General features: G+C 48.2%; 3 protein-coding genes across 3 annotated transcripts; 2 read left to right on the forward strand and 1 right to left on the reverse strand.

Annotated features, from left to right (window-relative positions):
- Positions 1-12421: 12421 nt before the first annotated feature.
- Positions 12422-13420, forward strand: LOC140911605 (olfactory receptor 52R1-like). The gene has a single exon (XM_073345019.1). The coding sequence runs from the start codon at positions 12422-12424 to the stop codon at positions 13418-13420; it is 999 nt and encodes a 332-aa protein (XP_073201120.1).
- Positions 13421-46229: 32809 nt separating this feature from the next.
- Positions 46230-47177, forward strand: LOC140911649 (olfactory receptor 52E2-like). Its single transcript, XM_073345149.1, has one exon. The coding sequence runs from the start codon at positions 46230-46232 to the stop codon at positions 47175-47177; it is 948 nt and encodes a 315-aa protein (XP_073201250.1).
- A 10491-nt stretch (positions 47178-57668) lies between these two features.
- On the reverse strand, positions 57669-58667 carry LOC140911694 (olfactory receptor 52K1-like). Its single transcript, XM_073345278.1, has one exon. It carries the CDS (start codon positions 58665-58667, stop codon positions 57669-57671), a length of 999 nt encoding a protein of 332 aa, XP_073201379.1.
- Positions 58668-60948: the final 2281 nt, after the last annotated feature.

Below are 60948 nucleotides of genomic sequence, written 5' to 3' on the forward strand. Positions count from 1 at the left end.
GGATGATATGGCCACAATTGTACGAAACATTCACAGCATGAGAACAATTTAAAAAGGGTTGAGAAATTTGCCGACAGCCTAAGGGCACCTTTGTACTAGTGCAATTGACCACACGCGCACAGGTGACATTGTTGTCCCCGGCCGGATACGGTGTGTGGAGGGATACGGCCGTTTGAGGCAAAGTATAGTTGGCCAGGCCCCAATTAGCCATGCCAGAGTACTGGGAAGAGAGATTCGCGTAAGCAGCGAGCATCGTCTCATTCCCTAATTCCTCAGGGTGATGACATACTGGAATGAGGCATGTACCTAGCAGTTCTCCGGCTGCTATAGAATCAGATAAACAAAAGTGGGTAACATTTGCTATTGAAGCCAGTCTTTCCCATAGGTTATATGTCATTTGGGCCCATAACAGAGGAAGCGCTTCCGAGCCAACCCCTACAGGAAATAGCAGGCACAAAAGGCATACAATCAGTACAGAATTAGCAGTAATTTGGGCGAGAATTGCCACAAACAGAGTCTCAGGAGTCTCTGGCTGTTGATTTGCTGCCAGTCTTCGTTGAGCCGCGGCGACCAATGCTTTTACTGCTCCCCATGTCACGGGCTGGCTTGGGACGCTACGCCTCCTCCGTTTCCATCCCGCCGTTGTCGACCCGGGAGGCACCGCGCTCTCCTCCAAGGTCAGCTGAAACTCCGGTATGGGATTTGACAGCCCCTGGTGCCACGCCATGCTGTTTCAGTGCTGGTCGCACACACCGGGCCGGAACCCACAACGGTCCTGCAGGGAGAGACACAGCAGCATATCCCCGACCCCAAGTGATTAGAGGCACTGGGCCCAGCCATTGCGGATTGGGCAGCTGACGGTAATAGACACGCGGTCTTTCCAGCACCTCGGATTTGTGAAAATGCCGATCCGCAGGGGTCTGCTGATCTGCGTTCAGCGTTAAATTATTTAAAGTAAACAAAAGGACATGCAATTGTTGCTGAATGTCTCCTAAGGTTCGGAGACACAGCTCCCCTTGTTTTAATTGTTTATCAAGCAAGGTTTTCAGTGTGCGATTTGCACGTTCAACAATAGCTTGGCCCGTGGAATTATAAGGGATCCCGCGTTTTAGACAGACGTCCCATTGGGTACAAAAGGTGGAGAGGGCTGTGGAGCAATAGGCTGGGGCATTATCCGTTTTTATCTGGCTCGGGCAACCCATAACAGCAAAACAGGCCAGCAAATGGTGAATAACTTTGGGAGTGCCTTCCCCACGCTGTGGGGTTGCCCAGAGGAATCCCGAATAGGTATCAATGGAAACATGTAAAAACGAATAGGGGCGGAATTGTGGCACGTGAGTGACATCCATTTTCCACAGCTGGTTCGCTGCGGTGCCTCTGGGGTTAACAGCATAAGAAAAGGTAGGAGCAGCAGCAGCACAGTGGGGGCAGGAGCGAACAATATAACGTGCGTGATCAGAGGAATGTGAAACTGCCGGGCCAAAACAGAGGCAGACTGATGAAAAAGGCATGGCTTTCAATGGGATCAGAAAAAAGGGAATTCACCTGACCGCATAACGCGCGATCGGTGCGCCCATTGCCCTCAGTGAGTAGCCCAGGCAGAGGGGTATGACTGCGAATATGAGCAACAAAATAAGGGAAATGACGAGTGGTGATAAGATACTGTAAGGACAAAAACAGGCGAAGAAGGTCCGCATCGACCTGAGGGGTAATGAGGACAAGGGGTAAATGATCAATTACCTGATAAACATAATGCGTGTCCACGATTAAATTAAAGGGACAATCAGCAAAAAGTTGAAAGGCCAAAATAACAGCAGCTAGTTCTGAGCGCTGCACGGAACGCTGTGACAGCGTAAAACGAGAATGCCAACGAGGGGGGTCACCCAATTGATAGGTGACAACACCTCGACGTGGAGAGCCACCAGTAAAAAGAGTGACGGCTGAAACAATAGGTCGAGAGCGGCTAAGACGATGTACGATGAATGGCACCTTTTGTGTAATCACTAACCGAGGATCTTTTGGGGGATTATAAGAGATCTCTCCCACATAATCACAAAGAGCAACCTGCCAGGCCAAGGAGGTGTGGCACAAGGAATCAACTTCACTACGGGACAAGGGGAACACAATGGCAACTAAATCAGTGCCCGTAAGTTGCACTGCATGGTGGCGGGTTTATGAACAAGGTCGGACAGGGCGTCTAAATAAGGATAAATGTTCCGAGGAGGAGTGGATGACAAATATATCCACTCAATGATAGAGACGGCTGTGTCTGTACGAGGCACAAACAGAGCTGCAGTAGGCATATGAGGGGTGGCAAGGAGAACCAACCGCGGGGGACAAACCTCAGTAAGTCTATCCACAAACTGCTGACTCAACGCTGCATTGATCTGTCGAATGCAGGCAATGTGCTCCTCAGTGATGGCAATAACTGTGCCTGGTGCCCGAGCTCCACGTAGGAGCTCGAACAACGGCTGCAGCATCGATGTGGGGAGACGGAAGTAGGGTCGAATCCAATTTAAATGACCTAAAATCTGTTGTAATTTAACAAGTGTTAGGGGTTGAGGTAGGACCAATTCCGTGCGAACAGGGGCAGCATAGGTTTGTAAAACCTTATGCCCGAGGTAGTGGTAGGGATAAGAGCGTTGGATTTTTTCTGGTGCCACTAACAGGCCATTTTGGCCAAGAATCTGGGACAAATATTCAAGCTGTTGTGCCGTGACCTGGGGACCACTAAGCAAAATGTCATCCATATAATGGTAGACCTTTAGTGTGGGGTATCGGGCATGAAAAGGGGCGAGGGCCCGATCCACAAAAAGCTGACACAAGGTTGGACTATTTTGCATTCCCTGGGGCAAGATCTTCCACTGATACCTTTGAGAGGGTCGCTGATTATTATATTCTGGTACTGTAAACGCAGATTTTTCGCGATCTTGTGGGCGAAGGGGGATGGTGAAAAAACAATCTTTTAAATCTAACACACAAAGCTGATTGATTTGAGGAATTAAATTCGGGTTTGGTAAGCCAAACTGCAAGGGGCCCATGGGTTGGATGCGTTTATTTACTTCCCTTAAATCGTGTAACAGCCGCCATGCACCCGATTTTTTCTTAATAACGAACACCGGGGTGTTCCAGGGACTAGTGGGGCTCTCCAAGCGCTGGGCGTGCAAATGTTGTCGCACAAGCGAATGAAGCGCTTTCAGCTCCTCTAGAGGAAGGGGCCACTGGTCAATCCATACGGGCTCTAAGGATTGCCACACCAAGGGTAATGCGGAGGGCACGGTGGGTGAGGGAGGGTTTTGGGCCATTAGATATTAATATCGAGGGTGGTGTCCAGCTTTGCAAGTAAGTCACAGCCCCAAATATTGAGGTGGACAGGGAGCACAAAAGGGCGGATCGTAGCAAGGGCACGGCCTCCTGGTTTAGAGACCGTGACCCACGACAAACTTTGGCGCCCGGGTTTGCTACCCCCGATCCCCCACAACTCTTTAGAATGAACTATTGGCCAATTAACTGGCCACTCCGGATCACGAATCACCGTAACGTCAGCTCCAGTGTCCACCAGCCCTGTAAAAGGAACATTATTTAAGAGAAGTGTTAACTGAGGTTTTGAGGGACAGACCGACATTGTTAGAGCAACAAGGGGAGAGGACGTGCTGTGAGACGGCGACTGAGCCAGCATCGATCCAAAGCCGCCTCCGCTCCAGGCTCAGTCCTCTGCAGCTGGCACCTGATAGGGGACTAAAATCAATTGTGCAATTGACCGTCCACGCGGGAGTGACTGCGGAAGATGGGTCCACACCTGACCCTTAATAACGCCGATGTAATCGGCGTCAATGACCCCTGGGATGACAAAAAAACCCTGTTTCCCAGCGTGTGAGCGAGGGAGAACCAGACCCACAAATCCGGCAGGGAGAGGTCCCGTTACCTGTGTAGGTGTGGCGCAAACCTCCCCCGGCAACTGAAAATCAGCGTCCTCCTGCATAATCAAATCAAGCCCTGCACTTCCGGCAGTCGCCGCCCTCATGGAGTCTATGGATTTTAAGGCAGAGGGACAGTCGTCTGAGTGGGAAAAAACCCCGTTTGGCCCTGGGTTCGGGGGAGACCCGTCCTGCGGTTTCCCGACCTGCTATGACACTGATTAGCCCAGTGATAGCCCTTCCGACACTTGGGGCACTTCTTTGAGAGGCGAGCGGGCACCGTCGAGGAGCGGCACTCCCGCTGAAAGTGACCCTCCTTACCGCAGCGGTAACAACGCTTCCCCTCCTTCCCGCTTTTCCGCAGGGCGGCGGCCAGAACTCCAGCCCTATGGGCTTGGGTGCCGATGTTTTGGCACGCCCGCAGCATGTCTGACAGCTCTAGAACGCCAGCGGCTTGTGCCGCCTGGAGAGCACGGCGGCAGTCCTCGTTCGCATTTTCTACTGCCATTTTTAACAGGATCTCCTGAGCTGCCGCAGGGTTATCCACCTGTCGGAGGATAGCCTCCTGCAATCTGTTGGTAAAATCCATAAGGGACTCTGATGCACCCTGACGGATACTGGCAAAACTTTTAGTAGGCTTGCCTGAATCCGGGACCCTCTGGAAAGCATGCTGGGCACAGGTGGAAATAATGGGGAAGACGGCCTGAGGGAGTTGAGACTGCATCTGAACGGTAGCAAACTGGCCCTCCCCTGCCAAGTGCTCATAAATGACACCTTGCTCTCTATACACCTGGGCTTGGCGTTCCGCCATCTGCCGATGCTCACTAAGCCACATAACATACTGACTGGGCGTCAGCATCATGCACAGCAGCGCCTTCCAGTCCTCAGGGATCAGGGTGTACCCAGTACCTAGCCCTTCAATGAGACCACGTACATACGTGCTCGTGAGGCCGAACTCGCAAATCGCTTTCTTTACCTCTCGGATCACCGAGTAAGGCAGACTGACCCAGTTTGCAACCTGGTTGCACTGGCCATCATCCTGCCAGGTCACCGGACAAACTGAGACCAGATCAGCCAGCTCCTCTGCCGTAATATTGGAGCGAGTCTTCGCTGTGTGAACCATTTGTTGCACCAGTGAAAGCCCCTGAGCAGACGCGGACGATCCCCCAGGGGGCCTCACAGGGGGACGGGGATCACACACCGGCTCCGGTGGGGAAGGCAAGGGAGGCGGTGGTAACTGGCCCTCCCCTTGGCTTAATTGGCTTACTGGTGAAATCCTAGCGGATCTTAAACATAAAAAAGAAGCTTACAAGAAGTGAAGGTTGGACATATGACCGGGGAAGAGTATAAAAATATTGCTCGGGCATGTAGGAATGATATCAGGAGGGCCAAATCACACCTGGAGCTGCAGCTAGCGAGAGACGTTAAGAGTAACAAGAAGGGTTTCTTCAGGTATGTTGGCAACAAGAAGAAAGCCAAGGAATGTGTGGGCCCCTTACTGAATGAGGGAGGCAACCTAGTGACAGAGGATGTGGAAAAAGCTAATGTACTCAATGCTTTTTTTGCCTCTGTTTTCACTAACAAGGTCAGCTCCCAGACTGCTGCGCTGGGCATCACAAAATGGGGAAGAGATGGCCAGCCCTCTGTGGAGATAGAGGTGGTTAGGGACTATTTAGAAAAGCTGGACGTGCACAAGTCCATGGGGCCGGACAAGTTGCATCCGAGAGAGCTAAAGGAATTGGCGGCTGTGATTGCAGAGCCATTGGCCATTATCTTTGAAAACTCGTGGCGAACGGGGGAAGTCCCGGATGACTGGAAAAAGGCTAATGTAGTGCCAATCTTTAAAAAAGGGAAGAAGGAAGATCCTGGGAACTACAGGCCAGTCAGCCTCACCTCAGTCCCTGGAAAAATCATGGAGCAGGTCCTCAAAGAATCAATCCTGAAGCACTTGCATGAGAGGAAAGTGATCAGGAACAGCCAGCATGGATTCACCAAGGGAAGGTCATGCCTGACTAATCTAATTGCCTTCTATGATGAGATTACTGGTTCTGTGGATGAAGGGAAAGCAGTGGATGTATTGTTTCTTGACTTTAGCAAAGCTTTTGACACGGTCTCCCACAGTATTCTTGTCAGCAAGTTAAGGAAGTATGGGCTGGATGAATGCACTATAAGGTGGGTAGAAAGCTGGCTAGATTGTCGGGCTCAACGGGTAGTGATCAATGGCTCCATGTCTAGTTGGCAGCCGGTATCAAGTGGAGTGCCCCAAGGGTCGGTCCTGGGGCCGGTTTTGTTCAATATCTTCATAAATGATCTGGAGGATGGTGTGGATTGCACTCTCAGCAAATTTGCGGATGATACTAAACTAGGAGGAGTGGTAGATACGCTGGAGGGGAGGGATAGGATACAGAAGGACCTAGACCAATTGGAAGATTGGGCCAAAAGAAATCTGATGAGGTTCAATAAGGATAAGTGCAGGGTCCTGCACTTAGGATGGAAGAATCCAATGCACAGCTTCAGACTAGGGACCGAATGGCTAGGCAGCAGTTCTGCGGAAAAGGACCTAGGGGTGACAGTGGACGAGAAGCTGGATATGAGTCAGCAGTGTGCCCTTGTTGCCAAGAAGGCCAATGGCATTTTGGGATGTATAAGTAGGGGCATAGCGAGGAGATCGAGGGACGTGATCGTCCCCCTCTATTCGACATTGGTGAGGCCTCATCTGGAGTACTGTGTCCAGTTTTGGGCCCCACACTACAAGAAGGATGTGGATAAATTGGAGAGAGTCCAGCGAAGGGCAACAAAAATGATTAGGGGTCTGGAACACATGACTTATGAGGAGAGGCTGAGGGAGCTGGGATTGTTTAGCCTGCAGAATAGAAGAATGAGGGGGGATTTGATAGCTGCTTTCAACTACCTGAAAGGGGGTTCCAAAGAGGATGGCTCTAGACTGTTCTCAGTGGTAGAAGAGGACAGGACAAGGAGTAATGGTCTCAAGTTGCAGTGCGTGAGGTTTAGGTTGGATATTAGGAAAAACTTTTTCACTAAGAGGGTGGTGAAACACTGAAATGCGTTACCTAGGGAGGTGGTAGAATCTCTTTCCTTAGAAGTTTTTAAGGTCAGGCTTGAGAAATTTCTGTGAGACCGTGGCCACTTCATCTCTCCTCATGCCTCAGTTTACCTGTCTGCATAATGGGGATATGTTCATAGTGACTTTCCTTTGCTAGGTGTTTTGAACATCCTTCAACGAAAGGTGCTGCACAGTATGGTCACAGTTCTAGATGAGAATTAGTGATCTCTGATCCCTTAGCAACAGGCCCATGTGCCTGCAGAGAGTGCTTGTGTCTCCCCATAGTCTCCAGATCTGTCCTTCTACAATCTATCCAGACACCCTGTAAATAACCAGGATATCAGACCCTGGGCAGATCTAGGCATTATCCCTAGTTTTCTTACTAATCAAGTATAATTTTTAAATATACACAAATACCCAGAGCAGCCAATTCCTCTCTGAGCACAGAGCTGAAGAGTTCTCATCTCCCTTTGGGAAGGTCCCTTAATTACTGTTTACTCCTAAAGATGGATAAAGAGCACAGAAGCGCAGACATGGAAAGAGAGACATTGCCGAGAGTGTCTCTGGTCTCCAACCTGTTTATATCCAGATACCGCTTCTCCCCTAGAGGCTGAGCAAACCCCCTGGGGTTACACAGAGCTGTATTATAAATGGTGCAGATCCCTGTCTCAGCTCTCAGTGTGGGATGCTGCTGCAGATGCTGGGGTGAGAGCGGTGTGGGACACGGCTACTGGAGGGGGATTCCCAAGGAAGACACTTCCGTCTCAGGATTCACAGGTACCATCTCTTGCTGAGGAGCTCACCTGCTCGACAAACCCAGTGCAACATGGATGTGATGGGACAGAGAATAGGTCTGGGGTCCTTTCCGCTCTGTGCAGCCATTGAACATCCCAGGGCTTTTGCCACAAGGGATGAGTTTGATCCAGTATCATGGGCCAAAACGTCCCTTTTTGCTGTGCCTCCCCGGCTGATGGCCTCCAGCCCCGAGGCGGCTGCATTTCAGTGGTGCAGGGGATCCTTGAGGAGGAAAGGTGTCAGTAAAGGGACAGTACGAGGCCAGATTCTGAGGCCATGACCCATACATTGCTCTGGCCCCACTGAGGCAAAACTCCCTGTGAAGTAAAAACCAATTAATGACCTCAGGAGCCAGCTGTGTGTTAATGCACAGACACCGTCACCTCCTGCTCTTGCATCTCAGGGCTCTGGCTGTTAACGGGTGGGGCTGTTACCTGACTTTTAATTTCTGGAAAGCATGGAGGTGCTAGGGCTCCTCACTGGAAAAACTATAAGAATTTTTCAACATGGGCAAGACATCGCCTATCCTTGCTTCATTCGAGAAGTCAGCTGATCTGTTATGTCTGAAACTTTGAAAAAACAATTCAGCCGGCAGCAGACACCCAGGGTGGGAAATATCACTTCAAACGCTTAAAGATTGGCAAACTTATAAGCAACAGAAAATCAGGTCTCCTAATGGAAGGTGTCAGACAGACTTAACTCACCATGGTGCCACCAGCACCACCGACAATGGCCCATCCGTTTGTGAATCCCATTCAGCTGAGCTCTGTGCTCCAGTAACGTCAGTGGCAAGGAGTTCCACAGGCCAACAATGGATCATGTAAACAATTTTCTTTCATCAGAGTTACACGTTCAGACTTTCGACGTAACTGAACGTTCCCTTGTTTGGGTGTTGTGAGACAGAGTAAATATAAATGCCTGACCTACTTTCTTTATTCATAGATTCATAGGGTTTATGGTCAGAAGGGACCATTAGATCATCAAGTCTGATCTTCTGTATAACACAGGCCATTAAAGTTAGCCCTCTATTGAGCCCCAAGACTTGTGTTTGACTATGGCCTGTTCTACACTAGGATTCTACATCCTAGAATCATAGAGCCACAGGATGAGAAGGGACTGCAAGGGTTAGCTTGTCTAACCCGCTTCGAAGATTCGGGATTTGTTTTGTCTAAGCCATCCAGGACAGATGAGTGTCCAGCCTCCTTTAGAAAACCTGCAGTGAGGGAGCCTCCATGACTTCCCTAGGCCTCTGTTCCATTATCCTCCTGTTCCCACATTTAGGCAGTTTATCCTGAGATTTAATCTAAATCTGCGAGGCTGTAGTTTGAACCCATCGCCTCTTGTCCTGTCCTCTGTGGCAAGAGAGAACAACTTTTCTTCATCTTTTTTATGGTGGCCTTTCAAGTATTTGAAGATTGCTGCCACGTCCCACTCATCTCCTCTTTTCCAAACTAAACATGGCCAGTTCCTTCAGCCCTTGCTCGTATGGCTTGAACTCTATCCCTTTCATCATTTATGTCACCTGTCTCTGGTCATTTCAAATTTCTCTACCTCCTTGCTATACACTGGTGACCCAAACTGGACACAGTGCTTCAACTGATGCCTGACCAGCACTGAGTAGAGTTTTAGTATCACCTACCGTGTCTTGCATGCTACGTCTCTGTTAATGCAACCCCAAAATGCATCTGCTTTGTTTGCAAGAGCAAAATAATCCACACCCCGAAGGATGTGCTATATCAACCGAACACTGGTATAGACAGTAGGAGGTCAATGGAAGAGTTCTTCCACCAACCTAGCTACCACCTTTCGGGGAGGTGGATCATCTACACTGCCAGGAGAGCCCCTGCCATCAGCGTGAGCCGTGTCTAGATTGAAATGCTAAGGCAGTGCTGCTGTAGCGTTTTAAGTGTAGAGAAGCCATCAAGCAGATCTTCCAGAAAAGCGTCCAGTCTGGAGCTCCAGACATGCAGAGTTGTAGAATCCACCACTACCCTTCGCAGTTTGTTTCAATGGTTAATCACCCTCAGTGCTAAACATTTGGCCCTGTTTTCCTGCTGGAATTTATCTGGGTTCAGCTTCCAGCCATTGGGTCTTGCTCTGCCTTTCTCTGCTTCACCAATGTTTTTCACCTCATAAAAGTCTCTGCTTGATCATCTTTTTGATAAGACTAATATATGATGCCCTTTAAGTCTCTCACTGTCTGGCATTTTCTCCATCCTCCAATCATTTTTGTGGCTCTTTTCTGCACCCGCTCCAATTTTTCAGCTTCCTTTTTGAAATGTGGACCCCAGAAGTGGACACAGTTGTTTTCACCAATGCCATGTGCAGAGGTAAAATCCTTCCACGGCTTCAACTCACCTCTCCCCTGTTTATGCATCCAAGGATCACATCAGCCCTTTTGGCCACAGCATCACACTGGGAGCTCACGATGAGCTGGTTTCCACAATGACCCCTAATGACCTTTTCAGGGTCCCTGCGTCCATAATACAGTGCCCTAGTCTGTGGGTCAGGCCTGCATTGCCTGTTCCAAAATGATCACTTTGCATTTGACTGTATTATAACCACTCTGCGAATCTTCAGGTCATCCACAAATTTTATCTGCAGTGATTTTCTATTTGCTTCCAGATCCTTGATGAAAATATTGAATAGCATCAGGCCTAGAACTGATCCCTGCAGAACCCCACTGGGAACAGCCCCATTTGCTGAAACTGGCCCCTTGACAATGGCTTTCTGAGATCTGTCAGTTAGCCAGTTTTTTGTACATTTTACATGTGCTCCACTGACTTTGTAGAGTGTTCAACTGAATGGTTTTCCCTACTAAATCAAATGTATGAGAGAAATTGAAGTTTATTGCATCTGTGCAGTACCCTTGATCAATTCCCAATTTTCATTCCCGTTTTTCTGTCGAATATTTTCGTCCCAATCAGTTTTGCTGATAATTTCTTGAGCTATGGGGAATTAGCCCTTTTGAAGGGTATCTGTAGATAGCTATTAACAGTTGGGAATGGTTCTCTGTTTGTCCAATTGAATGTAATCTGTTCCATTCTTTTATTTTGTTCTTCTCTATCATCTGCCCCCTTCTTTGTCTCTTCTCTAAACTAAACAGTCCTAGACTTTTCAGTTTGTCCACAGATGGCAGTTTTCCTCATTCTCAGAGCCTGTTTTGGAAATCCCCTTTATAATGCTGTATCCTTTTTAAACACTAGATGACCAAAACTGAGCTGATATACAGAGCAGGTTATTCTCCATCCCATTTCTTAGGCATCTAAACATTGACTTTGATTTGGCCACTACGGTGAAAAATATAAAGGGAAGAGTAACCACCTTTCTGTATACAGAACTATAAAATCCCTCCTGGCCAGAGGCAAAATCCTCTCACCTGTAAAGGGTTAAGAAGCTAAGATAACGTCGCTGGCACCTGACCACAATGACCAATGAAGAGACAAGTTACTTTCAAAGCTCGGTGGGGTGGGGGGAAGGGTCTGTCTGTCTGTGTGATGCTTTTGCCAGAACCAGGTCAGGAATGTTCTTCAGAACTTCTGTTAAGTTAGTAAGTAATCTAGCTAGAAATGCGTTAGATTTTCTTTTGTGTAATGGCTGGTAAAATAGCTGTGCTGAATGGAATGTATATTCCTCTTTTTGTGTCTTTTTGTAACTTAAGGTTTTGCCTAGATGGATTCTCTATGTTTTGAATCTGATTACCCTCTCAGGTATTTACCATCCTGATTTTAGAGAGGTGATTCTTTTACCTTTTCTTTAATTAAAATTCTTCTTTTAAGAACCTGATTGCTTTTTCATTGTTCTTAAGATCCAAGGGTTTGGGTCTGTGTTCACCTATTGGTGAGGATTTTTATCAAGCTTTCCCCAGGAAAGCGGGTGTAGTGCTTGGGGGGATATTTTGGGGGAAGACGTCTCCAAGTGGGCTCTTTCCCTGTTCTTTGTTTAACACGCTTGGTGGTGGCAGCATAGGGTTCAAGGCCAAGGCAAAGTTTGTACCTTAAGGAAGTTTTTAACCTAAGCTGGTAAGAATAATCTTAGGGGGTCTTTCATGCAGGTCCCCACATCTGTACCCTAGAGTTCAGAGTGGGGAAGGAACCTTGACAGGCCACTACTGTGAATGAGCAGGTGTTTTGTTGATCTGCTATTAATGATACCCAGGTCTTCTCCCTGAGGTGTGTTCTGGTTGGGATGTTTCTGCCTGGCAATGTCTTGGCAAAGGTTTGGTTTTTTTCACTCTCAAAATTTGAGCAACCGGGTGAATGGAGAACTCCCTACAGCATGGACTCCCTAGCCTGGCTTTCACTGCATTAAGAAACAACACTTGGATAACCAGTATCCAAACTCGTGTTTCCTGCTGCCTATTAAGATTTCCCATACAATGACATTTAGAATTATTGACACATGGAGCACCATCAAATACAGAATTGACATTAGTAGGGTCCGTTGTTCATAATTCATTTATCTGAATAAAGAAAATGTCGTTTTTCAGTGTGTGAAGAGCGACCGATCTGCTTCCCCCATGAGAACAGCCCCCAGTAGTGCATGTAGTGTCTCATATTAACACTGTCTCTCCATCCAGGCATTTGTACTGCGACCATCTCCCTTGACTCTGGGCACATACAGAAGTCTGGTGAATGTACGGTACATGCAGGTGACACTGTTCTGCCTCAAAGTTGGACACCTTCTGCCCTACTCCATGTCAAATTCCAACACAACTGACTTCACCAACCCCTCCACCTTCATTCTGCTGGGCATTCCTGGCCTGGAAACTGCCCATGTCTGGATCTCCATCCCCTTCTGCACCATGTACTCCATTGCCGTCTTTGGGAACTTCACCATCCTGTTCATTGTGAAGATGGAGCCGAGCCTCCATGGGCCTATGTATTATCTCCTCTGCATGCTGGCCGTCAGCGACCTGGTCCTCTCCACGTCCACCCTGCCCAAAATGCTGAGCATCTTCTGGTTCAATTCCAGGGAGATCGATTTCAGTGCCTGTCTCACCCAGATGTACTTCATTCACTGTGTCTCAGCGATGGAGTCTGGGATCTTCGTGGCCATGGCTTTGGATAGGTATGTGGCCATCTGCGATCCCCTGAGACATTCCACTATCCTGACAAAGCCCGTGGTGGCCAAGATTGGCCTGGCCGTGGTGCTGCGCGGTGGCATGCTCATACTGCCCTATCCCATCCTAGCAAGGTGGTGGCCATATTGTAGAACCAACATTATCCCCCACTCGTACTGCGAGCACATGGCCGTGGTGAAGCTGGCCTGTGCTGATGTCCGCATCAGTAGTTACTATAGTCTCTCTGTGGCATTCTTGGTGATGGGTCCGGATGTGATTTTTATTGCCATGTCCTATATCCAGATTCTCAGGGCCATCTTCAACCTCCCCACAAAACACGCCCGGCTCAAGACTTTTGGGACCTGTGGCTCCCACCTATTTGTCATTTTAGCCTCTTACATCCCAGTTATCTTCTCCTTCCTCACGCACCGATTTGGTGACAATGTGGCCATACATTTCCATGTTCTCATGGCCAACGTGTACCTCCTGGTGCCCGCCATGCTGCACCCCATCATCTACGGGATGAGGACCAAACAAATCCAGGATAGGCTGCTCCAGCTACTTCCTCATAAAGGGATGTAAAGTTTTCTCCTGATGCTCTGGCTCTCAGACTGAGCTCCATGCAGAGATGGCAAGTGACATGGTGCTGTGCCCTCTTCCCTGAATCACTTACTGGACAGTCAAAGAGACATTTAATTCATTCCTGACCTTACTGTGCTGTGTGAGCATGAAAAACTGGTGAATAGGTCTATGTACAATTCAGAGGGTTGCCACATCTCTAACTGCTGGTGTCTGGACCCCCGAAACCCCACCCCTTGCCCCATCTCTTGTGTTAAGGCTCTGACCCTGCTTTACCTCTTCCCCCCAAGTCCCCGCCCCTGTCGCTGGCTCCTCTGTTCCCCTCCCCCTGTCACTTGCTGTATTATTTCCACCTCCCTTCTATGACATTCTATATCTTGGGGGAGTGTTTTTAGCTCCCATATTCCTCAATATTATATAATTGTGATCTTGCATATAAAGCATGACATGTAAGGTATCAAGGGAAAGGTTATGATCTGCTGAAAGTAATTCCTCTGTCCATATATGTGTATCATTGATGCATGCGAAGTTATGAGAATTTGGTCGTATGATTGTCACTAAAACATGCTGTAAATTGGGGAATTAACCAGATATTAGCTCCCCAGAGGCAACAGCAAGGAAAGTAACCAAAGCCCTGGCAGGGTGTCAAACAACCCATCAACAGCCATTGTCCAGAAAGGGAGCTACAATGCAATGACTCACCTGCATGAGGCCACACCAGGGGAATTTCTCAACCTTGCTTGGAGAGACTCAGTAATTCTCACGTGACGCTGAAGGGGGTCAGGGTGGGGCAAAGCCAAGAGTGAGGAAAGGATAAAAGGAAGAGACGTGCTATTCTTCTCTCTTCCACCTACATCTACAGACACCATAGCAAGCGACTGAAGTGCTGATCAAAGGGGAGAGCCTGGCTGAAGGGCAACCAGCCAGTCTGTGATGAGAACATCTAAGTTTGTAAGGGCACGGAAAGTGTTAAGATCAGCTTAGGATGAGTTCTGCTTTTATTTCATTTGACCAAATCTGACTTGTTCTGTTTTGACTTATAGATTTTAAATGATTATCTTTGTAGTTAATAAATCATAGAATCATAGAATATCAGGGTTGGAAGGGACCTCAGGAGGTCATCTAGTCCAACCCCCTGCTCAAAAGCAGGACCCATCCCCAATTAAATCATCAATTAAATCTGTTTGTTTGTTCTATCTGAAGCAGTGTGTTTGCTTTGAAGCATATCAGAGGCTGGTACATATCAACTTCTTTGTTAAATTGACAAACTCATATAAGATTGCAGCATCCAGCGGGCAAAACTGGACACTGCAAGATGGAGGTTCCTAGTGTTGGGGTCCCAGGGCATGGCCCCTAGGTAAGTCGAGGGGATGGAAGACCCTGAGAGTCGAGGAAGTCTCTTTGCTCAACCCCCCTTCACAGAATTCAGTCCTGGCTGGCCTGAGAAAGCCCTTGCACTCCCAACATAATGCTGCAGCTGCAGATAGAGCTGTTTTGTGTTGGTTTTGCTGGCGCCACGTTAGGATAATGGCAGGAATCAGCTACAAGGCCATAACCGCTTATTTGCCTCATTAATCGCAAGGCTAAGCAGGCTGTGCTGTTGTTTTGAATTGCTAAAATGCTCGTTAAAGGTTGCTGGAAAAAGTATTGTTGTAACCCATATAAGGCAAAGCAGTTTTACCTGGCTGATGTGTAATGCAATAGAGATAAGGAGTATAAAGGTATGTGACTCTGCCTGCTCAGTGTGCAGGATTTGAGATTCTATTCTCCCTGCACCTTCTTTGGAGCTCCAAATAAACTTTTCTGCTTCTCCACCCCATTGTGTTTATTGGGTGATGCATACCGGGCAACGAACCCCTGATGTTGCTCGCCTCTGGCACTGGGTGCTGGCAACAGCTTTTGGCATCCCTGGGTGGACCACGAGGCCACTATTTAGCCTTGCCCAGACCCCTCCCGGCAGTCAAGGATTACGGCAACAACCAACACCCAGTGCACACCAGTGAGTTCATCGGGGGCCTCGGAGGAGACGCGATTTGATGGACCCCGGAGGGCACAACGGTGCAACGCACTCATATAGTGGAGAAGCAGCGGTGGGCGATGCTGAGGAACCAATCCGTTGGATAAGGAGAGGAGCAGCTGCGGGCGACGGTGGGGAACCGGTCCCTTGGATAAGGTAGGAACCTTTTGAAATCCGGATTGTATGCTCTGTTGGAACCTGGGGATGCCCAGAGTTGCCCTGTAGTTCTGGGATGGGGACAGAGCTCAGGAGGCAGGGCACAGTGTACGCCCCTAGAGTGCATTCTAGCAAACTGGAAAGTGTTTGGATCAGATCCAATGACAAAAAGCAAATTAAAAAGGTTCTGTATGGTTGATTGGCCACAGTATCAATTAGAGGACCAGGAACGGTGGCCACCGGGGCGGTCAATTAATTACAACACAATCCTCCAGTTACTCCTGTTCTGTGAGCGAGCGGGAAAGTGGACTGAACATCTGTATGTGCATTTGTTTATGATTTTAAGAAATAGAACAGATATTTTACAGTGCTGTAATTTGACTCCGGCTGATTTGGTAGCGGTAGCGGCTGCTGTTAGTCCCCAGACCCCCACCCCAGCTGTAATGGCAGAGCCGGTGTCCCCTTCGGCCCCTACACCCACACATAGCGAGGCCCAGGTCCCAGCTGCTGGACTATACCCATTGCTTACTGGAACTAAAATCGCCCGTACTGCAACGGAAGGGAGGCCGGCCACGACTATGCAGGTCTAAACTCATGTGCCTTTTAATCCTGTGGACCTGGCTGCTTTCAAAACACAGGCAGGAGAGTTCTCTACCAACCCCAGCAAGTTTATTTCGGTTTTTGGGGGATGTCTTAGCAGTCAGAAACCGGATTGGGATGATTGTAATATTCTTCTGCGAACGCTACTGTCCGAGGTTGAGCGACTACAGGTCCCAGCCAAGGCAAGGGAGGAAGCGCAAAGGCGATATGACCAGAACCGTGACCATGTCCTGACCCCGGCTGACCAGGTTCCCGCAGTGGATCCTAGGTGGGACCCGAATGATAATCAAGGTATGACCCGCCTTACCTCCTATAAGAAGCTGTTGCTGTACGGACTCCGTCACGCAGCTGTCCGGCAGAATAGTTGGGCCAAACCATATGAAGCAGTGCAGGACCTAAAGGAAAGCCCAGGGGCCTTTCTACAGCATATTCGCGACATGATCCGGCAGAATACCAATGCAGACCCTGATGATCAGCAAACCGAGGCAATCATAAAGGGGGTATTTACGAGCAGGGCAGCCCCAGATATTAGAAGGAAGCTACAGAAAAAGGAGGATTTGATGGGTATGACCATGGCACAGGTTTTAGAAGCAGCAAATCGAGTGTATAGTTTAAGAGAGACGGAGAAGGAGAAGAAGCAAGTGAGACTGATGGTAGCGGCGGTGCAGGCTGGTGTGAGGGGAAGTGGAAGGGAAGGAAGGGGCCGCGGACGTCCAGGCCCGGAGGAGAGACGATTGGGACGCAACCAGTGTGCCCTGTGTCGGCAGCAGGGACACTGGAAGAATGAGTGCCCAAACAGGAAGGAGATAGGAGGTGCCTCTATGATGGCTGTGGAGGAGCAAGAATAGGGGAGTCAGGGGAGACGGACCATCCTACCCTCAGAACCCTGAGTAAAAATGCAGGTGGGAAGTGCAGAAATGGACTTTTTAGTAGACTCTGGAGCAGCACAAACTGCCGTAAATCGACCCCTTCAGCTGCCAGTAGCAGATTCCCTTACTGTGGTGGGAGCCACAGGCAAAGGCACCAAGTGCCCAGTGTATGCCCCAGCGGACTGCACTTTGGGGGACAGGACTATCTCCCATAAGCTGGTATATCTCCCCGATTGCCCAACCCCGTTGCTGGGACGAGATCTGCTGTGCCACCTAGGCGCCACCCTGCATTTTACTCAAGATGAAATAACCCTTACCCTACCCTCTGAAAATGCATGGATCATGACCCTTACAGTTAAACCCTCGGCTATGCAAGCCCGAGAATGGAGCCAATGGGAAGCTCAAGTGTATCCCCTTGTGTGGGCAACAGGGATCCCCGGGAAAGCTACTCACCAGGCCCCCATTCATGTCCAGCTCATACTAGGGAAAGGCCCGGTGCAAGTAAAACAATATCCAATCAAGAAGGAAGCCAGAGAGGGGTTGCAGGAAGCCATCGATTCCTAACGTACGGTATTCTCCGGGAACGTCAGTCTGCCTGGAACACTGCCATTTTACCTGTACAGAAGCCTGACGGCACTTATCGGCTGGTACAAGACCTAAGGGCAGTAAATGAACGGGTTAAGACTCTGCACCCTCTCGTCCCTAACCCATACACCCTATAGGGGGACAGTATACCCATTTTTCAGTTTTCTATCTAAAAGATGCTTTCTTTGCCATCCCAGTTGCCTCCTCATCACAGGAGATTTTCTCCTTTGAATGGGAGGACCAGAACAGAGTTAAAAGACAACTTTGCTGGACAGTGTTGGCCCAGGGATTTAAAAATTCCCCCACCCTCTTCGGTTATGCTGTCGTGACCCTCCATGATACTGTGGAGGCCGTGAGGTTGCCTGCTGGGACCTCTGCCCAGCTTGCCGAACTAGTAGCCCTGACCCGTGCACTGGAACTGTCAAAAGGGAAGAGAGTCAATATTTTTACTGATTCAAAATATGCTTTTGGTGTGCTGCATGCTCATGCTGGCCTGTGGAAGCAGAGGGGAATGCTGACAGCCCAAGGCTCCCCAGTCAAGTACGGGCCCCAAGTTCTCCGGCTTCTAGAAGCCGCACAACTCCCCTCAGAAGTGGCGGTGATACACTGTAAAGCCCATCAGAGGGAGGATCAAGATGTGGCCAGGGGTAATGCCCGGGCAGATAGAGAGGCTAAGCATGCTGCCACCCTGACGTCCCCCCAGACTGAGAATGCCCATATGCTGCCCTTATCCCATCAGTGGGGGAGCTTCCGACTCCTCAGTACTCTAGTGAAGAAAAAAAACTAGCTGACAAACTCGGTCTTCAGGAAAAGAAGGGATGGCTCCATTCCCCGGAAGGGAAGGTCCTTCTACCAAAGGGCCTGATCCGGCCAGTATTGCAGAAACTGCACTGGACTCATGCTGGCAGGGAAGCACTTATCCAACTGATGGGAAAATATTTTCTAACTTCTGGACTGCGACCTCTGGCTATCCTGGTACAAGCTGACTGTTTAGTCTGCCAAAAGAATAACCCCCGACCGGGACATCCTGTGCCACCAGCTGCCCTGGAACCCACTCCAGGCCCCAGACGGGTGTGGCAAATCGACTTTACCGAGTTTCCCTGGACCCAAGGGCTCAAATATCTCCTTGTCATAGTGGATCGGTTCGGCGGATGGCCAGAAGCCTTCCCATGCCATAATTGTACTGCCAGAACAGTGGCCCTCAAGTTTGTTAGGGAGATCTTTCCCCACTTTGGACTCCCCCTGTGGATGGAATCTGACAGTGGGACACACTTCACATCAAAAATCATTCAAAGCATCTCACATGCCTCACAGATCCCCATGAAACTCCATACGCCCTGGAGACCGCAAGCCAGTGGGGTCGTGGAGCGGACCAATCAGACCCTTAAACGGCATCTCTCAACAGTGTGCCAAGAAGCCTCACTGCGATGGCCTGATGCTTTGCCCCTCGTCCTACTCTGTATCCGCGTTCTCCCAAAGGGTAGATTAGGGCTCAGTCCCTTTGAAATTATGTTTGGAAGGGCATGGCCTATGAATGGTACACTGGTGGTGTCGCGGGGGAGTGGGAACTGGGGGGTGGATTTCTGTCTCATTATATGCGCTCCCTGTCTGCTGTTCTTTTGTCTCTTCACAGGTATACTAAGGTTTCTCAGCCTCTCCCCTTGGACTCGCCCATCCACTCCTTGCAGCCTGGCGACTCAGTGCTTGTTTGCACCTGGAAAGATGAGCCTCTCCAGGAAAAGTGGACCGTCCTGCTGGTCTCCCATACAGCGGCAAAGGTCAAGGGACACAAGAATTGGATCCTTCATACCCGACTGAAGGTCACATCGACTCCCCCAGCTGAAAGGTGGACCGTGCAGTCTCCAGCCCCCTCCACTGAGGATCTTGGACTAAAACTGGTTTCAATGACAGCCCGCCAGGCAGGCGGGAAAACAGATGGGGGGCATCTTCTGTTCCTCCTCTTGGCCGTGTGCCTAGCCAGTACTGCTGTCTCTGACACTGCACCCGTAAATACCTGGCTCAGAGTGCAGTGAACGCAACATCGTTCTGTTTGCCACATACGTTTTCAGTGGGTGCAATCATGGAAACTTATTTTATTGGCACTTGTGCGGCCCCAACCCTAGCCCAGCATTATTCCCTGTTGAAAGGCTGATTTGTATGCCCTCGGACCTGCCCAATATAGACTAGATGCCTCTATGTATTCCTTCTGGCTGGCCAATGTAACCCTTGCCCCCTCTTGTCTGAGGTTTGTAAATGCTACTCACATTGGGGAAAACCTCACCAGTGGAGAACTTAAATGTAATGACAGTGTGGAAATCTCCTTTGCTTATGGGCACATGAAACTACCGATGGGATGGTTCTTCTTATGTGGGAGATGTGCATATGCCTATGTCCCGGCCAATAGTTCTGGAGACCCCTGCTCTCTCGGCCGCGTGGCCCCCCTGATTTTTCCATATCCCCCGCAGCTGTCTGCCCGACATTTCAGTTTCCATTCCTCCCGATTCCACCTGTAAGTCAGAGGTAGTCTTATTCTCAGAGGCTGAAGCGGCGGCTCTGGCCTTTTCCTTCGTTGGCATCCCTGGGCTGGCGGTGCGTAATTATCATGCAGTAGAGCACCTTGCCTGCACGGTGGCAAAAGCTATCAATTTAACCTCCACTGTCCTAGCCCACCTCTCACATGGGTTAGGGGAGGTACGTCAGGGGATGCTACAGAACAGCCTGGCAGTGGATGATTTGCTTCTACGCCATGGTCACGTATGCCGGGAGTTTGCAGGCATGTGTTGCTTTAACATCACAGATGCAGGACTCTCCGTAGAGGCTGATTTACAACGGCTGCAGCAACTGGCAAGAGACATTCATCAGCAAACTGGGGAGGACTGGCTAGGCTCTTTAGTTTCTGGCTGGGGCCTTTCCCCATGGCTAAGTGGGTTGTTTAGTCTGTTGTTTAAACTTCTTTTTCCTGTATTAACAGTGTTATTCCTGCTGTGCTGTATGTGGTCCTGTGTAAAGGCACTTGTTTTGTGCAGCCTTGGGGATCTTAATTTTATGCATAGCCCATTAGTGAGCAGATAAAGGTGAGAAAACTCAGGTATGGGAATGAGTATTCTCAAAGGAGGGAATTGTTGGGGTCCCAGGGCATGGCCACTAGGTAAGTCGAGGGGATGGAAGGCCATGAGTGTCGAGGAAGTCTCTTTGCTCAACCCCCCTTCACAGAATTCAGCCCTGGCTGGCCTGAGAAAGCCCTTGCACTCCCAACATAATGCTGCAGCTGCAGATACAGCTGTTTTGTGAGGTTTTGCTGGCGCCACGTTAGGATAACGGCAGGAATCAGCTACAAGGCCATAACCGCTTATTTGCCTCATTAATCGCAAGGCTAAGCAGGCTGTGCTGTTGTTTGGAATTGCTAAAATGCTCGTTAAAAGTTGCCGGAAAAAGTATTGTTGTAACCCATATAAGGCAAAGCAATTTTACCTGGCTGATGTGTAATGCAATAGAGATAAGGAGTATAAAGGTATGTGACTCTGCCTGCTCAGTGGGCAGGATTTGAGATTCTTTTCTCCCTGCACCTTCTTTGGAGCTCCAAATAAACTTTTCTGCTTCTCCACCCCGTTGTGTTTATTGGGTGACGCATACCGGGCAACGAACCCCTGCTGTTGCTCGCCTCTGGCACTGGGTGCTGGCAACACTAGGGTTGTGTCTGGGACCGGAGCTATTGGCTAGTGTCATTCGGTTGCACAATCCAAGGAGCAGCTTACATGCAGAGGCTGTGCGTGACCAGCCCAGGAGTGGGGGTTCTCACAGCAGAGCAGGGTCAGGCTGGCTCCCAGAGTCAAGGCTTGGAGTGACCTAGCAGAGGGGAACATCACGATGACACCTTCACTGCTTACGAAACTCCAACTATTACTGACAGCTGCAGAGAGTGTCCTCAGCAACACAGGCTACTGCGAGCACATCAGACCTGTCCTCCGCGCTCTAAACCGGCTTTTCAGAGAACATCACGTCAAGTTCAAGGTCTTGGTCCTCATCTTCAGTCAGGTGAGTGCTGGGAGCAGAGCCACCGCAGCCAGAGCCAGGGATGCAGCCCAGTGAGCTGCACTGGAAGCAGCTGGGACCTGGGACCTGGGTCTGGAGCAGTCTGGAGCCACTTGCAGGGAGAAGCTGGGGAGAGTGAGGGGAACCTGGGCAGAGGCAAAAGGTCTTGCAGGCTGCACTGGGAGGGAGATCATAATCCCCACAGGGGAGCTGATGTTGGGGAGAAGGGTCCTGCTACGTAGAGCCTGAGGTGTGTGGCCACCACCAGGATAGCACAGCCAGGGTGTGGGCAGGGGCCTGGGATGGGTGAGGGACAGACTGTGAACTGCCCTGACATCCAGCCATGGCTGTTTGGGGTTACCTGGTGCCACAGAGCCGGGCGATGGGGTTTCCTTTAACCTTTTCCATTTTATCCTAACTTTTTTTAATTGGCTGCTTTTTAACAAATTGTATTTGCTTGAACTATATGTGATTATCTGTGGTCAGGTAAGCGCCTGGAGCGGAGAGAGCACCCCGGAGTGGGGACACCCTAGTCCCTGTCCTAAGTGACCTCGACAAGGTTGGGGGTCAAGCCTCCCAGGAACCTTGGGCCCAGCCTTCTTATGTGGATTGGAGTCTCCCAAGGTCTATTGTCAGTTAACTGTTTCTTGATTGGGCACTTAACTGGCAAATTCCTTTCAAGAAGCTGACCAAATGCTTTATGAAGGCTTCTTGGAATCAAAACACATTGAGATACAAGTACATAGCCAATATTCATAATTTTATCTAGAAAAATGATACATGCATACAGACAGCATAATCATAACCAGCAAACCATAATGTTTCCATAGACACCTTACACGACAACCTTTGTACAATATTTGCTGCAAATAGATAACAGTGGTTGCAACAGTGATCTATATTGTTACAGATTATGCCAACAACGTCAAACCCCAAACGCAAAATTGATGCAGGAAGGGATGACACAAACATCACTGATTGCATCCCAAGAGCTCCCCATCCTTGGTTCTGTCTTGCTACAGCAAGTATTGGGTTAGAAGTCGTACCTGTGTACAACAGAAACAGTTTATTAAAGTCATGTTCAATAACATGATTGAATCTCTTTACAAACTCAAAGTAAAACTTGGTTAGAACAATAGTGGATTGGATCTGCTGTTGCAGCATGGCTCCTGAACGTCTCATGTGATCTTGCCAAGAGCTACAGAAAATAGCTACTTGATCTGAACAAACTCTGGCAAATGTTTGGAACCCAATTAACATCAAGTCAATGTAGATATTAATTTTGTTCATAGAGCAGGAATCTTCACATTTAGCCATGAAAGCAATATGGTAGTGTGCCTTGGTTTCCCTTTTTATACAGCACATCAGGACTGGAATGACTTTTCCCCTGTGAAAAGTTCCAAGACCGTTTACAGGCACTGACTGTGAAACATCAGTATAACAAGGCCTTTTAACACAAAGTGAGTTCTCACGTATTCCTTTTAACATGATCAAGGGATTTTTCCAAAGATTAGGCTCAGTGTACATTTTTACAGTGTTTGGTAACAGCAACACATTAGTTACAAAAACTACCATTAGCAATAACAACAAATCCATTGCAAGTGTCCATCTACAATCATGTTTGTCATGCCACACCTTTGGCTCAATACCATTGAGGCTTGGGCATTTTAGGGTTAACCTGTGGCTTCCCCTTGCAAAAGTAAGTTTTTTATTTTTTCCTTGTCCTGAAGTAATAAACCCTGATCTCTCTTGCTTAACAGAATTCACTGGCTAATGGGGTGGTCTCTCTTCGCTAACAGCTATTAGCAAGTCTTTCTTCTCCCTGCCAGCCAGGTAAGTTGCATCCACACACACAGGAGCCTGTTTAACTGTTTTCAGATTCTTAACTGCTACCAATTCCAAGGCTGGACTCTGTCTCAAAGAGATACCACACAAATCCAAAGAGTCTGAGGGTGAGAGTTTGCTTGCTCTCCCCTGCATCCTTAAGCATTTAGGCTGTTCAACTTTCTTAACAGCTCTTCCTTTATCTGACACCTTCTAAAAGCTACCCACACTGGATCTTTCAACAGGAAAGTTAGTGGATCCATTCACAACCGAAATTTTCTGGCTGTTAGGAACTGAAATTTTCCTGATTAAATCACTTTCACACCCCTTAGCTGCAGTAAACTGCTTGCAAAGACTCCATGAGGATTCCTTTCCCCAGGAGCTTTACAATTCCCCCCTCCCAGAAATTCTGCCCTTACCCTCTTCACTTAGAGCTTGCTCTAAAGGAACACTTCCCTGAGCAACAACAGACTCTTTCTGGGTCTTACTCACATCCAGGATCACCTTTGGCCCATCGGGTGGATTCCTACACAATCCCCTTTCAGGCAAACTTACAGACTTCCTAGATAAAAGGTCAGAAGCATTCTCCTTCTCTTTGCCACACACAAGTTCAGGAATCTTTTTCTTCTTGCCACAAGTTTCCACAACATCAGTAGGCAACACAATTAAATCACCTTTCTGCTCTCCTTGTGTCCCGATCAGACAGAGTTGCCACACCCCTTTCCAGCCACACACTAGCAACAGGCAAAATACAAGCACCAGAATTGTCTGGTCTCGGGGATTTTGCATAGACACTAACTGGATGCGACCTAGTTACAGGGCCATTCTCCCGAGCAGACCCAAACTTAGGACCCTTCCCTTCCTGGGCTTTAGTTGAATCCAGAACCAACTCAGACAACGGCACTATTCTCAGCCATCACAGGCTCAAAGGTCCCTTCTGTCTGCTCCACAGACAAAGAAGAGCCGGACACACTTTCTCCTTTCCCAGACACCCAGCTTGGGATCTCTTTCCCCTTGTCCCAGCACACAAGGCTGGTCACAGACAACTGCTTGGAGATCAGGGTAGCTCCCTCCATAGGCAAGTCAATACCCCTGACAGACACAAGCATGTTTCATTCCCTGTCCCAATTCTCCACCCAGGTAACAGGTAAGGTCCAGGGACACTCATCTTCCTCTATCCTTGCCTTCCCCAACTGCTGATGAAACAAAACCATCCGCTCAGAAGGCTGACGAGGCTCATCCAGCCTTCCCTCACCAAGCACCTCGCCACTCCCCACAGACAAACTGCTGCTCTTCTCACTACCATGAACTACTTCCAGCAAATCACAGTTACCCTTCTCAGGTTCACTTTTATAAGCTGTACTAGCCAAAAACCCATCACCCATCAAAAATCTACCCTTTCCTTCCTCAGTTAGGGCTTTAGCCTTGACCATCCACTTTAATCTGCTCCTGAGAAACATTGTCCTGACCAATGAGTTCTTTCTGTGCTTGATCTAATTCCAGATTCACCTCTGAGACGTTAGACAGACCTTCAGAAACTTCATTCACAGACAAACAGTTCTTTTCCTCAGACAAACTTTTGGAGAAACCCTCCCCAGGCAAATCATTGCCCATAATAGACACAGGTTTAAGATTATTTCTTTCCTGTGTCTGGCTACCTGGACTGAACAAAGCTTTAATATTTTCCCCAATCAAATGATCCTTAGGCAACAACTTCCCTACACTTCATGCTTAGTAACCATTCTATTCAAGGTGGATTCTGGCTAAAGGCACGCTTACTGTAAACTCAGAGGACTACAACATTCACACTCTGATTTGGGAAGTAATCTTCCTCTTTGACAAGATCTGCTTTAACAAGAGTGATGTAAGAAGCCATAATTTGCCCTAAACAGCTTTTACCATTGACTTTCACACTCTCTATGAATTTTCCATTACCACGTCCATACAGAGCATTGGCACAGTCTCTAAGCTGCCACTAGTACTCCTTCTCCTTTTAGTAGAACCTTAGAGTTACGAACACCAGAGTTACAAACTGACGGATCACCCACACACCTCATTCGGGAGTAGAAGTACACGACCTGTCAGCAGCAGAGCCAAAAAAATGGCAGGGGGAGGGGGAGATACAGGGCAGTTCTGTCTTAAATGAAAAGTATGTAAAAAATAAAGGGAAATTTAAAAAAAAGATTTTATAAATTAGGAAACACTGGAAAAGCTGGTGTCAGATTAGTTCAAAAAAAGTCGAGGAATATAATTAATGCCAGTCACCAAGATGGTTTATGGAAAAGAGGTCTTGTCAAATACAACTGATTTCATCCTTTAATGAGAGTGGACGTTTGGCTGGTCAAGGGAACTGCACAGATGCAAGAAACTTCAATTTCTCTGAGACATGGGATTCAGCAGGGAAAACACTCATATGAAAAATGAACAATCTGCAATATCAGTAGAGCACCTGTAAAGTGGATTAAAAACTGGCTAACTGACAGATCTCCGAAAGCCATTGTCAGTGGTGGTGAAACGGGGTCTTTCTAGTGGGGTTCTGCAGGGATCAGTTCTAGGCCTGATGCTATTCAATATTTTCATCAATGATCTGGCAGCAAATAGAAAATCACTGCAGATAAAATTTGCGGATGACCCAAAGGTTGGCAGAGTGGTTACAATGAGGAGCCCAGGGCAGGCACACTGGCTGATGTGGAGTGTTTGGAGAGCTGGGTCCATACAAAAACATTTTTTTAATATAGCCACATGAAAAGTTATTCTCTCGGAACAGGCAATGCAGGCCCGACCCACAGACTAGGGCACTGTATCATGGAACGCAGGGACCCTGAAAAGGTCATTAGGGGTCATTGTGGAAACCAGCTCATCGTGAGCTCCCAGTGTGATGCTGTGGCCAAAAGGGCTGATGTGATCCTTGGATGCGTAAACAGGGGAGAGGTGAGTTGGAGCAGAGGAAGGATTTTACCTCTACACAGGGCATTGGTGAAAGCGACTATGTCCAGTTCTGGGGTCCACATTGCAAAAAGGATGTTGAAAAATTGGAGAGGGTGCAGAAAAGAGCCACAGAAATGATTGGAGGATGGAGAAAATGCCAGACAGTGAGAGACTTAAAGGGCATCACATATTTAATTTATCGAAAAGACAATCAAGCAGAGACTTTTATGGGGTGAAAAACATTGGTGAAGCAGAGAAAGGCAGAGCAAGACCCAATGGCTGGAAGCTGAAAGCAGACAAATTCCAGCAGGAAAACAGGGCCAAATATTTAGCACTGAGGGTGATTAACCATTGAAACAAACTGCGAAGGGTAGTGGTGGATTCTACAACTCTGCATGTCTGGGGCTCCAGACTGGACGCTTTTCTGGAAGATCATAGAATCATAGAATATCAGGGTTGGAAGGGACCCCAGAAGGTCATCTAGTCCAACCTCCTGCTCAAAGCAGGACCAATTCCCAGTTAAATCATCCCAGCCAGGGCTTTGTCAAGCCTGACCTTAAAAACCTCTAAGGAAGGAGATTCCACCACCTCCCTAGGTAACGCATTCCAGTGTTTCACCACCCTCTTAGTGAAAAAGTTTTTCCTAATATCCAATCTAAACCTCCCGCACTGCAACTTGAGACCATTACTCCTCGTTCTGTGATCTGCTACCATTGAGAACAGTCTAGAGCCATCCTCTTTGGAACCCCCTTTCAGGTAGTTGAAAGCAGCTATCAAATCCCCCCTCATTCTTCTCTTCTGCAGGCTAAACAATCCCAGCTCCCTCAGCCTCTCCTCATAAGTCATGTGTTCCAGACCCCTAATCATTTTTGTTGCCCTTCGCTGGACTCTCTCCAATTTATCCACATCCTTCTTGAAGTGTGGGGCCCAAAACTGGACACAGTACTCCAGATGAGGCCTCACCAATGTCGAATAGAGGGGAACGATCACGTCCCTCGATCTGCTGGCTATACCCCTACTTATACATCCCAAAATGCCATTGGCCTTCTTGGCAACAAGGGCACACTGCTGACTCATATCCAGCTTCTCATCCACTGTCACCCCTAGGTCCTTTTCCGCAGAACTGCTGCCTAGCCATTCAGTCCCTAGTCTGTAGCTGTGCATTGGGTTCTTCCGTCCTAAGTGCAGGACCCTGCACTTATCCTTATTGAACCTCATCAGATTCCTTTTGGCCCAATCCTCCAATTTGTCTAGGTCCTTCTGTATCCTATCCCTCCCCTCCAGCGTATCTACCACTCCTCCCAGTTTAGTATCATCCGCAAATTTGCTGAGAGTGCAATCCACACCATCCTCCAGATCATTTATGAAGATATTGAACAAAACCGGCCCCAGGACCGACCCTTGGGGCACTCCACTTGACACCGGCTGCCAACTAGACATGGAGCCATTGATCACTACCCGTTGAGCCCGACAATCTAGCCAGCTTTCTACCCACCTTATAGTGCAGATCTGCTTGATGGCTTCTCTACACTTAAAATGCTACAGCAGCACTGCCTTAGTGTTTCTGTTTTGACACTATTTACACCGATGGCAGAGGTTCTCCCACCAGCATAGGTAATCCGCCTCCCCAAGAGGTGGTAACTAGGCTGATGGAAGAATTCTCCCATCAACCTCATGCTGTCCACATCAGGGTTAGGTTGATACAGCGACTTCTCTCTGGTGTGTGGATTTTTTTGCTATTGCAAAGGAAGAAAATGCTGTTGTGGGTCGCATTAACAAAGGCACAGCATGTAACTCACCCGAGGTGATAATATTCCTCTACTCAGGGCTGGTTACGCCTCAGCTGGAGCATTGCGTCCAGTTTGGGTCACCAGCATATAGGAAGGATGTAGAGAACCTGGAAAGGATCCAGAGGCGACAGACGAAGAAGATCCAAGGGATGGACTACAAACCAAATGAGCAAAGGCTGAAGGAACTATGTTTAGTTTGGAAAAGAGCAGATTGAGGAGGGACATGACGGTGGTCTTCAGATCCTTGAAAGGCTGCCATAGAAAAGATGGACAAAAGTTGTTCTGTCTGACTACAGTTGGCAGGACAAGAGGCGATCGGTTCAAACTCCAGCAGAGCAGAATTAGATGAAATCTCAGGAAGAATTTCCTAACCGTTAGAACAGGAGGACAGTGAAACAGACGCTTTGGGAGGTCGTGGAAGCTCCTTCGCTGGAGGTTCTCGGAAGGAGGCTGGAGAGTCATCTCTCCTGGTTGGTTTAAACAAAACAAATTCTGCATCATGGCAGGGAGTTAGACTAGATGTACCTTGAGGTCCCTTCTCACCCTGGAGCTCTGTAATTCTACAATGTAAAATCCTAGTGTAGAACAGGCCTTAGTCAGACACAAGTTATTGAGCTCCACATAGGGGTAATTGGGTAAAATTTCTTGACCTGTGTTATACAGATGGTCAGACAGGATGATCTAATGCTGCCTTCTGCTGTTGAACCCTATGAATCTATTGATAAAGAAAAGATAAAGATCAGACATTTATATTTACTCTGTCTCACAATATGTGAACAAGGGAATATTCAATTACATTGAAAATCTGAACATATAACACGGAGAAAAGAAAATTGTTTACATAATCCATGTTTGGCCTGTGGAACTCCTTGCCACAGACGTTACTGGAGCACAGAGCTCAGCTGAATGGGATTCAGAAACGGATGGGCCATTGTCGGTGGTGCTGGTGGCATCATGGTGAGTTAAGTCTCTCTGACACCTTCCATTAGAAGACCTAAGTTTCATTTGCTTATAAGTTTGCCAGTCTTTAAGCGTTTGAAGTGATATTTCCCACCCTGGGTGTCTGCTGCCGGCTGAATTGTTTTCTGAAGTTTTCAGCCGTAACAGCTCAGCCGACTTCTCGAATGAAGCTAGGAGAGGCGATGTCTTGCCCATGTTGAAAAATTGTTATAATTTTTCCAGTGGGGAGCCCTAGCACCTCCATGCTTTCCAGCAGATAAAAGTCAGGTAACAGCCCCACCCGTTAACAGCCAGAGCCCTGAGATGCAAGAGCAGGAGGTGACAGTGTTTGTGCATTAACACAGCTGGCTCCTGAGGTCTTTAATCAATTTTTATTTCAAGGGGAGTTTTACCTCAGTGGAGTCTGAGCAAATCATGGGCCACGGCCTCAGAATTTGGCCTTGTACTGTCCATATACTGACACGTTTCCTCCTGAAGGAGCCCCTGTGCCACTGAAATGCAGCCACCTCAGGGCTGGAGGCCATCAGCCGGGGAGGGCGGGGGTGCACAGCAAAGAGGGACATTTTGGCCAGTAATACTGGAGCAAATTCATCCCCTGTGGCAAGGGTCATGGGATGTTTACTGGCTGTGCAGATCGGAAAGGACCCCAGACCTATTCTTTCTCCCATCATGGCCACGCTGCACTCGGTTTGTCTACCAGGTGAGCTCCTCAGCAAGAGATGGTACCTGGATCCTGAGATAGAAGCGTCTTTTCTGGGAATCCCCCTCAGGTAGCCGTGTCCCACACCGCTCTCAGCCCAGCCTCTGCAGCAGCATCCCACGCTGAGAGCCGACACAGGGGTGTGCATCGTTTATAATAGAGCTCTGTGCAATCCCAGGGGGGAACACTCAGTGTCTAGTGGGGAATCTGCAGCTGGATGTAAACAGGGCTGTCTACTCTTCTGTGCTACTTATCCAATTTTAGGAGTAAACAGTAATTAAGGGACCTTCCCAAAGGGAGATGAGAACTCTTGGGTTCTCCGCTGAGTCACAGAGGAATTGGCTGCTCTGATAGTTTGTGTATATTTAAAAATTATAGTCTATTAGGAAGAAAATTAGGGATAATGCCTAGGTCTCCATAGGGTCTGAAACCCTGTAAATGCCCAGGATGGATAGGTCGATAGTAGACAGACAGATCTGGAGATAGATGACTAAAGGGAGATACGAACACTTTCTGCAGCCTTACTGGACTGTGAGATCAGTCATTCTCATCAATAACGATCATCATACTTCAGAGGGGTAGCCGTGTTAGACTGTATCAGCAAAAACAACGAGAAGTCCTTGTGGCACCTTAGAGATGAATACATTTATTTGGGCAAAAGCTTTCATGGGCTAAAACCCACTTCATCAGATGCATGGAGTGAAAAATACAGTAAGCAGTATAAATATTACAGCACATGAAAAGATGTGAGTTGCCTTAGCCAGTGTGGAGGTGTGACGAAGTGGGAATGTTCTTAATGTTTTCTTTGAATACTGTGTGGATGCCTCAGTTGCCCCTAGGCATTTCTTAAGTATCTAGGTGGTGGGATAAGGGGGTGCAATCGTTGCAGAGCCCTAAAGGGCCAGTGAGATGGTGTCTGCACAGAGAATGGCCGACACCCTGTCTCCTGGCACCTGATGGCCTGGGCCCCTCCTTTGCAAAGGTGCCAACTGAAGGGGTTGGAGAACAAAGAGATCAGGTGGCCTCCTGGCCCGGGAGAGAGACAAAGGCCAGAGGAGGGGCTGGAGAGAGTTTCCTTTTGGAGCTGGCTGGGGAAATGGAGGGGGGGCCCAGACGGGGCTCTGGCCTCCCTGGCCCCAAGATGGACAAGAATGAGGGGTCCTGTTCTCTGTACCTACAAGCTCTGTTTTAGACTGTGTTCCTGTCATCTAGTAAACCTTCTGTTTTACTGGCTGTCTGAAAGTCACATCTGACTGCAGAGTTGGGGGGCAGGACCCTCTGGCTTCCCCAGGACCCTGCCTGGGCGGACTCGCTGTAGGAAGCGCACAGAGGGGCAGAGGATGCTGAATGCTCCAAGGTCAGACCCAGGAAGGTGGAAGCTGTGTGAGCTTCTTGCCCTGGAGACAGTCTGCTCCGAGAGAGGAGGCTCCCCCAGAGTCCTGAATGGCTTCGTATGGAGTAGTTCCAGAGCATCGCCCGGTGACTACGTGACAGGGGGTCGGTGCTAACGAGGCCAATTCAATTTAGGTGGAAGTGGCCGAGTCTCAACAGTTGACAAGAAGGGGTGAATATCAAGAGAGGGAAAATTAATTTTGTAGTGCTAATCAGGCCAATGAAATCCAGGTGGACATTGCCCATTTCCAGCAGTTGACAAGGTGTGAGTATCAGCAGAGGGAAACTTACTTTTTGTAGTGACCCATCCACTCCCAGTCTTCATTCAGACCTAATTTGATGGTGTCCAGTTTGTAAATTAATTCCAGTTCTGCAGTTTCTCATTGAAGTCTGTTTTGAAGTTTTTTTGTTGAAGAATTGCCACTTTTAAGTCTGTTACTGAGTGTCCAGGGAGATTGAAGTGTTCTCCTGCTGGTTTTTGAATGTTACAATTCTTGATGTCTGATTTGTGACCATTTATTCTTTTGTGTAGAGACTGTCCAGTTTGGCCAATGTACATGGCAGAGGGGCATTGCTGGCACATGATGGCATACATCACATTGGTAGATGTGCAGGTGAACGAGCCCCTGATAGTGTGGCTGGTGTGGTTAGGTCCTACGATGGTGTCCCCTGAATAGATATGTGGACAGAGTTGGCAACGGGGTTTGTAGCAGGGATTGGTTCCTGGGTTAGTGTTTTATTGTGTGGTATGTAGTTGCTGCTGAGTATTTGCTTCAGGTTTTGTGCGCTGTCTGTAAGCGAGGACTGGCCTGTCTCCCAAGGTCTGTGAGAGTGAGGGATCGTCCTTCAGGATAGGTTGTAGATCCTTGATGATGCACTGGAGAGGTTTTAGTTGGGGTTTGAAGGTGATGGCTAGTGGCTTTCTGTTATTTTCTTTGTTGGGCCTGTCCTGTAGTAGGTGACTTCTGGGTTCTCTTCTGACTCTGTCAATCTGTTTCTTCACTTCTCCAGGTGGTATTGTAGTTGTAAGAACACTTAACAGAGATCCTGGAGGTGTTTGTCTCTGTCTGAGGGGTTGGAGCAAATGCGGTTGTATCTTAGAGCTTGGCTGTAGACAATGGATCGTGTGGTGTGATTTGGGTGAAAGCTGGAGGCATGTAGGTAGGAATAGCAGTCAGTAGGTTTCCGGTATAGGGTGGTGTTTATGTGACCATCACTTATTAGCACCATAGTGTCCAGGAAGTGGATCTCTTGTGTGGACTGGTCCAGGCTGAGGTTGATGGTGAGAGGCTCGTTCACCTGCACATCTACCAATGTGATATATGCCATCATGTGCCAGCAATGCCCCTCTGCCATGTACGTTGGTCAAACTGGACAGTCTCTATGTAAAAGAATAAATGGGCACACATCAGATGTCAAGAATTATAACATTCATAAACCAGATGGAGAACACTTCAATCTCACTGGTCACTCGATTACAGACCTAAAAGTGACAATTCTTCAACAAAAAAACTTCAAAAACAGACTCCAATGAGAGACTGCTGAATTGGAATTAATTTGCAAACTGGATACAATTAACTTAGGCTTGAATAGAGACTGGGAGTGGTTGGGTCATTACACAAAGTAAAACTATTTCCCCATGTTTATTCACCCCCTCCCACTCTTCCTCAGACGTTCTTGTCAACTGCTGGAAATGGCCTCCCTTGATTATCACTACAAAAGGTTTTCTCCCCCCCACACTCTCCTGCTGGTATTAGCTCATCTTAAGTGATCACTCTCCTCACAGTGTGTATGGTAACACCCATTGTTTCATGTTCTCTATGTATATAAATCTCCCCACTGTATTTTCCACTGAATGCATCTGATGAAGTGAGCTGTAGCTCACGAAAACTTATGCTCAAATAAATTTGTTTGTCTCCAAGTTGCCACAAGTACTCCTTTTCTTTTTAAAAAAGCTGGACATGCACAAGTCCATGGGTAGAGATCTAATGCATTCAAGGGTGCTGAGGGAGTAGGCTGATGTGATTGCAGAGCCATTGGCCATTATCTTTGAAAACTCGTGGCAATTGGGGGAGGTCCCGGAATACTTATTGTTAGCAATAAGAAGAAAGTCAAGGAAAGTGTGGGCCCCTTACTGAAAGAGGGAGGCAACCTAGTGAGAGAGGATGTGGAAAAAGCTAATGTACTCAACGCTTTTTTTGCCTCTGTCTTCATGAACAAGGTCAGCTCCGAGACTGCTGCACTGGGCAGCACAGCATGGGGAGGAGGTGACCAAACCTCTGTGAAGGAAGAAGTGGTTAGGGACTATTTAGAAAAACTGGACGAGCACAAGGCCATGGGGCCGCATGCACTGCATCCGAGAGTGCTAAAGGAGTTGGAGGGTGTGATTGCAGAGCCATTGGCCATTATCTTTGAAAACTCATGGAGATTGGGGAAGACCTGGACGACTGGAAAAAGGCTAATGTAGTGCCCATCTTTAAAAAAGGGAAGAAGGAGGATCCTGGGAACTACAGGCCACTCAGCCTCACCTCAGTCCCTGGAAAAATCATGGAGCAGGTCCTCAAGGAATCAATTCTGAAGCACTTAGAGGAGAGGAAAGTGATCGGGAACAGTCAGCATGGATTCACCAAGGGCAAGTCATGCCTGACTAATCTAATTGCCTTGTATGATGAGATAACTGGCTCTGTGGCTGAAGGGAAAGCAGTGGACGTGTTGTTCCTTGACTTTAGCAAAGCTTTTGACACGGTCTCCCACAGTATTCGTGTCAGCAAGTTAAAGAAGTACGGGCTGGATGAATTCACTATAAGGTGGGTAGAAAGTTGGCTAGATTGTCGGGCTCAACGGGTAGTGATCAATGGCTCCATGTCTAGTTGGCAGCCAGTATCAAGTGGAGTGCCCCAGGGGTTGGTCCTGGGGCTGGTTTTGTTCAATATCTTCATGAATAATCTGGAGGATGGTGTGGATTGCACCCTCAGCAAGTTTGCAGATGACACTAAACTGGGAGAAGAAGTAGATACCCTGGAGGGTGGGGATAGGATACAGAGGGTCTTAGACAAATTGGAGGATTGGGCCAAAAGAAATCTGATGGGGTTCAAGCGCGGAGTCCTGCACTTAGGACGGAAGAACCCAATGCACAGCTACAGACTAGGGACCGAATGGCTAGGCAGCAGTTCTGCGGAAAAGGACCTAGGGGTGACAGTGGACGAGAAGCTGGATATGAGTCAGCAGTGTGCCCTTGTTGCCAAGAAGGCCAATGGCATTTTGGGATGTATAAGTAGGGGCATTGCCAGCAGATCGAAGGACGTGATCGTTCCCCTCTATTTGACATTGATGAGGCCTCATCTGGAGTACTGTGTCCAGTTTTGGTCCCTACACTACAAGAAGGATGAAGAAAAATTGGAAAACATCCGGCCGAGGGCAACAAAAATGATTAGGGGACTGGAACATATGACTTCTGTGGAAAGGCAGAGGGAACTGGGATTGTTTAGCCTGCAGAAGAGAAGAATGATGGGGGATTTAATAGCTGCTTTCAACTACCTGAAAGGGGGTTCCAAAGAGGATGGATCTAGACTGTTCTCATTGGTAGCTGATGACAGAACGAGGAGCAGTGGTCTCAAATTGCAGTGGGGGAGGTTTAGGTTGGATATTAGGAAAACCTTTTTCACTAGGGGGGTGGTGAAACACTGGAATGCGTTATCTAGGGAGGTGGTGGAATCTCCTTCCTTAGAAGTTTTTAAGGTCAGGCTTGACAAAGCCCTGGCTGGGATGATTTAGTTGGGGATTGGTCCTGCTTTGAGCAGGGTTTTGGACTCGATGACCTCCTGAGGTCCCTTCCAACCCTGATATTCTATGATTCTATGACTGGAATGAGACAAATATAGTGCTTATATTTAAAAAAGGAAAGAAAGAGAACCTGGGGAACTACAAATCTGTCAGCCTCACTTCAGTCCCTGGCAAAATCACGGAGCAGGTCCTCAAGGAATCCATATTAAAGCACTTGGAGGAGAGGAAAGTGATCAGGAACAATCAATGTGGATTCCCCAGAGGCAAGTCATGCCCGACCAACCTGATTGCCTTCTATGATGACATAATTGGCTCTGTAGATATGTGGAAAGCAGTAGCTATGATTTATCTTGACTTTAGGAAAGCTCTTGTTACGGACTCCCACAGTATTCTTGCCAGCAAGTTAAAAAAGTATGGATTGCTTTAGGCAAGAGTTAAAATTCAGTTAGCAGTGAGACAGAAACCCCCTTCACTAACAAGCAGAAACACCGGAAGCCCAAGGACATTGACAACTGTAAACACTCGATAAACTTATATGGTCAAATGTCCGCCCAGTAATTTGGCTCTTAGAACAGAACAAACCCTACCTTTGCAGTCCTCTGGATATCTGTAAACACTCACCTCCACCTGACTCTTTCGCCTTAAGGTAGTCATTAAGAATTGATGGAATCAAAACAGTTTGATGCGTATGTTCCGTTCCTGTCACTGTCATGTTACGTGCGTTCTCTGCCTCTGAAACAATGTTTGTCTCTGTAAGAACAAGGTAAATCTATTTATCAGTCTTCCTGGTCCTGTGAATAAACCCCCTTCAGTATTGTCTGTGCCTGCCTGATTCTTGGGAAAAAGAATCTCTTTGCTTCATAGCTTGGTGCAGTTAGCAGGATGTGATCGGGAATCCTTGGAGCGTTTATCACAACCAGGGATAGAGGTGAGTACTCTTTAACTTATCACCTCTAGAGCACACCTTGGTTTGGGACTTCCCAAGACACCCCTTCAGAGCCCTTTTTTTAATACGAACCACATCTAGGAAGCACAGACAAAAGGACTGCATGGGATTGGGTTGCAGGGATCACTGTAAGCGAAAGCTGCAATACCGAGTACTGAGCACCGAAGTGTGTTTCATTTGTGCTGAGTACAAGGGTGTGCTCGGTCAGTTCTCCTGAAATGCCACTTGAGTGGGTTTCAGGAAGCTGGGTAACAATGTCGTATGACTTGCCCCAGGGTGTATCAGTGCTACCCTCTACGGGAGGGAGAATCCTTGATTTTATAGGAGGAAAACATGGGAAGGTTTCAAAGACGATGGCAAAGGGTGGATGGAAGGTGGGTATGAGTGTGAAGGATAGTGTGTTGTGGTGGTCTGGTCAGACCAAAGGAAGGTTAGAGAAAGGAATTGTGATACTGTACTGTGAATATGAAAGGAAGTTACGGGAATTGGAAAGGCTCCAAAAGACTCTTACATCAGAGCTGAAGCAAAAGATAGATTTAAACCACATACTAAGTGAGCTTCAAGCAGAGAACAAGGCTCTAAAAGGAAAAAGAAAAACAAATCAGCTCCTCTACATGCCGTATCGCTGCTCGCAGACAACAGAAGGGTAATTTTAGTGACTCTGGTTCAGGCAGCGATACTGATAAAGACCAAAACGAGATCAACTGGAAACACCTTGAAAAACAAAACCAGGATTGGAACCTGGCACACACGGGGGACATCAGGGTTCCTCCCCCTCCGTCTCCTTCTGACCAAGAATTAAGTGCTAGAGCTCCCCTGGCCCCTCTCCAGGTCACCACGGGGTGGTCAGGGCCAGCAGATAACAGAGTGGCTCAGAATACTTATAATTACACTCCCCTCAGCACAGGGGCTTACTGACACATCTCCCTGATCTAAAGCCCAAAGACCCAAATTTGGTATTCTGGAAAAAAATAAGTCAGATGGTTACCACCTATATGTAACATCCCAGAGATCTTCATACCCTAGCTACAGCTAAATGCCCCAACCCTTCATGGGTCAAGATCCCCTGAGAAGAGCACCGGAACAGCACTTCGGCCTCCACCAAATTTGAATCAGAAAATAACATGACTCGTGCCTGCACTGACTTTAAGGAAGCCGTCCAACCACCTTGGGGAACAGAGCCAGTACCTGGGGACTATTTTGGGCATGGACGCACTCTGCGATCTTGCAGCGACTCTTAACCGTGCTCAGAGTACAGTTACCTTCCTGATAAACTTACGCATACTCATATCATTCCTCTCCGTAATGATAAATTTCTCTCTTCTGTTGCAACTGCCAAATCCATGGCTCTCACTTGGGACACCTCTAGCCTTTTTCAATAATTATGTTCCAGGTTCCCCTCTGTTTGGGCAGAGAATAACCTGTCTTGCAGTTTGATGCCTGCTTATCTCTGCCCAGCCATCCAGGTTACCAGTCAACTCCCTCCACCTACCAAGCAATACCCGCTTAAGCCTGAGGACATGGATGTGGTAGGTGACATTATTCACTCTTTGCTTCAGCAAGGCATACTGCTTCCTTGTGGGAGCGCACCCTCTTAAGTCCACATGTCATAAATATAAAGGGAAGGGTAACCACCTTTCTGCATACAGTGCTATAAAATCCCTCCTGGCCAGAAGCAAAACCCTTTCACTTGCAAAGGATTAAGAAGCTAAGATAACCTTGCTGACACCTGACCAAAATGACCAATGAGGAGACAAGATACTTTAAAATCTGGAGCGGGGGGAAAAACAAAGGGTCCTGTCTGTGTGTGTGATGCTTTTGTGGGGACCAGAGCAGGAATGCAGGTCAGAACTCCTGTGAAAAGTTAGTAAACAATCTAGTTAGATATGTGTTAGATTCTGTTTCGTTTAAATGGCTGATGAAATAAATTGTGCTGAATGGAATGTATATTCCTGTTTTTGTGTCTTTTTGTAACTTAAGGTTTTATCATAGAATCATAGAATATCAGGGTTGGAAGGGACCCCAGAAGGTCATCTAGTCCAACCCCCTGCTCGAAGCAGGACCAATTCCCAGTTAAATCATCCCAGCCAGGGCTTTGTCAAGCCTGACCTTAAAAACCTCTGAGGAAGGAGATTCTACCACCTCCCTAGGTAACGCATTCCAGTGTTTCACCACCCTCTTAGTGAAAAAGTTTTTCCTAATATCCAATCTAAACCTCCCCCACTGCAACTTGAGACCATTACTCCTCGTTCTGTCATCTGCTACCATTGAGAACAGTCTAGAGCCATCCTCTCTGGAACCCCCTTTCAGGTAGTTGAAAGCAGCTATCAAATCCCCCCTCATTCTTCTCTTCTGCAGGCTAAACAATCCCAGCTCCCTCAGCCTCTCCTCATAACTCATGTGGCTCAAAAGGACAAAAGGACAGGTCAATTTAAGGATACCCCCCTAGAACAAACGAACCATTCTATTTCCAGGGCCTTGGATGGGTCAGTTGACAGTCACAACATTTATGAGGCCACTAATGGGTTGGGAGAGTATAGGTGTGAGCAGTTTTCATTAACCTAATAGTGTTTGTAGATGCGTGATGGATGGATGTTCCTCCTCTGCTGTGGGAAACTGGGATGGAGGGACACTATTGTCAGGAACACTGTGTACACCCAGTTAAACGTTTTCATTGTACTGATATACGATGTTATAATCTGACCACTTGTGGATACTTCCTGCTTTCTATCTGTCCGGCACTGTCCCCTACCCAACCAGATGGCATTATTCAAGTAGGCCCCCACAAAGCACTTTTGCATGATAAGGATAAATACGATTTGTCCAATTTTTCGGCACCCTTGAAAATGTATGCTCAGACCACCCCAGCTCCCTGCAATGGCTTCAGGGCGAGCTGCAGTTTCTAATTGCATCAGTATGCTATTTGGGCCCGCACAGCCAAAGGACAAAAAAGAAGCTTTTTAAGTGATATTGGAGGATTCTTTGGAAGCACCAATTCTATACTAAATCCACTTAATCTAAACTCTAAAAGGTCATACAATTCTTGGCTCAAAGGCCAAATCACCCAAACCCTTAGACATACTACACAGGTTTATCCTACGGAACTCTTAGGCAAGAGTTAATATTAAGTTAGCAGTGAGACAGAAACCCACGTAACTAAGAAGCAAAAACACCGGAAGCCCAAGGACACTGACAACTGTAAACACTTAATCATAAAATCATAGAATATCAGGGTTGGAAGGGTCCTCAGGAGGTCATCTAGTCCAACCCCCTGCTCAAAGCAGGTCCAATCCCCAACTAAATCATCCCAGGCAGCGCTTTGTCAAACCTGACCTTAAAAACCTCTCAGGAAGGAGATTCCACCACCTCCCTAGGGAACCCATTCCAGTGCTTCACCACCCTCCCTTGATAAACTTATATGGTCAAATGTCTATCCAGTAACTCAGCTCTCAGAACAGAACAAACCCTCCCTTCACAGTCCTCTGGATATCTGTAAACACTCACCTCCACCCCACCCCTTCACCACAAGGTAGTCACGAATAATTGATGGAATCAAAACAGTTTGATGCCTATGTTCTGTTCCTGTCACTGTCATGTTAAGTGCGTTCTCTGTCTCTGAAACAATGTTTGTCTCTGTAAGAACAAGATAAATGCAAATGAAGTGATAAAAGAAAGGTATATAATTGGTCACTGTAACTCCACACCTTGGAAGCTGTTTAGCAGTCTTCCTGGTACCGTGAATAACCCCCCTTTAGTATTGTCTGTGCCTGCCTGATTCTTGGGAAAAAGAATCTCTTTGCTTCACCATAGGGTGAATGGACGATAAGGTGGTTAGAAAGCTGGCTAGATTGTTGGGCTCAATGGTTAATGATCAATGGCTCAATGTTGAGTTGGCAGCTGGTATGAAGCGGAATGCGCCTGAGGTTGGTCCTGGGGCCGGTTTTGTTCAACATCTTTATTAATGATCTGGATGATGGGATTAAATGCACCCTCAGCAAGTTCGCAGATGATACTAAGAGGGAGCGTAGGGATAGGGTCCAGAATGACCTAGACAAATTGGAGGATTGGGCCAAAAGAAATCTGATGAGGATCAACAAGGACAAGGGCAGAGTCCTGCACTTCGGAAGGAAGAATCCCATGCACTGCTACAGGATGGGGACCAACTGACTAAGCAGCAGTTCTGCAGAAAAGGACCTAGGGGTGACAGTGGACGAGAAGCTGGCTATGAGTCAGCAGTGGGCCCTTGTTGCCAAGAAGGCCAATGGCATATTGGGCTGTATTGGTAGGAGCGTTGCCAGCAGATGGAGGGACGTGATTGTTCCCCTCTACGCGGCACTGGCGAGGCCATCCCTGGAATATTGTGTCCAGTTTTGGTCCCCCCTCTACACAAGGGTTGTGGACAGGTTGGAGAGAGCCCAGTGGGGGCCAATGAAAATGCCCTGACATTCCAGCCATGGCTGTTTGGGGTTCCCCCATGCCACAGAGTGGGGTGATGTGTTTCCCTTTAATTTTGTCCTTATTTTTTAAATTGGTTCCTGTTTAATCACTTAAATTTGCTTGAGCTACATTTAAAGATCAGTTGGTCAGAGAAATGTAGAGAGCGGAGAAAGCACCGCAGAACGGGGACACCCTAGCCACTGCCCTAAGTGACCTCGACAAGACTGGGACATAGCCCTGTCCACACCCATGCTTCTGTTAGTCAGGGTGTGGTTTGTCACACATAAGAACATAAGAATGACCATACTGGGTCAGACCAAACGTCCATTGAGCCCAGTATCCTTCTACTGACAGTGGCCAATGCCAGGTGCCCCAGAGGGAGTGAAACTAACAGGTAATGATCAAGTGATCTCTCTCCTGCCGTCCATCTCCACCCTCTGACAAACAGAGGCTAGGGACACCACACCTTCACCGACAAAAGCTTTACCAACAAAAGTACTTGTGTAAACAAAGCCTGAGTTGCAGGCTAGTAAAGGTGTCCATCGCCTCAAGCCCTGCAGTGTTTAAGAAGATTGCTATTTTCTGCTGGTCTTTCTCACCAACCCCTGCTGCTTGCATAGACATATCTCAGAACTGTCTGAAACTCTTCCTGGAGTCTGCTGAATTACCAGAATGTTTCATCTCCCTGGGGGCTTTCAGTTGTTCCATCTCCAGGATGGCTCCTTCCTTCCTTCACCTCAGCCCTGTTACCTCTGCCCTCTCCTCTGGTCTCCCCTCTGGTACCAGGGGTTGTCCTGGGACTCATCAGAAGGAGGCTCAGTCTGCACTCGAAGGAGGGAGGCGTGATCAGAACTAAAGCAGAGTTACGAGAGCTATTGGAGAGCCACGCGCTCCCAGCTGTGTGTCTGGTGCAGCCGCCACGCAATGGCCCGTTCTCGCGAGCCCCAATCTAGTTCCCCCGAACACGTGATCTGCTCTGAGAGGCCCAGGACACACTTCTCACAGCCAGGGCAGGGCTGTGCATTTCCGCTGTCTCTCACCCACCCAGCAGCCTATGTGACCACCCAGTCTTAGTGCTGTTACTCCCCCATCTCCCCGCCTGCCCCCTGTCTGGTTTGTTACACACAGTATCTGTGTCCTGTTTTAACCTAACCCTAACCCTGATTTCATTTATACGCTCCTGGGGCAGGGTCTGTTTCTCCCTCTGTGTGTGCGAAGGGCCCAGCACAAGGGGCTCTGAACTGGAGCGGGGCCTTTGGAGGCTTCCACAATACAAATAATGATCATAAATAATAAACACAACAACCCAGCCAAATGAGGGCCTAGTCCTCCCCCCGCCCTTTGCCTTTAGCTACAGTCGACAGACAAGGTCAAACCCTGCTTGCCAGCTACAGAGTGTTGGCAACCTGAATACAGGTGGACACGGCGCCCCTGTCGGGCTCGGACAGGAGAATTCGGTCCGTCTCGTTGCAGTGCTGAAAGCCCAGGTGCTGCATACCGGGATTCGCCAGAGGAGCAGGCAGAGAGCTCAGCGATGGGAATCCAAGCGCCCTCCAGCCGGGCCAGTCCCGGATAGTCTGACTCAGCCTGAAACATTAGATTTCAATCCCACCTTGGACTCGACAGGGAGGAACTAATCCAATGGAAACTAATCCAGTCTCTGTCCTGCCTATCAGGCCCCCCTTGTTCCAGGCTAGGTGTGTGTGCGGTGAGGGGGGCTGCACTTTATCCACAGGAACATTCTGTTGGTGTTGATTTTACTGAGTCTGTTCCCCCCAAGGGACCCCAGTGACTGTGATGTGTTGGCAGGTGTCTGAGCAGGAGCAGAAGTGCAGTCTTGGAGTTCACACCTCACAGGAGCGGGGAGCTCACAAACTCCAGCTAGTTCTGGCTCCCTCTTCCAGCCTTTCCTCTGTATCCTGCCAAAAACCAGCCCCTGACAGAGTGGGGGTCCATTTCCCTCTTGGCATGATGGAGAGACCGGGGTTATGGCAGGGAAGTCCGGACTCCCGGGTTCTGTCTGTCATCCTGTCACTCATTCTCTATCTGACCTTGGTGAAGGCCGTGCCTCAGGTTACTTATCTGTAAAATAAGGGGATTTGTTCATAGTGACTTTCCTTTGCTCGGTGTTTTGAAGATCCTTCAGTGAAAGGTGCTGCACAGTATGATGTTAGTAACTGATGAGAATTACTGGTCTCTGATAACTTCGCAATAATCCTGTGTGTTTGCAAAAAGTGTTTGTGTCTCCCCACTCTCATCTGCCTCCAGATTTGTCTGTCTACTATCTACCCATCCGTCTTGGGTATTTACAGGGTATCAGACCCTATGGAAATCTAGGCACTATCCCTCGTTTATTACTAATCATATATAATTGTTAAATATACACAAATACACAGAGCAGCCAATTCCTGTCTCACTCAGCAGAGAGCCCAAGAGTTCTCATCTCCCTTTGGAAAGGGCCTTTAATGACTGTTTACTCCTCAAGCTGGTTTAATAGCACGGAAGTGGAGACATGGAAACAGAGATATTGGCTAGAATGTATCAGGTCTCCATTTGTTAACATCCAGATGTCAGTTTTCCCCTGGGGGCTGAGTGTTCCCCACTGGTATTGCACAGAGTTATATTATAAACTGTGCATGCCGTGTGTTGGCTCTCGGCGTGGGATGATGCTGAGGATGCTGGGGTGAGAGAGGTGTGGGGCACGGCTACCTGAGGGAGATTCCCAGGGAAGACACTTCCGTCTCAAGATTCACAGGTACCATCTCCTGCTGCTCGACACACCCACTACAAGGTGGGCATGAAGAGAAAATAGGTTTGTTGTTCTTTCTGCACTACACAAGCATGAAGCATCCCAGGGCCCTTGCCACAGGGGATGAGTTCAGTCCAGTATCACTGGCTAAAATGTCTCTCCTTGTTGTGCACCCCCGCCCTCCCTGGCTGATGGCCTCCAGCCCTGAGGTGGCTGCATTTCAGTGGCCCAGGGGATCCTTCACGATGAAAGGTGTTAGTAGATGTTCAATACAAACCAGATTCTGAGGCTGCACGGAGGCAAAGTTCCCCTTGGAGAAAGACCTGAGTAAAGACCTTCGGAGCCAGCTGAGTTTTAATACACAGAGACTGTCACCTCCTCCTCTTACCTGACTTTTATCAGCTGGAAAGCACGGAGGTGCTAGGGCTCCTCACTGGAACATAAATGCCTGATTGACTTTCTTTATCGATAAGTTTATAGGGATCAGACTCAGAGGGGATTATTAGATCATCCCATCTGACAAACTGTATAACACAGGGCATTGAATTTCCCCTAGTTACCCCAGTATTGAGCCCAATGAGTTGTGTGAGACTAAGATCTGCGGTAGACTAGGATGACTAGGTTGTTCACCGTGACCTCTAAATCCTTTTCAGGGTCCTTGCGTTGCATAATACAGTGATCTACTCTGTTGGTCAGGCCTGGGTTCTTTCCTAATGCAGAACAGAACTATTTCTACCAATGTCTCTAATGTTCCTTATCAATGTTCATAACTTCCGATTGATATTGATTGCTATCTGTTTTTTCCTTTTTCCCATTTGTTATATATTGCTTCCCCCACCCCACACCCAGCCAATTGCTGACTTGATTTTGTCACTGAACTGGGTTTTTAACCAAAGCTGTTCACTTTCTTGACTGTAGAATTGTGTCTTTTTAGCTATTTAATAAACTCTTCTTAACAGATTCCCGGTTTTCACTGCCATTTTTCTGTCTAAAGTTTTGCTCCCAATCAGTTTTTTCTCATAATTTCTATCAGCTCTGGGGAATTAGCTCCTCTGCAGCACTAAGTATCTTGAGAGATTACTGTGTGGGAACTGTTCTCTGTTTCTCCATTGGAATGTAATTAGCTGCAATCTTTAATCTTGTTCTCTTCTATCATCTGACCCCTTCTTAGTCTCTCTTCTAAACTAAAGAGTTCCAGACTTTTCAGTCTGTCCACCTCTGGCAGCCTCCCCCATTCTCAGCCTGTCTGGGAAACCTCCTTTCTAACTGCTATGTGCTTATAGAGACTGGGTGACCAAACTGAGCACATGTGCAGAGCAGGTTATTCTCTATGCCATTCCTTAGGCATCTGAACATTGTCTTTATTTGGGCCATTTCTGTGACTGAGCAGGTGTTTGTCAATGACACCGAGGGATTTTCCCTGTGGTGTGTTCTAATTGGGATGTTTTCCCTGGTCTACGTTTTGGGAAAGGTTTGGTGTTTTTTGCACTCTGACATTTTGAGTAACTGGGTATATGGGGAACGGACCTGTCAAGGTTCCTCCTCCACTCTGAATGTTAGGGTACAGATGTGGGGACCTGCATGAAAACCTCCTAAGCTTATCTTTACCAGCTTAGGTCAAAAACTTCCCCAAGGTACAAAATATTCCACCCTTTGTCCTTGGATTGGCCGCTACCACCACCAAACAAATACTGGTTATTGGGGAAGAGCTGTTTGGACACGTCTTTCCCCCCAAAATACTTCCCAAAACCTTGCACCCCACTTCCTGGACAAGGTTTGGTAAAAAGCCTCACCAATTTGCCTAGGTGACTACAGACCCAGACCCTTGGATCTTAAGAACAATGAACAATCCTCCCAACACTTGCACCCCCCCTTTCCTGGGGGATGTTGGATAAAAAGCCTCACCAATTTGCACAGGTGACCACAGACCCAAACCCTTGGATCTGAGAACAATGAAAAAGCATTCAGTTTTCTTACAAGAAGACTTTTAATAGAAATAGGAGTAAATAGAAGTAAAGAAATCCCCTCTGTAAAATCAGGATGGTAGATATCTTACAGGGTAATTAGATTCAAAACATAGAGAACCCCTCTAGGCAAAACCTTCAGTTACAAAAAAGACACACAGACAGGAATAGTCATTCTATTCAGCACAATTCTTTTCTCAGCCATTTAAAGAAATCATAATCTAACACATACCTAGCTAGATTACTTACTAAAAGTTCTAAAAAGAAAAGGAGGACTTGTGGCACCTTAGAGACTAACCAATTTATTTGAGCATGAGCTTTCGTGAGCTACAGCTCACTTCATCGGATGCAAGTGAGCTGTAGCTCACGAAAGCTTATGCTCAAATAAATTGGTTAGTCTCTAAGGTGCCACAAGTCCTCCTTTTCTTTTTGCGAAGACAGACTAACACGGCTGTGACTCTAAAAGTTCTAAGACTCCATTCCTGGTCTATCCCCGACAGAAACCAGCATATAGACAGACACACAGACCCTTTGTTTCTCTCCCTCCTCCCAGCTTTTTAAAATATCCTGTCTCCTCATTGGTCATTTTGGTCAGGTGCCAGCAAGGTTACCTTTAGCTTCTTAACCCTTTACAGGTGAGAGGATTTTTCCTCTGGCCAGGAGGGATTTTAAAGGAGTTTACCCTTCCCTTTATATTTATGACAGGCCCACTACAGTGGCTACCTAACCTGGCTCGTGTTTCCTGCTGGTGCCTATGAATATTTCCCACACCATGATGTGTAGGAAATATGGACACATGGAGCACCATGAAATATGGAATGGGCAGTATCTGGGTCAGTTCTTCAAAATTCATTTCTCTGAATAATGAAAATAATATTTTTCAGTGTGTGAAGAAGAGCGACCAATCTGCTTCACGTACGAGAACAGCCCCCAGTAGTGCATGTAGTGTCTCATATTCACATTGTCTCTCCACCCAGGAATTACCCTAGAGCCTGGGCACATACAGGAAGTCAGGGGAACGTACGGTACAAGCAGGAGACACCGTTCTGCCTCAGAGTTGGACACCTTCTTCCCTACTCCATGTCTGATTCCAACACAACCGACTTCACCAACCCCTCCACCTTCATCCTGCTGGGCATTCCTGGCCTGGAGGCAGGTCATGTCTGGATCTCCATCCCCTTCTGCACCATTTACGCCATAGCTATCTTGGGGAACTTCACCATCCTCTTTATTGTCAAGATGGAGCCGAGCCTCCATGAGCCCATGTACTATTTCCTCTGTATGCTGGCCATCACCGACCTTTTAATGTCTACGTCCACCATTCCCAAAATGCTGAATATCTTCTGGTTCAATTCCAGGGAGATCGATTTCAGTGCCTGCCTCACCCAGATGTACTTCATTCAGTGCTTCTCAATGATGGCATCTGGGATCCTTGTGGCCATGGCTTTTGATCGCTACGTGGCCATCTGTGATCCCCTGAGACATTCCACCATCCTCAGAAACACTGTGGTGGCCAAGATCGGCTTGGTCGTGGTTCTGCGTGCTGGCATGCTCCTAATACCCAATCCCATCCTGGCAAGTCGGTGGCCATATTGCAGAACCAACATCATCCCCCAGACGTACTGTGAAGGCATAGCTGTGGTGAAGCTGGCCTGCTCTGACATCCGCATCAGTAGTTACTATAGCCTCTTTTTGGCATTCTTGGTAAGTGGTGTGGATATATTTTTGATCACAGTGTCCTATATCCACATCCTCAGGGCCATCTTCAGTCTACCCACAAAGGATGCCCGGCTCAAGGTTTTTAGGACCTGTGGCTCCCACCTCTTTGTCTTCTTAATCTTTTTAATCCCACCTTTTTTCTCCATCCTCACGCACCGGTTTGGCCAGAATGTCCCCCTGCACTTCCACATTCTCATTGCTAACATGTACCTCCTGGTGCCTCCCATGCTGAATCCCATCATCTACGGGGTGAGGACCAAACAGATCCGGAACAGGCTGTTCCAACTCTTCACTCATAAAGGGACCTAAGTTTTCTCCATGTGCTCTGACTCTCAGACTGAGCTCCATGCAGAGCTGGCTGGTGCATGGTGCTGCATCCTCTTCCCTGAATCACTGACTGGACAGTCAAAGAGACCTAAACCTTTTCCTGATCACAGTGTGCAGTGTCAGCGTGAGAACATGGGGAATTGGTCTATGTAGAACTCATTTGGTTGCCTTCTTTCTAATTGCTGGTAATGGACCCCCAAAATTCCACACCGTACCCTACCTCTTCTGTCAAGGCTCTGCCCCGCTCCTCCTCTTTCTGTTATGTCTTGCTTCTCTACTCCCTACCCCCATCACACACTGGATCATTTTCACCTTCCTTACCCACCCTCAGTTGCAAGGGAATCATTTCATATTTTGGTCGGGGTGAGCAACATAACTGTGATTCCCAGGGCTACCTAGGCTCTTGAAAACTCTAGTTTTTTCTCAGCTAACTTTGCAAAATTTGTGGCAGGAGCACTGTATCTAATTCTAATATAAAAGACAGAAAATTAAACAAATATTAGACCCACTCCACTAACATGTTTTGACATCTGGTGGCCAGTCACATAAGGGACACTAGTTAGGTTTAAAATTTATATATATATAGACTATTGTTTAAACAACGAGGAGTCCTTCTGGCACCTTGGAGATGAACAAATTTATTTGGGCATAAGCTTTCATGGGCTAGAATCCACTTGAAGTGGGTACTAGCCCACCAAAGCTTATGTCCAAATAAATTTCTTCCTCTCTAAGATGCCACAAGGACTTCTCATTGTTTTTGCTGACACAGACTAACACGGCTAGCCCTCTGAATACTATTGTTTATTACCAGTCTGTCCCTCCCTCAATGCACCAGCCCCTTTTCATGAGCAGATTTCCCTTTACACTTCAAATAATGCACTATTTTAGGGAAAAATACAAACCACATTTGTTAACTACAGAAAGGGGGCTCTTAAATGGTTATAAGTAATAAATGTAGAGATCAATGTAGATTACCTGAGAAATAAAACAAAATCACAATCTGAGTCCTATAAAGTAGACAGGATTTGAGTCAAGCCATGTCTCACCCTAAGGCTACCAACAGTTCCTCAATCCTCCATATACAGGCTGGGATTTCTCCTTTCCCGCCGGCGACCACCTGCCCAGTCAGTCTTTCATAGCGTCTGCCCTGTGGACGGATCTTGATTTTTCCAAGCAAAAGCCCCCCAGTACAGTTAGTGGGAAAGTTCAGACACAAGAGGGAGTCCAGTTTTACATGAGCTGGTCACATGTCCTTCATGCTTCGATGTGTCTTAGTAGGGACCGTTATCCATATTCTGGCTAGAACATCCACAGGAAAGTCCATCAGAGGTACAGGAACAGACAACAGAAATCATTAGGGGCATGGAACGGCTTCCATAATACACACTCTAAAGATTGGGCAACACGGGGCAGTCTTCACCCTAAGCCTGTCAGCCCCAGCCCTACCCTCTGCATCCCCCTGCACGCTAATCCTTTCCCCCAGCCCTGAGTCCCTTCCTGCTCCCTCAACCCCTCATCCCTGGTCCCACCCCAGAGACAGCACCTCCAGCCTAAGTCCTTGTACCCCCACACCCCAACCCTCTGCCCCAGCTCTGAACCCCCTCTCACACTCCAAACCACTCGGCCCCACCCCTGCCACACATCACCCCCATATTGGTCCACATACCAAAATTAATTCCACCCAGGGACTTAAAAAATGAGAGGGAACACTTGTCACCCAATGAAATTAACAGGCAGCAGATTTAAAACAAACAAACAAAAGTTTTTCTTCACACCCAACCTGTGTAACTCTTTGCCAGGGGATGTTGCGAAGGACAAAACTATACCAGGATTCCAATAAAACTAGATAAATTCAAGGAGGATGAGTCCATCAATGGCTATTAAGCCATGGTAGGCAGGGATCCAAAACCATGTTCTGTGTGGCCCTAGCCTCTGTCTGCCAGACCCTGGCAATGGGCAACAGGGGATGGGTCACTTGAGGATTTCCTGTTCTGTTCATTCCCTCTGGGGCACCTGGCACTGGTCACTGTTGAAGACAGGACACTGGGCTAGATGGACCAATAGCCATTCTTAGGTTCTGATGTTTTTATATAGACTACAGATGCATCTGCCCCCCACTGTAACCCACGAGATCCCACTCCCCTCCCAGAGCTGAGATGGAGCCCAGGACTGGCTCTCTCTCTCTCTGCAGAGTTAGTAGGAAACTAAGAATACATATTAAAATGTTTAAATTTACTCCTAACCAGTGTCCCTTATGTGAGTTGCCATAACATGTAAGAGCTGAATGGGTCTAATATTTATTTATTTATTTTTCTTATATTGGGGAATTAGATATAGTTTTCAAATGTCTAAGCAGCCCCTCCCCTGTCCCGGCCCAGCCCCGCCCAGCCCAGCGAGCGCTGCCATAGTAGCTGAGAGGCGTCCTGCCCGTTGCCCGGTGCCTCTTCCCCGGCCCCAAGCTGCTGTGGCAAGAGAGGGCTGGGGGGAATCCTGTCTCCCCGCTGCAGCCCTGGGCAGCCTGAACCCCAAGGCCCTCATCAACGGCCCTTCCTCAGAGTCCGCACCCTCAGCCAGAGCCCTCACCCCTTGTAACAAGGGGTGCTCTTGGGAGGCACACTGAGAGTATCAATGCAAGAGAAATTTCTTAGAGCAGGGCAGTCACAGCCCAAGGCTTGGGTTCCTTCACCACTAAGGCACCAAATCAGCCAAACAGAGAGGTCTTTGGTTTCACCCAACTGGCTAACCAGAAGTCATAGACTCATAAAATGAGAGAATATCAGGGTTGGAAGGGACCTTGTTAGAGAGCTTATTCCTTCACTCTCCCACTTCCCTCGTCTTTCTCGCATGAACAGAGAGCAACAATACCCGAAGTCCAAAGGTGCAAACAATTCGATGTTTATTGGGGTGAACTTCCAGCAAGCTTAAATCCAAGTTCCTTTTTCCTTATTTTCGAATCCCAACTTACTTCTGTTTGCCCCTAATTTATATAGTAATATTCTTAGCTATACCTTCACCAATCATTCTACTGAAATTTACCTAACCAATCCTAACATATTGTAACATGATTATGCAACCAATTATATCCCACCACCTTAATGAGTTTACTCCCAGCAAAATTAATTATACAGCAGACAGGAACAATCACAGAACGAGACAGAGACCATGCAAATAAACAATAGCAAAGTGGGAACTATAATGACAAAACAATACAGAAGTGAGGATTTCACAACGACATCTATAAAAACGTAAGTATTTCCCAGCTGTGTCTATTGATAAGTGAGTTCTTACCAGACAGAAAACTATCAACCTCAATTTCCTTTTACATCTTCTAGGCTCTTCCCTTTCTCCGGAGGTGATAGATCGGATCCCCTTCCTAACAGCCCCAGATTGACTAGTTTGGAATGAGAGGAGGTGACCGGTCGCCTCCCAGCTTATGGCTGCCTCTGCTGCTTAGCCAAAGGCCTGAGCCTAAGAACAGGGCCTCAGACTGTCACAGTGAGAGAAGACCCTTACACCGGCAGACAGTGATTTTGATTCTTTCTTTTATACCTCTATAACTAGCCAAGTGATAAACATACACCTACATTCTTAGAGTCTAGGCCTTTACAGGCAGGCCTGAATATCTATATCCTAATAGACTCAGGAGGTCATCTAGTTGAACCCGCTGCTCAAAGCAGGACCAATCCCCAAATAAATCATCCCAGCCAGGGCTTTGTCAAGTCTGACATTAAAAACCTCTCAGGAAGGAGATTCCACCACCTCCCTAGGGAACCCATTCCAGTGTTTCACCACCCTCCTAGTGAAAAAGTTTTTCCTAATATCCAATCTAAACCTCCCCCACTGCAACTTGAGACCATTACTCCTCGTTCTGTCATCTGCTACCATTGAGAACAGTCTAGAGCCATCCTCTTTGGACCCCCCTTTCAGGTAGTTGAAAGCAGCTATCAAATCCGCCCTCATTCTTCTCTTCTGCAGGCTAAACAATCCCAGTTCCCTCAGCCTCTCCTCATAAGTCATGTGTTCCAGACCCCTAATCATTTTTGTTGCCCTCCGCTGGACTCTTTCCAATTTATCCACATCCTTCTTGTAGTGTGGGGCCCAAAACTGGACACAGTACTCCAGATGAGGCCTCACCAATGTCGAATAGAGGGGAACGATCATGTCCCTCGATCTGCTGGCTATACCCCTACTTATACATCCCAAAATGCTATTGGCCTTCTTGGCAACAAGGGCACACTGCTGACTCATATCCAGCTTCTCGTCCACTGTCACCCCTAGGTCCTTCTCTGCAGAACTGCTGCCTAGCCATTCGGTCCCTAGTCTGTAGCGGTGCATTGGGTTCTTCCGTCCTAAGTGCAGGACTCTGCACTTGTCCTTGTTGAACCTCATTGGATTTCTTTTGGCCCAATGCTCCAGTTTGTCTAGGGCCCTCTGTATCCTATCCCTACCCTCCAGTGTATCATATCCCCACTTAGTCGCCTCTTTTCCAAGCTGAAAAGTCCCAGTCTTATTAACCTCTCCTCATATGAAAGCTGTTCCATCCCCCTAATGATTTTATTGCCCTTTTTTGAACCTTTTCCAATGCCAATAAATCTTTTTTGAGATGGGGCGACCACACCTGCGCGCAGTATTCAAGATGTGGGTGTACCAGGGATTTCTAGAGAGTCAATCTGATATTTTCCGCCTTATTTTCTCTCCCTTTCCTTGTACTCAGTGATTCCCAATAGTCTGTTCGCTTCTTTGACAGCCGCTGCCCATTGAGTGGATGTTTTCAGAGAACTAACCACCAAGACCCTTGGATCCCTGCCTTTTCCCCCGCTTCTCCCCCCAAGGCCATGCCTCTGGTACACATCTTCCCTCCAGACCACAGCCCCTGCTCCACCTCCTGCCTCTTTGCCCCACTCCCTTTCTGCCTCTTGCCCCAAATGCCCACTGCTGCTGCTCGCTCTTGTTCTCCCCTCCCCGTCACTCGCTGGGTCACCTCCACCTCCCCGCCCCGCAGTTGGGATCCATCTGCTCCGGGGCTGGGACGGGAGCTGCTGCAGCCTGGCAAGGAGCCCGCAGTGAGTGCAGCGAGGATGCCGCGCTGGGGCCGACAGGCCAGTCGGGATCGGTGCGGGAAGCCAGGAAGCCGTATAAAAGCAGCTGAGGGGTGGGAGGAGGGCTGTGTGGCAGGCAGACGAGGTTGTGCATCACACAGCTTGTGAGCCCTGAAGCTCAGCTACAAGGTCCTGAGGGAGAGACCATTGTGTGGCCCATTTCCTTAGCTTTCAGCTCCCTTGTGTTCCTCCCAGCTGGGGGCCTGTAGAAGGCAGGGTCCCTGCAAAGGGGATGGGCTGGGAGCCCTTTGGCCTGAGCCAGGCCTCGGGAGCAGGGCAAGGGATCAGCTTTGAAGCTGGGAGGACAAGAGCTGAGAGAGGCAGAAGGATCAGCCCCGCATTAGCTGGGAAGACGGGATGCTGGGCAGAGGTGGGATGGCTTCGATAGCTCACAGGGCAGGAGATAAACTGCCCAGCTGACATTAGCCGCCTATTGACACATGTATACGGACACCTTGTCTGGAACTGCAGGGCACGCGTTGCCCAGGGGCTGAAGCTGGACAGGGAAGCTGAGTCTAACGTCTCCTCTACATGACGCTTTTGATCACTACATTTAGAAGCTCTGTAGCTAGGCTGCTAGGCAGCGTTATCCCCGTGTCATGGATGGACTGAGTCCTGCAGAGGTAAAGTGATTCACCCAAGGACACCCAAGGAGTCGGTGGCAGAGCTGAGAAGAGGAACTGGGAGTCCCGACACCGCCACACCCCCAGCACCACTGCTCTGGCCATGAACTGGCATTGCTCCCCTGCGCTGTATTAGACACACTCAGGCTATTTGTGTCTCGTGGTCAGTGGAGCTGCAGTCCTTAAACGGGAGGAATTCATTAAAGAAACTGTGGCCACAAAGCAGGTTTCCACACAGCTCAGTTTTCAGTCCCCTCTTGCTTGTTTACCAGGGACGGCACGTCGCCGGGAACGCTGCACAGCGCGTACAGCCCAACCGTGTGCGGCAACGAACCAAGGCCGTGCCGTGTGCAGCTCATTACGGCCCTTGGCTAGCAGAACACGAACCTGGTAAATAGTCACCTTCCCTCCCAGCTCACTGGTCTCTGCTGATGCTTCATCTCCAATTAAATAACTTGGGCCAAATACTCCAGTGATGTCAGTGGGTGACAGTGGGCTATATTCTTGGCTCAAGACACTTCCTTTCATGCTGCCTCAGTTTCCCCATCTGTAAGAGGGGGATAGCTCCTGGGAGCAGTGAGCAAGAGTCTGTGAAGCACCTGTCAGCGGTGTCCATGTGTCACCGCGCCTCAGTGGGACACAGCCGAGCTTACCAAATTCAGAACAAACTGCTGAGAAATGGGGCTGACTCAGCCCAGACGGCTGGTGGTTCTATCCTTAGATTATACCAAACCAGGAACAAACGCAAACATCTGTCTCACCACACTGGTTAACTAGAAGCCAAAAATGCAGTGTCCAGACGCATCCCAGCCCTTGGCTCACCACCCAGACTCTGGACCCCACGGTGAGTACTCAGTGACAATCTATTTCACCACCTATAGCGTCCTAATCTCAAGAGACACTCAAGGTTAAATAGTAAAAGAAAAGAAGAAGTATTACAAATGGTTAATAGATCAGATACATCCAAGTGGTTTTTCAGTGTTCAGAGGTGACTTTCATTGCAGTGATGGAATGCACTGCGAGCTTGCAAAAGCCTCTCTAGAAATTACACAAGCAGGCTGGGGTCACCAGACCTTGTTCAGAGCTTCCTTGTTGGAAAGCCAGTGCAGAGAAGATGAGATGAGTCCAGGGTCACGTGAGCGTATCCCAGGTCCTTACATGCTCTGATGACTCACAGGATCAGCCATTTCCCATATTCTTGCAGAGGCGCCTTTCTTCTGTGGCCCTTTGTGATCACTAAGTGTCCTCAAAGGGCCACCAACGTACCGCCTTAGCCACCTGAGGGGTGCTACCCAGGAACACAACACATAGAATCATAGAACTGGAAGGGTCCTCCAGAGGTCATCTAGTCCAGTCCCCTGCCCTCATGGCAGGACCAGCACCACCTAGACCAGCCCTGACAGGTGTGTGTCCAACCTGTTCTTGAAAACCTCCAGCGATGGAGATTCCACAACCTCCCTGGGCAATTTGTTCCAGGGCTTAGCCACCCTGACAGCTAGGAAGTCTTTCCTAATCTCCAGCCTACACCTCCCTTGCTGCAATTTAAGCCCATGGCTTCTCGTCCTGGCCGCAGAGGTGAAGCTGTAAGATACCCGTAGATTGTCAGTAATGACTTCAGACACAAAGCTGATACATGCATAGAAACAGGATAATCATACTTGGCAAAAATGGCCGTATTCAGTCCTACAGCACCACACCAGGGTCTCCTCCCAGGACGCTGCTACAGCTTCTCGCCTCCGAAGGAAGGGGCGTTGCCCGGCTTCGAGCAGGGCAAGCAGCTGGGACACTGGAGCCACTGGAGGACGGGTAGAGAGCAGATAAAAACCTGTTTTGCCCCAGGGAGCCTGCTCCTTGTACAAAGAGAAGAGGGGAAAGTTTTTGAAAGTGAGAGGTGAGTGTCCAGGAACTTGGCTTTTTCCTCCAAGCGTCGCCAGCCAGCCCCCCTGGCTTTGACCAACCGTAACTTGTGCTTGACTAAAGCATCGTCCAGAAAGGCGGCCAGGGCTAGATCCACAAACGCAATTCGGCGCCGCTGCCTTCCTCAAACCCGGCTCATCTGCTGCCGGACCCTCCAGGAGCCTCGGTTTCTCCAGCGAGGTGGAAGGATCAGGCCCTTTTCCTGCATGCAGAGCAGAGAGACCGTGCCAGGGAGGGGCCCTGGGACAGACGTCATCCAGCAGCTCTGGCCCTTGTTGCCAGTGGGAATGTTACAGTGTCTGATGACCCTGGACGGACCTAGGGCAGAACGGGGCAGCTCCCGGGGACCCCTGGGTGCCAGTCGTACCTGGGGCAGCTCCTGGGGACCCCCTGGGACCAGGCCATACCTGGGGTACGACGGGGTCAGTCATGGGGATCTCCGGGGCCTGGACGTACTGAAAGGATCAGACCCTTTTCCTGTAGCCATAGGATACGGCCTCTAGCTATGATGTAAGGCCTAAAAGCCAGGGTATCAGACCCCATGGAGACACAGGTCTTATCCCCAGTTTTCTTCCTAATCAAGCATAATTTTTAAATATACACAAATGCACAGAGCAGCCAATTCCTCTGTGACTCAGCACAGAGCCCCAGAGTTCTCACTTCCCTTTGGGAAGGTCCCTTAATTATTGTTTTCTCATAACGCTGGATAAATAGCGCAGAAGCGCGGCCGGGGAAGAGAGACATTGGCGAATGAGTCTCAAGTCACCGGCCTGTTTCCACTCAGATGCCACGTCTCCGCCCGAAGCTGAGCGAACCCCCCAGGGTTGCACAGAGCTGTGTTATAAACGGTGCGCACCCCAGTGTCGGCCCTCGGCGTGGGACGCTGCTGCAGATGCTGGGCTGAGAGCGGTGTGGGGCACGGCTACCGGAGGGGGATTCCCAGGGAAGACACTTCCCTCTCAGGATTCACAGGTACCCTCTCCTGCTGGGGAGCTCACCTGCTCGACAGACCCAATGCAACGTGGGCGTGAGGGTCAGAGAATAGGTCTGGGCTCCTTTCCGCTCTGCACAGCCCGTAAAAATGGCAGTTGTGGGGGGCTTGTCTCCTTCACCTTTGCTCTGCACTGCAGCATGTCCCGAACACAGCCCTGTTCCCACAAGCGCCGTGACAACCGCCCGTGGAATTGGAATGCCGACGTGAAACACGACCTCCTACGTGGAATCCAACCCCAATACATGTTTCATCCTTGCCACTTTATTAGTCTTTATTTTTCATATTCCATTCTATAAAATACCACTGCACTGCCCCTCGGTACAAGGAGCATGAGCGAAGAGTTCAGGAAAAGCCCAGAGATATCAGGCTCCAGAGAGTTCATACAATCTAAGGGGAGTGAATAGGGTTAAAACATCTCCTCAAAGTGCAGTGGCAATCAAGCAAACAAACAGAATGTTGGGAATCATAAAGAAAGAAAGGGAGAGATTATAGGACAGAAAATATCATGTTGCCTCTACATTAATCCCTGGTAGGCCCACACCTTGAATGCTGTGTGCAGAAAGGAACGGAGAAGGGCAACGGAAATGATTAGGGGTATGGGACAGCTTCATATGAGGAGAGATTAATAAGACTGGGACTTTTCAGCTTGGAAAAGAGACAACTAAGGGGGGATATGACAGAGGTCTCTCAAATCCTGAGAGGTATGGAGAAAATAAACAAGGAAATGTTATTTACGCCTTCTTAGAACATACGAACTAGGGGTCACCCAATAGAATTAGTCTGAAGCAGATTTAAAACAAACAAAAGGAAGCATTTCCTCACAGTCAACCTGTGGAACTCTTTGCCACAGGATGTTGTGAAGGCCAAAACTATAACATGGATCCAATAAGAACTAGATAACTTCATGGGGGATAGGTCAATCAATAGCTATTATCCAGGATTGGCAGGGACGGTGCCCCTAGCCTCTGTTTGCCAGAAGCTGGGAGTGGGTGACAGGGGATGGATCACTTGGTAATTCCCTGTTCTGTTCATTCCCCCTGGGGCACCTGGCATTGGCCACTGTCGGGAGACAGGACACTGGGTTAGATGGACCATTGGTCTGACCCAGTAGGGCCGTTCTGATGTTCTCATAGATACCCCAGATGTATCTGCCCCCCCAACTCCCGCTGTAACGCACTAGACCCCACTCCCCTCCCAGAGCTGAGATAGAACCCAGGAGTCCTGATGAGGTCTCTCTCTCTGCAGAGTAGTAACAAAGTAAGAATTATACATGAATATTTTAAACCTAACCAGTGTCCATTAAGTGACTTGGCACAAGATGTCTGAACATGTTAGTATCAGACCTGAGAGGGTCTAATATTTATTTAAGTTTCTTTCTTTTACATCAGAATTAGACACAGTGCTCCCGTCAGGTAATTGCTAAGTTATCTGCCAACAAACTAGAGTTTTCAAGACCTTAAGTTCCCCTTGGAATCATGGTTAAAGTTGCCACCCCCAACAAAATCTGAAAATGCTCCCTTGTAGCTGTGGTGAGGGGAGAGAGGTGGAAATGTTCCAGCAAGTGACAGGGGGAGGGGAATAGAGGAGCAAGCGACAGAGGCAGGGCCTTGGGGGGAAGAGGCAAAGCAGGATCGGGCCTTGGCAGAAGAGGTGGGGCAAGGGGTGGATACATAGACCTATTCCCCAGTTTGTCACACTGACACAGCACAGTAAGGTCAGGAAAGCATTTACTGCCTTTTTGACTGTCCGGCAAGTGATTCAGGGAAGAGGGCCCAGCACCATGTCACCAGCCAGCTCTGCAGGAAGCTGGGTCTGAGAGCCAGAGCACCAGGAGAAAACTTTAGGTTCCTTTAGGAGTAAGTAGCCGGAGCAACCTGTCCCGGATCTGTTTGGTCCTCACCCCGTAGATGATGGGGTGCATCATGGGGGGCATTAGAAGGTACGCATTGGACATGAGAACATGGAAATGTACCGCCACATTGTTACCAAACCGGTGCATGAGGGAGGAGAAGAGAGCTGGGATGTAAGAGGTTAAAATGACAAATAGGTGGGAGCCGCAGGTCCCAAAAGTCTTGAGCCGGGCATCCTTTGTGGGGAGACTGAAGATGGCCCTGAGAATCTGGATATACGACACAGCAATAAAAAACACATCCAGACCTGTCACCAAGAATGCCACAGAGAGGCTGTAGTAATTACTGATGTGGGTGTCGGCACAGGCCAGCTTCACCACAGCCATGTGCTCGCACTGTGTGTGGGGGATGATGGTGGTTCTGCAGTATGGCCACTGTCTTGTCAGAAAGGGATAGGGCAGTATGAGCATGCCACCACGCAGCACCACGGCCAGGCCAATCTTGCCCACCACAAAGTTTGTCAGGATGGTGGAATGTCTCAGGGGATGGCAGATGGCCACATAACGATCCAAAGCCATGGCCACTAGGATCCCAGAGTCCATCACTAAGAAGCTATGAATGAAGTACATCTGGGTGAGGCAGGCACTGAAATTGATCTCTTTGGAATTGAACCAGAAGATGCTCAGCATTTTGGGCAGGGTGGATGTAGACAGGACCAGGTCACTGACAGCCAGCATGCAGAGGAAATAGTACATGGGCCCATGGAGGCTCTGCTCCATCTTCACAATGACCAGGATGGTGAAGTTCCCCAAGACGGCTATGATGTACATGGTGCAGAAGGGGATGGAGATCCAGACGTGGTCCATCTCCAGGCCAGGAATGCCCAGCAGGATGAAGGTGGAGGGGTTGGTGAAGTCGGTTGTGTTGGAATCAGACATGGAGTAGGGGAGAAGGTGTCCAACTCTGAGGCAGAACGGTGTCTCCTGCATATACCGTACGTTCCCCCAACTTCCTGTGTGTGCCCAGGGTCCAGGGTGATGGTCGCAGGACAAATGCCTGAGTGGAGAGAGAATGTTAGTTTGAGACACTACATGCACTACTGGGGGCTGTTCTCTTGGGGGAGCAGATCGGTCGCTCTTCACACACTGAAAAACGACATTTTCATTAGTCAGATAAATGAATTATGAACAACTGGCCCTACTAATGCCAATTCCATGGTTGATGGTGCTCCATGAGTCAATAATTCTACATGCCCTGTTGTGGGGACCCTTAATAGGCACCAGCAGGAAACACGAGAGTGGATACTGGTTATCCATCATTGTTTCTTAATGCAGTGAAAGCCAGGCTACAGAGTCCATGCTGTTGGGAGTCCCCATTCAACCGGTTACTCAAAATCTGAGCACGTAAAAAAACCCCAAACCTTTGCCAAGACATGTGCCAGGGAGAAACATCCCAACTAGGACACACCTCAGGGAAAAGACCTGGGCATCAATGAAAGCAGGTCAACAAAACACCTGCTTGTTCGCAGTAGTGGCCAAATCAAAGACAATGTTTGGATGCCTAAGAAATGGGATGGAGAATTAGGAAGTGGAGAACTTTGGCTCAAAACCGAGTTCAGTGGCAAAGTGAAGGCAGCAGTTATGTGGGGAAAAGCAACAGATACAAATGGGTAAAAAGGGAAAATAGGAAGCAGGCAACACAAATGGGAAGTTATGAAAACTGATAAGGAACGATAAAGACATCAGGGGAAACTCCATGCTTGGCAGGACTAAGGATAATAAAAAGGGGGTTATTAAGTATATTAAGAACAAAAGAAATCCTAGGAAAAGTTTAAGCCAATTCCGAGAGGGAGAAAGGAAACTTCTTAATGTTGCAGAAAACATAGATGTGTTGAAGAAATAGGTTTGTTCTGCACTGGGAAAGAGGCAGTAGGAGGTACTCCTATCACATGAGGTGATGGAATAGTCTCCAGTCCATTAGCAGCCAAGGAGGATGTTAAACAGCCTCCACAGTAGAACCGTAGAGTTACGAACACCAGAGTTACAAACTGACCGATCGCCCACACACCTCATTCGGGAGTAGAAGTACACGACCTGTCAGCAGCAGAGTCAAAACAAAAGGGCACATACAGGACAGTTATGTGTTAAATGAAAAGTATTAAAAAAAAAGCGGGGGGGGGAATTTAAAAAAAAAAGATTTGACAAGGTCAGGAAACACTGGAAAAGCTGGTCTGGGATTAGTTCAAAAAAAGTCAAGGAATATAATTAATGCCCGTCACCAACATGGTTTATGGAAGTCCGGTCTTGTCAAATAAAACCGATTTCATCCTTCAAGGAGAGTGCAGGTTTGGCTGATCAAGGGAACTGCATAGATGCAATTAACTTCAATTTCTCTGAGACATTGGATTCAGCGTGGAAAACACTCATATGAAAAATGAAAGTCTGCAATGTCAGTAGAGCACCTGTAAAGTGGATTAAAAACTGGCGTTGTCCTTGGGGTGAACGGGGGTGTTTTTAGCAGGGTTCTAAGCCCGATGCTATTGAATATTTTCATCACTGATCTGGAAGGAAATAGAAAATCGCTGCAGAAAAACTTTGCAGACAACCCAAAGATTGGCAGAGTGGTTCCACTGAGGAGGCCAGGGCAGGCACACCGGCTGATCTGGAACATTTGATGAGCTGGGCCCACACAAACAAACTGGTTTAATACAAAAAGAAAAGGAGGACTTGTGGCACTGATGAAGTGGGCTGCAGCTCACGAAAGCTTATGCTCAGATAAATGTGTTAGTCTCTAAGGTGCCCCAAGTCCTCCTGTTCTTTTTGCGGATACAGACTAACACGGCTGCTACTCTGAAACCTGTTTTAATACTGTCACATGAAAAGTTATTCCCTCACAACAGGCAATGCAGGCCCGACCCACAGACTAGGGCACCGTATTATGGACGCAGGGACCCTGTAACGAGGCTGGTTCTAGCGGGACCCAGCTGAGACAAATTGTTTAAAGCAGGGGAGTTACAGCCCCAGGCTGGGGTTTCTGTGCACACCAAGGCAAACCCAACCAGCCAGACAGAGAAGACTTTGGTTTTACCCCACTGGCTAACCACAAGTCACACAAGCAACTTCCTTAGACACTCCAATTTCCCAGTATCACCACCAGGGCCACTCGTTATGGGGACAGATGGTTATGAAAACCAATACCCCAGTAAAAGGAAAAAGGTTCTCTCGATCCCAAAGGACCAAGCCCCAGACCCAGGTCAATATACATATCAGA

The sequence above is a fragment of the Lepidochelys kempii genome, chromosome 1 (genome assembly GCF_965140265.1).
Source record: "Lepidochelys kempii isolate rLepKem1 chromosome 1, rLepKem1.hap2, whole genome shotgun sequence".
NCBI lineage: Eukaryota > Metazoa > Chordata > Testudines > Cheloniidae > Lepidochelys > Lepidochelys kempii.

Bases quoted from the DNA above. Each gene is read 5' to 3' on its own strand.
- LOC140911694 (XM_073345278.1), bottom strand. From the start codon at position 58,667: ATGCAGGAGACACCGTTCTGCCTCAGAGTTGGACACCTTCTCCCCTAC.
- LOC140911649 (XM_073345149.1), top strand. From the start codon at position 46,230: ATGTCTGATTCCAACACAACCGACTTCACCAACCCCTCCACCTTCATC.
- LOC140911605 (XM_073345019.1), top strand. From the start codon at position 12,422: ATGCAGGTGACACTGTTCTGCCTCAAAGTTGGACACCTTCTGCCCTAC.